Source organism: Leucopleurus acutus (genome assembly GCF_964270905.1).
Source record: "Leucopleurus acutus genome assembly, chromosome: 18".
NCBI classification, from domain to species: Eukaryota; Metazoa; Chordata; class Mammalia; order Artiodactyla; family Delphinidae; genus Leucopleurus; species Leucopleurus acutus.
The window spans coordinates 52,888,212-52,960,300 of NC_139160.1; positions in this window are offsets into that span (position 1 = coordinate 52,888,212).

The window sequence follows — 72,089 nt, forward strand, 5'->3', positions numbered from 1 at the left end:
AGCCGAAATGTTCTTAATTCTGGAACCAGGAAGAATTGCGTCCAGGGTTCTCAAGATGGGGATAATTTGATGGGGAAAAAATAATAACCTTGGTGGCGTCATTATAGCAAATGACGAGTGACTTTCACAGCCTGTTCTCCATATGCCTGTCCACACAAGCACAGGCACCACCCCGACATGACATCGGGTCACGGCGAGCCCCCAGTGGGCTAAATCTATGAGCTTCATTTTAAAATAACCTTCTTATAGCTCAGAAGAAGGGCAATATTTTCCATAACAGGAAAAACAAGTCGTGAAAAATCTGAAAAACAGTCTCGAAGAAAGAGTCACAGAGGAAAGAAACCTGTTCTTGTAGCTCAGCCCGATGAAGGTTGGCACACGTCTCATCCATCAGACACCCGACCTTGTAATTCCACACACATTTCTAGTACTTTCTCACGTGCCTCGGAGGTTTACCTCTACCTAGAATTTGCCTCTGTGGGGAAATCCTTCCAAACCTTCCAGGCTTAAAGTATTCGGGAAAAACAACAACAACAATAACAACAAATGACTGATATTTAAAACTGCGTGTTATTCAAACTACATGTTTATAAAAACTTCTTCAATTTTGTAGTGGAGGAATTTATTTCCCACATATAACACCGTGCTGTTGAAAGGAAACAGAGTGAATAAAGAATTTCTCGGCTCCCTTTGTGATTTGCTTCCTAGCTGTGAATAGTTATTCAGTCCCCTGGCTGTTGAGAAGCTTGATATCCTAGCTGCCTAAGATGCAAAGGACTAGTGCACAGTGGTCAGTAGGTAAGGCTTTAGACTCCAAATGCCTGAGTTCAAATCTCGGCTGTGTTGCCTTCAACGTGTTCCCAAATCTATCTGTGCCTCAGTTTTTTAATATATAAAATATGAATTATCATGCTAATATTTACCTTGGAGTGTTTTAGTAGAAATTAAATAAGTTAACATAGTTGAAAATACAAATAGGCTCTTTTTATTATTATCCCCCTCAACAAATATTAGTGAGTCTTCTTTTTGCTGGACACTGTGCTAAGTGCTAGTGATGTAAAGATCAAGTTACTGCCTTGGGAAAGGAGTGGTGAATAGTTTAGAGGGAGACAGGAACTTTTTTTTTGGAACTTTCTGAAGAGTAAAAAATACAATTCATATTTTAGTAGGGGCCATTCTTATGTTTAAATATACTTTCTTCATGTAATCTTCAATCTTCCACAAATAATTTTAATATATCAGTTGATACTTTCGTTTCTACAAATATCCCTTCTGCAAAAAGTAAAAAGAAAACATATCTTCATCGTAAAATTTTGTTACTTCAACACATGTTCCTGGGCTTAAATCAAGTTATGGGCAGGAATGTGTTTCTTGGGGACGCCCTCAGGGAGAATCTTTTCTAGCTTCTGGAGGTCGCCTGCATTCCTTGTCTCATGGCCCCTTTCCCCATCTTCCAAACCCAGCAGTTTTAATGGCATCTTCAAAATCTCTCTCCTACCCTGACACTCTTGCCTTCCTTTTATAAGGCTCCTGTGATTCCACTGGGCTCACCTGGATAATCTAGTGTACTCTTCCCATCTCAAGATTCTTAATCACATCTGCCGAGTCCCTTTTGCCATATAAAGTAACATGTTTACAAGTTCAAGGGATTAGGATGTAGACATTTTTGAGGGTGTACCGTTCTGCCTACCACAGACATTTTGATAATCCCTAAATTATTTTCTTACATGTTTCTATTACAAATTAGGTTTGGAGATCTTAGTACTTTTCACATTCTCACTTCCTTATAAAAATGCAGCCTACCTCATACCAAATGAAGCGCTTATACCCGCCTCTCACATCTTGGTTCTTATCCTCTTCATCCTTGCAAAAACCCATTACTAACTACCCTCGCTTATGTAGGTTCTTGATTCTCTATTTAATGTCATTATTAGACAAGCCCAGCTTCTAATTTCTTCAAGTCTCTTCTGTTGTTTAAATTATAAATACTTAGCCTGATACACTGTGTGCAGTATAATTCTTCCTGATGTTTTATCTTATCAACCCTACTTATTCACAAATGATGGGACAAATGACTTAGCCTCCCTTTCTCAATACTGTTCAAGGTAGTTGAATCTAGTGAAATCTCAAGGATTACAAAAATGTATACATTTTATTTGGAATAATCAACTGGGTTTTAGGATCAGAAATATGAGTTGATGTGCATCCTGCCATCAAACTAGATTCTTGTAAAACATTAGAGCAGACCTTCACTGTTGAAGACATTTGCAGAGTGCTTCTGGAATTTGCTAATTAACATGAGCCCAGCTTCCCCTTCCTATTTCTTATCGCCTTGTTTGTCTTACCATAAAATCATCAAATGTAATTTCATAAACACCAACATATGTTTCCTTTATTTGTTCTGACTCTTCTCATCAGGGCAGAACCTCATTTTTGAACAGCTGTATTCCTGAGTTTTGTCTTGGCTGACATAATGCTCTTTTCACTGTGAATGGAAAAAAAAAAAAAAAAAAGGAATGGGAAGTATCAGAAATGGTGGTATTTTATCAAGCTTTGTTCAGACACTTTTGAAGAAGACGGTGCTTGATTCTTCATCTGAAAATTCTCTCCCTCCCATTTAAGTGTCTTCTTGCTTCCGCTAATAGTAAGATAATGAAGAGACCCACCCCCGGTTCTCTGAAAATGGAGCAACTGTGGTGGTGACTAAATTTCTTCTCCTGACTCTTGGAAAAGAAAGTATTTTCTCATGACTGTGAGAGCACAATTTTCAGATCTTTTTCAATAGGGCTTGAGTTTCACTACAGTTCTTCAAAGAGCTGCTATTATTTGAGGGTGCTTCTGGCAGTTCCCATGAAAATGATAAACTGCTGAGGCCTGAAGGCTTGAAGCAGACTTATCACTAGAAGTGTGTGTGAGTGTGTGTGTGAGTGTGGGGACGATGGCAGGGGAGGGGGCAAACAGCTTTGATATGTTAATTACGTGATCCCTCCTGTTGCTTAGAATTTGTGAGAAATCAAGGTAGAAATCACGCGATCTGCATCCTTGCAGGAATACATTACATGGAAAGAAGGGGAGGCTCCTTCCAACTGTTTTTCCTCAATCAAAAAAAAAAAAAAAAAAAAAACCGGAAAAACACCCTAGGGTGTGTAGAGCCCCAAGCCTGCAAAGTTTTAGTTTTTGCAGGGCCTGGGTCTACAGAAGGACGATTTTTTTTTTTTTTGCGATACGTGGGCCTCTCACTGTTGTGACCTCTCCCGTTGCGGAGCACAGGCTCCGGACGCGCAGGCTCAGCGGCCATGGCTCACGGGCCCAGCCGCTCCGCGGCATGTGGGATCCTCCCGGACCGGGGCACAGACCCGTGTTCCCTGCATCGGCAGGCGGACTCTCAACCACCGCGCCACCAGGGAAGCCCAGAAGGACGATTTTTTAAAATTCTATTACACCATCCATGAACTTGTGCACAGTGCCTTATCAATGACGATTTAGACTAATAAGTGGAGAAGAGGTACTTATTTGTTTATTGCCAGTCGAAGAACAGGAAGGTTCTGTGTAGTGTTTAGTTATTACCTCTTTCTGTTCAGAGCCAGGCACCATCTCTTCATGTTCTTAATTGTTAAGTGTACTAATTCCCACCATGAGAATGATGTCTCAACAGAGTTGTCACTCACACTACTGTGGCTCTCCGGATCCAGTTCGTATTAAAACGATGTTGATCTTTTTGCCTCTGAAATTCCCATTTATCCCATTTAATTGAAGCTGGTCCCCACCGTTATTCACTATCTGCCTCAGGCTTCCCACTGCCCACAAATACTGCTTCCGAAGTTTCTCTCTAAGGTTGTTATTGGGCTTCAGTAGTGATGGCCACAAATGCGAGTCTTTTTCAAAGTACACAGAAAATGTGAACAGTAATTCATTTTCTGGTCCTATAGAATTTATTGTCTGGAAATTTGTGGTGTAAACATAAAACAAATACATCTCCCAACCACATTATCTCTTGAATTCTTAATCAAGAATTAAATCATAATCACTGCATTCCTAGATCTTTTAATCTTGACCATCGCCCTGCTTTCCACAGGAAGGATACATAGAGAGCCATGGTTACCAGCAGGAAGGGTACATAGAGAGCCATGGTCAGAGTGAGAAAAGTGATTCCAGCCAGGAAAATAGGTTCCTCATCGGGCTTAAGATCAGCCCAGAGAGCACGCTGTGACCACATCAGTGAGGAGGGCCTGTTGGTGTTGGAAACAATGAATGTCCCAGGAAGACAGGTGTGGCTGCCCTGGAGGACTGCCTGCCACATGGCGTAGGGCAGTGGAGGGGGTGGGGTGACCATCCTGGGTGCCAGCATGGGGCAGGGAGGGGCACACCTGTCAAAAGATGGCAGCACCACCAGGTCATCGTCGGTGCTGTAGACCTAAGACCTTACTGTAGCTGGCACATGCAAAGGGCTCACACAGATTCCTCAAGCCCAGGGGTGAGCCCAAAACCTGACATTGCCCTTTGCCTGAGGTGAATAAGAATCTATCCAAATCAGCACGTCAGCAGTGCCATTCTGGCCTCCCAGTTGCCGTACTGGGCAATGAGAATGATCTGCTTGCTTGCCAGGTCACCCTCCTGGAACCTCGTCCCAGCCACAGAACTCCCAGACTATCCCACCGGCACAAGTCCTGGAACGCCCGGGGCATTTGACTTGGAGGAGGTAGATTAAGGGGGTTAAAGGGCTAGAGAACATCTCAAAGAGGAGGAACAGAAATTGGGGTCCCTGTGGGTCCTGACCAAGGCTTGGGGCCCCTGGCCCAGATAGTATTGTGACCCCTGCTGGCCCCAGGCACAAGATGGGGACTTAGAAGAAAATATCAAAGATGACACTCCAAAGAGCGGGGCCCCCTGAAACGCAGCAGCGGTCCCACTTCTTTGGGTCTGATGACCTCAAAGGGTGTGTGGTGGAGAGGGGAGGGGAGGTTTAGACTGATGATGTGCATATGATCTCATGTATTTGACCGCTAGCTGCCTGGTTGCATTCTCTTTCCCTCTCCCATCCGTCATCCATCCATTCACAGTGACTGACTGCCTTTCGTATGACCAGCAGGGCCAACTTACCCAATAGGCACTAAAATCAACAATCCTTTGGGGAGCCCAGAGAAATGTTCTAATTGCTTTTATAATCACAAGAAAAAAATGAATTCTTAGGTCCAAGAAAACGTTTTAATATAGAATTCCTCTTTCTACCAACACGATCATAAAATATCACTTTAAAAATTATTTTGTTGAGGGAGGGACCCTAAAAGCCTATAGTGCCCAGAGCCTAAGGAAGTCATAATGCAGTCCTGGTGGCTAGCATCTCACTAGAAGCTGGGAATGCAGCAGGGAACCAGAGACAGTCTCCTCTTTCATGATACATGAGAGTGCAGGAAGATGGAAAAGAGCATAGAAAGTTACATCATAGTACAATATATTCTTCCCACAGAGATATGCCTGGGGAACTACGGAAGGCTTGGTAGCAGGGCTGGGGATATGTCTGTGCAAATCAGTGACCGCTGGGAGATGATTGCCTCATTTCACTATGCTATGTAGCCAGTTCACCAGAGTCTTTGCGTATTATCCTTGTAATTGATGCAGATGATGATCCGAGTGTATTATAGGCAGCTATTAAAGTCAGCTACTGGTAGAGATTTAACTTTGATACTGACGGCTTTGAAATATAAGCATCCCATCTGAAAGCATTTTCGAAATAATTGTGAAATGTGTAATAAATATATGTATAATTTGCTACCTGGCTCTGTGTCCATGATTACTTCCAGGTTCTTCAAACTATCCAAAGCAATGGTAATCCTAACAAACCACGTTGAAGCTGTGGAGACTGGAATAGACATCTCCAGGAGATGCCTGTTTAAATACCTCCTGGGGCCGTGATCGCATAACCTCTCAGCCCAGTCCACAAAGAATAGCTTTGTATCTTAGTAAGTTTCTCTTTGAAACATCTGACTATAAACAACAACAACAAAAATAACAAGAGCCCTTTGGTGTGTTTGTTTTGCCGTAACAGGCAGATATACATTTTGCAATATATATTAATATAATATATGTACTTACATATCATATCATATCTATTATATATGTATTTTGCCACATATATGCCTCATTAGTTTGGGTTGTATTTGATGATACCGGAGTTCCCTTTAAATCATAAAAATCTAACTTATTTATATTTTATTTAATGGAGACAAAGATTCGGCTAAAGACGTGCTTTATACAATAAGCAAATATTTTGTGAACATCCACTACTGTGCCAGACACTGTATGAGGCACAGCGGTGCCTCATAAATAAACAACATACAGTTCTCATCTTCAAATAACTTATACTTTAGAGGGAAAGATGGGCAAGAAAATCAGTGGTTACAATACTGTCACGGTCACTTTCAACGGCAGATGGACCTTCCACCCAAAGTTTAGTTCAGATGTTGAGACTTCTGACCCGACACACACCAAGAGGGTAGGAAAAGTTTTACTGCTCAAGTAATTGAGGTCTCTGAGGCGAGCAGAGCAGCCTGTCAGGCAGATCTGAAATGCTTGAAAGAACAAGGGAAGGAGACTGGCTCGGGTTTTGATTGTGGTCAGGGGGTGAGGCCAGAGTGGGAGGTCCCGCCTGAGGATGTGAGCTTGCATGGTTTGAATCTCCTGCCGGCGCCAAAGGAGAAACACCCTGGCTTTCTTATCAGCTTGTCCAAATGTGGGACACAAAGGAAAGAAAGAATGGGGCTTAAAAGCTATCTGCAGTCAAACACCCAAAAAATAGAGCCAGACTCTTTGCTCCAAATACAGTGTGATAAGAAGTGCTGTCCAGGAGGTTTGCGAGAGGTGCTGACCTAAGATGAGCACGTAACCCAGCTTTGGAGCTTTTAAAAGGGTTCCTGGAGAAAGGTGCTCTTGGGTGAATCGTGACGAGTGAGAGGAAGAGTGGGGATGTTAACCACGAAGATCAACTCAGGGCAAAAGGATACCATGTCCGAAGCACCAAGTGGGAACGGTGTGTCGTCCCTTAAATTAGAGTGAGATTGTATGATAGGGAACATGTAGAGACACCTCAGTAGATGAGCCTCCAGGCTGTGAAGTTAGAGCTTCATTCTGAGACTAAGGAGAGCCACATCTTACAAGGTGACTATTCTATTCCAAAAGCTGCCTGAGGTTGAATAAGAAGGAAAGAAGTAAAAACCATTATCAGCAAGAGGTTCGTGACTTGGTTAGTTGACCTTCTCTTGGTAATCGCAGGCTTAGCTTAAAGCCCTAATTCCCAACGTAATCTCAGGGTGTTTCTAGGAGGGGTGTGTAGTGAAGGAAGGGGAAGCAGAGGAGAATAAGCACCTCTTGGTCAGTCTTTTCAAATGATAGAAATCACTCTGCTCTTCCAAACCATTCTGATACATCTCCCATGGGAAGGAAGTCTCTGTGGTTTAAAAAAAAAAAAAAAGAACTTTCTTGATGATTTGGCTGTACGTCATCTTCTGCCTCTAGAGGATTACTGGACTGCCAGTGCTCTAAGAGTGAATTTCAGGCTCGGGTTTAGCGGGGAGAAGGTGTTGGGGTAGAAGATGGAAGCAGAGGGATGAATATGCAATGCTTTCCCGGAGCATTCGAATCACAGAAAAGTCCGCTCCACTGTGGTTGTAAGAGGAATAGGGGACCCAGTTGTAACTCTTTAGAACTGTTCAACTTAATAGAGGAGAAAGGGGAAGAGGATAAACATCATACACAGAAAAGAGCAGTAGAGAGAACTGGAAATTGCCAAGAGGAGCTAGACCCAGAGGGAAGCCAATTCCTGAGGTGTCCGTCACACTAGACTCCCTCCCTCCTACTATTGACCTGAGCACTAAGGACTCAACCTTTGGGACATTTGAGAATGGAAGACAAATACGAATCAGATATCTGTGATATGTAGTCACAGTTTCCTAAGCAGATCCCCTAGAAACTTCTCAGCCAGTGGCCTTTGAGTCCTTGTCCCCGTTTCAGGTAGCTCTCCTGGAAATCCTTGTGTGACCCTGGAATCAGCTGCCATCCAATCATGGGCTCTGTGCTGCTAGAGACCAGAGGAAAGAGCAATAAAAGTGGAGCTGGTCTGCTGAGCAAAGGCTTTTTTTTTTTTTTTTTTAAAGCAGGAGACTGAGGAGTAGGGGAGGGGGGATTTGATTAAAGGAAGAAAACCTTCTGTGACCAGGGCAACCAGAAGGCCCCCAAAAGCCTGTGGGAGCTTTGGGGGAAAGGGATGAAGAAGTCCTGTAGATTTGTTACATCAAGATGTTAATGTTTTTAATCAAAGTTCCTAGGTGACCCTTAGGCAATTAACGCATGGTCCAGTTCTCCCTTTATGTGTCTTCAGCTGATTCTTCTCTTTTGTATTCTCTTTTCCTGATGAACAGTACTAAATTTGAGAAGTGGTTATAAGCTGCTCCACTCAGCATTAATTTAATCCTAGTGCTTAATTCATTTATTTCCCTTTTATAGCTGATTGAAAAAAGGAGAAAGTTATTTCAATCAAGGATTTATCCTCTTGAGAGAAAAGGGAATAATTTAAATACATGGTGCATGGTATCTCTAAAACCAGGGCAAGTAGCCTAATAAAATAATGCTCACCATATATGAATGAATCCACATTTCATTTTCATTGCCAGCTATGCCTAACTGGAACTGATACAGCGTTATAGAAGAATATTCATTCAAGTGATTACAGAAAAATGGTTATAAAGGTGCCGTTTTAGCAAATTAAAATTCCAAGGGCATAATTACAAATGCCTTAATAATAGTAGGCATTTTTAGGATCACATGAATTTTAGAGCAAGGCAAATTGTCAGTTTGTAGCTAATCTTACAGGTTGATATCAAACCAACCTTGAACTGAAAATAAAAGTAGAGAGGAAAATAGGTAGGGAAGTATTTAATAACATGGCATTTAAACAGAGGAAGACATATTTTGTAGCTCAACTTGCTGTTTAACATTGTTCTTAAAATATTTCACAGTGTGCTCTCCCACTCCCGTCCAGTACTATTTAAATTCTTACTCGCCAATTAGTTTGTAGGAAATTAAGAGACATGGTTAATTGCGTATTATCAATGGTTCATCAGGGCATGCATGTTTCGTTAATGAAAAAGGGTCCTCTGGATATAGCCAGCACAGAGGTACTAAAAATTCACAGAAAATAGTACATTTTTATTGAATAAGGCTGTCAAAAGCAGAGACTTTGCCGGCTAGACTGGATTTACAATGTCAGGAACTTCAGCTGAATTTCTAAGAGTTAAGTTTTTCAGAGGAGATGATACTCAGGCAAAGTGGAAATGCTCAGAATTAGAAAGAAAAAAAACTCTGTGGCCATCTACTGTTCTCTCTTCAGCATTTCTAGGGCACATGATGGCTAATCTACTGGCTTCCAGGTGAATTCCTGTAGATGGTTCACTTTACAGCACTTTGGTCTTGTCAACTACAGAGCAAAACGGGCAGGAGGGATGAAGAATGAATCTTCTGGTGAGAAGTGTCCTGCTTTTCATGACATTGCTCAGTGTGTTGTGAATACTTTTTCTAGGAACAGTGATAGATTTGCACACATGTACCCACACTCCTTCAACTGTCTTCCCTTTTGCTAATAGAGATTTATGAGTTACCTTTTCTAAGCCTTGGGAAGGTATTGGGACTACATTTTAGAAAGAAGCCCAGGAGCAATCCAGACCTCAGAGGACCCTTGGACTCATTAGCACCTGACTATGTATAATCTATCCCTCCTGTATGCTCTCTTCCTTGGTGAAAAAATTAGTGATGTATTCACCATTTCTCACTGTTAAATGGATGCATCAGATTTAAAATTACTTTAACCAACCAAGAAATTGAGTTGGAATCTCAGAATCGGGTGTGAGGAGAAACGGGGTCCATGTAAGCAACCAGATTTGGGTAATAGTTGACTAAAGTTTAACAAGTCATGACCGTCCCCTCAATAATTCCATATATATTAATGCTAGGGTGTTCTTGAAATAACTGGACTAATTGGTTTGATCATGCCAAATCCGAAGACTAGGAATCCCAGGTGTCTGAAATATGGTCAATGAAATTATGACAATAATGAAGTTACTGCTATTTAGTGAAAATATTATTAAACCTCATAATAAAGATGTCCTTTAATCATATTGAAATATATTGCATTTTGGCCTGTAGCCTGTTTTGTTAAGTTTGACACATTTGTGTTACACAAATAGAAACTAAATAATTATTCAATGAAATAAATAGTGTACCCCTGGTAATAAATATAATTTATTCTTCAGAACATTTTCAGACTAGTTAACTCAGTACTCTTATTTAGTAGATTGTCTTTTATTAGCTTGCTATACCTTTTTCCTATTTTTGACCTTTCCTTTATTCTCACTCTAAATACTGTTTCTTCCAATATTTGAAAAGTATGAATATTCTGAGACTCTCTAGCCCAAGTATCTTCGGATAAAAAATATTGTTTTACCCAATTAGCATGCTAATATAGTAGCATTACTAAAATTTTTGTGATTTCAGTAATAAACATTTTGCTGTTTATTTCTATTAATTATCCGTTCAAGAGTAAGGACGGTGACGTCTGATCTCTTGAGTACGGTCCATGAGGCTGGGTGGGCCCTTCATTTCTGCTTCAGGCCACACCAGCTGCGAGTGAGGATACTGGTGTTTCCTAAGTTTCTCAAAGAAAGCACCTCTCTGTGTTCTGGTGTAATAAAGAAGAAGCAAGTAGTATGAACTTGCCCACTGGAGACAAACTTTTTTAGTGATTTAACAAGATATACAGACTGTGGTTTCTGGTATCAGAAACCATAAACTAGATGTACATTCTTCTGATGATGCATATAACTTAATATTTGCCACTGAATTATGAAAATGAGGGATTTGATAGTTAATGAAATGACATAGTCTTAATGGACCTGCCCTTTTAATCTTCCCTGAAAGCAGAAAAAAGGGAGGCATGAAACAATATTTTATTCTGCTCATGTATTTTGTGGGTCACGAATTCAGAAGGGACACAGCAGAGATAGCTTGTTTCTGCTTTACCATGTCTGAGGTCTCAGCCAGGGAAGGGTTGAATAACTGGGCATGAATCAAACCCCACTGGAGGCTACAACCATCTGGAGGCTTCTCCACTTACATGTCTGGCCCCTGGGCTGAGATGACTTGAAAGCTTGGCTCAGATTCTTCTACCAACCAGAGCCCAACACATGGGCTTTCCAAGTGACTTGAGCATGGTGGCCGCTGAGTAGTGAGACTTCTGAGGTGGTGGCTCTGGGCTTATGAATGTATGTTCCAGCAAAAAAGACGGAAGCCACATGGCCTTTTGCGACCTAGCCTTGGCAATCACAGAGTGTCACTTCTGCTTATTCTGTTGCTCAACCCTGTCAGAAAGCCACCCAGATTCAAGTGGAGAACCATCCCTTGGCCGGGGGGTGGTTCAAAGAATTCCAGCCATGCTTTAAAACAGCCAAAGGAGGAATGGTTTTCCTCACAAAGCCTTGTTACAAGTATTGTGGATAAGGCTGAGATTGGTTACTCCTTGCTTCCCTGGGGACTCTATCTCATGCACATTCAGTTCTTCTCACTCAACATGTGGTAAATCCTTCCCCTACATGAGAACAGAAGGTGAAGAACTAAATTTTGCAGAGTTCTGACTGATCACATGTGTCATATTGACTCCCACTAAATTCATGTTAGCATTAACTATGCCTAATCTATGCTGAGAGTAAAACTTCTTAGGGCCCTCAGGGGGGCTTCTTGCCAGAGTCAGATTTTGGAGAGGGTGTGACTCGACTGGCTCAGTTTTCTCTAAGACAGTGCATCTCCGACCGGTAAATGTGTCTGACCACCACTCCTAGAGAAAGTCTCTCAGAGATTCTCTCACAAGAGTTGATTTGAGTAAATTAGGATCTACATAAATCGCACCAGTGTTTTCTTAGGTCAGTCTCCCAAGGCAATAGAAATAAACAGTAAATTAGGATCTAGATGATAAAAAGGAACTCAGACTTCTTTTCTGTGATAAATATTGATCAACATTAGAAACAGAGATTTATGAAGAGCTAAATTGTCCAGTGCTTTATAAGAAGTTGTGGGACCGTCCAAGGAAAGGAATACAGTCTTCGTCCTTAAATAAATTTACAATCTTATGTGAAAGGTAGACAAGCAGATGCACCCTCTCAAAAATGTACGGCTGTTGCTACCGTATATTTGCAATATGTAAAGCTACCCATAGTATGTAAACATGGAACTAGGTACAGAATGCATGAAAGATTGGAGCCAGGTGATACTAAAAAGGAATGCTCAATGGTGAAGGTGAATCTGAAGGAGAGGAATCAGGTTCCATGGTGATGAGGTAGAGAAGTCACAGTAGGAGGAAGATCCAGTGGGCTCTCTAGGTTTTAGAAAGGGTGAGATATTTTGAAAGTCCAGTTTCAGAGATGTGTGCTTTTTGACCAGAATGAACCTTCGAGTCTAATTCTAACTGCTTGGAAATATTTCCTACATAATATATTTCCTTCCGCCAACCCACACCTTCTTCCAGCTACCAAGCCATAGATTTCATCAAAGCAAGGCTCACGTTCAGCTAGCCTCGGTGTATTCTGCAGAATCCAGGATGTGCCAGTTATATTTTAATGGAATCGGATTACCTTGAGCAGGCCTAGCCCTTGACATCTCATGACCAGCCCACACCTTCTTAGGCCTGTTTCCTGAGTTCCCCAGAAGCACCCTGGGGATATTCTTAGACCTGTTTTAAAATCTGAAGACTTTGCATAAAACAATACTGTTTCTTTGGAAGTCTACACAGCTGTTTTTATTGAGCAGTCGTATTATGCTGCTTATGCTTTATTATTTTGGAGGCATATCAATCTCTGTTGAACGAGCCCAGGGCCTAAGCCATACTTTTTGGAAAAAGTAGAAAAATAAAGTCCCAGTGGATGTTATTTTTTCCTCGTGGAAGGAAGAATCTGAAAGGCAGATGTATGTATCTGCTTTCAAAATATTCATAAGAATTTGTAAGAGAGGCCTCACCCAGGTTGTATAATTATTTCTCTCTCTCCCCACTTGATACATTTTTGTTTTTGGCATTTTCTTTTCTCATTTCCTGTGGAAACAGTTCTAGGTTTCAAGGCCTGCTGCTGCTTCTTGTGCAAGTGCATTTCATACATTTCAAATCCAAGGGCCTTAGTCATTGTCATGAAGCCAAAGGGAATGAAAATGCACCCATCACAGTGGTTCACAGGCAGGACTGGCCCACGGAAGCCCAGCTGGCTGCCAAGGCCGGTTCAAGACTCTTTTCGCCAAGATGTTGCTGCTGCTACCAATCCCCTGCTGGCTCCTTGGAATAAAGCCCAGAAAGGACAAGTTAGTTTGGGACCTGATGGTGTTATCAGAAAAGCCCTAACACCAAAGACTCTAACTCTGACACTTAGAATCCTTACAATAGAGTCAAAACAAAACAGAAAGTGATCCTGTTCTTGTAATCTTAGCTCTGCCCAGGTCACCATCTAGCCTGGCTGGTTTTGTTGATGGCAGCATAATGTGACACGGATTCCAAAGGTGGAACCGTCTCCAGGACCAGGGAGTGGTGGATTATATAACCAACCTGGGGTAGTGTCAGGTTTATCAGAGGCTGATAACTAACAGCTCACAGCTACTTGTTTTGCCAGAAACATTTGGAGAGATCTTGTTTTTCTCTGTAAGGCAGAGTAAAATGGTTTGAAATTCTACACAGTCAAATGAATACATAGTTTGTTAAGATTTATTTTCCATGTAAAATCTATGGTTCATTTAAAAGCACATTCCTTAATAATCTTTTTTCCAGCTGTGCATCTACTCTTTGTCAAGGCTGGTGGATGGTGCAGGAAACAATATGTGTAATAAGACCCCCAGAATGCTGGGAATCGTTAGGGAGACAAAGGATCTGTACATGGGTGAATTAGCAAGTAGAAAGTGATTCAAAGTAATGTAACCTCAACACATACAGGCAAAAGAAGACAAGGTGCTAAATATATAAGCAGCCAAAAAAAAATTATTTTTAATAAGTAATAAAATCATTTATTTGAGATACAGAGAAACATCAAACAATTTAGCAATCAACACCTAGGACTGAGAGTGTTTAGTTCTATGACTCCCTCTGGAAAGGATCTGGGGTTCAGGTGTGTCTAAAAGGGAGCAGTTATTAAAGATGACTTTCATTCTTTATCCCACCTCAACCCACTTATCTGTGTTATAGCTTAAGGATGTTATTGACAAGGTGAAGTAGGAGGGAGAGGAAAGAGTAGCTCATTAAGAGGAATTTGCCCAGATCTAGTCCCAAAGAGCCTGGAAGATCCTGCGTTTACCCAGGTTTTTCACTAATTCAAAGGACTCGGGGAGATCTAATCTAGATCCAGGCTTAAGTGAAAATCTAAAGTGACCTAGGTCCTTACTTCTCTACACCTTCCTCCTGGCAGGGGGCCAGAGCCAGCCCTATGGCTGCATGTTTTTCAGGATATATGCATGTAGGGGATGATTGAGTTAGAAATTATAAAATTATTTTGACCTTAAATAAAACTTTGTATTATATTATTATTAATAATAGTGATATATAGGTAGAGAGCTTCTTCATTTTTTAAGACATTATCACTTCTATGGCTAAACAATTTTTCAAAGTAGACAAAACATTATCCCCATTTCATGGAGCAATTCACTGAGGCTCTAAAAAGATAAATAATTTATGCAAGATAAATTAGAAAGTGAGTAGCCCAATGCACTTTCCATTTAAGGACGTTTGTGACTCCTTAAAATGTGTTCCTTGGAACACTAGCCATGTTAGGCAGCATAATGACCCTTCAAAGATATCCATATCCTAATCCTTGGATCCTGTGAATATGTTGATTTATATTGAAAGGGTAGTGATTATTGCAGATGGAATTAAGGTTGCTCATCAGCTGACCCGAAAATAGGGAGATTATCGTGGACTACCTGAGTGGGCCCAATATAATCACAAGGGTCCTTCGAAGTGGAAGAGGAAGGCAGAAGAGGTCAGAATGGTGCAAACATGAGAAGGACTTGACCTGCTGTTAATGGCTTTAACAGTGGAGAAATGGGGCCCTGAACTAAGGAATGCAGGTGGCTCTAGAAGTTGGAAACAAGGTGTGGAAATATACTCTCTCCTAGAACCTCCAGAAAGGAATGCTGACACCCTGATTTTAGCCCAGTGAGACTAAATACTCTCAATCCTAAGTTTTGATTACTAAATTGATTGATGTTTCCCTGTATCTCAAATAAATGATTTTATTACTTATTAAAATGTTGTTTTTTGTTTTTGTTTTGCTGTTTATATATTTGGCACCTTGTCTTCCTTTGCCTTTTAGCTGAGTGTCAGACTCCTAACCTACAGATCTGTAAGGTAATATATCTGTGTTGTTTTAAACCACTCACTTTGTGGTAATTTTTTATAGCAGCAATAGGATACTAATATACTAGTGCTATCACATGTTTTATTAAGAAACGGTTTCTAAGACGATGGTATGCTGGTTAATGTTTAAGAACCAGCTCTCTAGGAAGAACCAACAAACAAACACCCTATTAGTGTTGTCAGTTTCTATGTTGTAAATGCTCCCACCATGGCTAATTTCAAACTCCCAGTGATATCTCAGAGTTGGGAAGAAAGGCCCACATCTCTCATGAGCTGGTACCGGCGAGCTGCAGCAGGCTACTGGAATAAGCTTAAGAAACCGCGTATTTAGCCCTTTTGGAATTTCACTGTGCACATTAGATTTATTAGCGGTAGCTCTTCAGATAAGAAGGCTGCTTAATTCTACTTAACTCAGCATTCCAAACTCATTTGACAACATTCTTTCTCCACAGTGGTAGACCTTACGTGAAAACTTGGAAAGTTGGTGATGAAATAGCATCAACCACTCCATCTATCTCCCAACCCAGATTTTTTACACTCTACCAAAACATGTACCCAATCTGTGAATACATTTTACTTTTTTCTTATTATCCATCTCATAATAATTGCAAAATATGAGTCTACGGGCAATAACGTAGGAGAAACCAAGCCAGGGATAGGTATTTGTGGCTAACCCTCACCACTGACTACCCACTTTGCAGGGCGAAGCAAGTGGCAGCCAGCAGCTGATGAAAAAAATGATCTCTATTGACATCAAAGATTTACTGACAGAGCATCTCTTCTCTTCTACCGTGATCAATTCAAGTTGTCAACTGAGTGAGGGTCACAGTGCTTCAAAGAGACCAGCTTTTGAGTGCTGGGTGTTAGTGTAATAGGATAAAAGACATTTGCCCTGTGACTACTACTTGGTATAATTCCCTCTCATAGGCTTTTCAGAAGCTTGGGGGAATCTTTTGATAATGATTTAATTTTTCTCTTGAGCTTGTTAACTCTGCTTATTAGTGGCATAAGGGTAGGGGGTGGGGTGCTTTAATCTTGCTAATTAACTGCATTTCTGTCTCTTCCTGTTTAGATAATTTCTTTTGGATGACTCAGTCTCTTTAGGGTAAATGTTCAGTCTTTCAGATTTCTCAACCATTTCCCTTCTCTTCCCCAAGATGGTGTCATATGTCTCAATGTTGGGGGTCGGGGGAGATTGTGTAATCCCATGGCAGCGGCAAGTGGAGCATCTATGAATGCAGGTCCTTGTTCTGGGCGCTGTTCTCAGGCTCTGTGGTGAGGGAGTTAGTCTGTGCTGGCCCCCTGGGGTCTGCTGACATGTCCCTGATCCATGTGGTTTCTGGAAAAATCATGTTGATATCCATACCTGATGTTTGTGGGCCCAGTCATCTGCTTGCAGTCTCTAGTCTCTATGCTCTGCTGCCCTTGCTTCCAACCCAGACTTCCGCCAGACTTCTGGACTTCCGTGTGCTCTCTTTGCAGCTTATAGGATCCAGGCACATCCCATGCTGAGAAGTGCTCCTTCAGGCTCTCAAGGGACACCTCTCCTCTTGCTGCATTGTCATACTGGTGGCATATTGGATGAGACACAGAGACAAATCCATCAAATTAAATCAAATTTTCCATCCTTCAAATTATACCAGAGAAAGTGGGTCATTAACTCATGTTCTTGGATCTCCCAAGATGTTAGGGGGTGGTAGGGACTAGACACTGAGGAATCTGGTTCTGCCATTATTGCCTAACTCTTCTCCACTTTTTATTTTTATTTATTTATTTATTTATTTTAGCGGTACGCGGGCCTCTCACTGCTGTGGCCTCTCCCGTTGCCAAGCACAGGCTCCGGACGCGCAGGCTCAGCAGCCATGGCTCACGGGCCCAGCCGCTCCGTGGCATGTGGGATCCTCCCGGACCCAGGCACGAACCTGCGTCCCGTGTATCGGCAGGCAGACTCTCAACCACTGCGCCACCAGGGAAGCCCCTTCTCCATTTTTTAGACTCTATCGAGTGGCTTTGCATTGCACTTTCTTTCTGACTGAAACACTTCTTAGGCCTCATCTGTTTCACTAAGCCTCATGTCTTAGCCTTCATGGGTGCCAGAGATATCCTCTCTGTACAAGGGAAAAAACTCTAAAATATGCATTAGCCAGGTGTGGTTTTTCATATAAGGAATCATGGAAAAACTAGGAAGTAAGGATTACCTAGGAGGATAATACAGTGACTTAATATCCTGGCTATTCCCATTATACCTGCCAATAGAACTGTGCTAATGAAGAGGTAGAGGCCTCCCTGACCCCCATTATGATATCACTTAAGAATTTCAGTAAATCCCAGTTGAATTTGATACCTGATTGTGTATATTAATTTGATGCATCATGGGAGCTGAAGTGGTATGATCCTCGCGGGCACCAGTATTCACAATGAGCTTTTAATAGACTCAGAAGAAAGAATGTCTCTATTTTCCAGATGAAAGTCTTCCCCCACCATTCCACTAGTCATTTGTATTTTGTTCTATTCGCACGTATTACACCATATTGTAATTAGTTGTTTCCATATCTTCTTTCCCCTCCCCCCACATCTCTCCACAGGAGGCAGAATCTTGTGATATTTATGTGTCTGTATCTTTCACATATGTATCTCAAGTACTGTGCCTGGGACACGTAACTGCTCAATCTATGAATGGATGGAGTGATTTGCTAAGTAACCTTTCAGCAAATAGGCAGCAGAGAAAAAAATCTTGTTTCATCATCAGTGTCAGGTCTCTGGTGGAGGCATGTTACCCAGCACAGATACTATCTCATGAGAAGTAAATCATAGCAGATCGAAAACTTCACTTTAAAAAATGGACCATATTCATCAAGTTTGACAAGGTACATTGACTGTGTGAATATAAAATATCCAACCAATTGTGAATATTGAATTGGGCCCTAGAGCAATATTTTCATGACAAAACAAGCAGAATTGGAATAAGCACAGCATATCTAGGTATGTCCTGTCACCATCATTGTTATTGCTGTTGTTATTACTACAGGATATACTGCCATTAGCTCCAATCAATATTTCTTTTTAAAATTTAAACTATTTTAAATTAAAAATGAATACCTATTTATTATACAAAAACTTAGAAAGCACAGGTAGGTTACAAAAAATAATCAATACACTATCTGAAGACAATCACCATTAATAGTTTGGTCTATACATTTGTTTCTTTAAAAAAATGACATCATGCTGTATTTACTATTTTACAGAGTGCCTTTGGTGTGGCTTAATAATAATAATATCTTGACATCTTTTAAATATTTTTCTTTTTCTGTTCTAAATGCTAAATTCTACTGACTTTAATATATCTTTCCTTCAATTTTATGAGGTGTTAGAATTTTTTTTTTCTCCTGGTAAAGAAAGCATTTGGCTTTATTTAGCAGGATTTTCTTTCCATTATGTCCAAACAATCTTTTGTGCTTTTAGGGATTCCTTCTTTTTTAAACATGAGAAATGATTTTTACTGGGCTATGTAATTGATTAATCAATTATGCCCTGGGCCTGGCTTTGAGTCATAGGCACAAGCATAACTGTTAGACCCACATTCTGCCATCGGATTGTCTTAATGCTGTTGGAACACATTAGCCAATTCTAGTGTCTGTTGTCCTGACTATAACTGTAAGCTAATTTGTTTAAAATATGAACAGCTCATGCTGGGGCTTCAAGTAAAGAAAGTTTTTAGGCTGTAAACATGCTCTTCAGAAGTGTGAGTGTCCAGGAGTGTAGAACTGGTTCTGCTCAATACATGAACCCTAAATGGCTTCAGCCCATCCATCCAACAGGTTGCATAGATGTAGGCATTTCTCAAATAGGAAATATCTGTGTCTCAGACCACATTGATTTTTCTGGAGGCTAGACTGAGAATTTAAACCAAAATAGAACAACAAAAAGTATTCCTAGTACACTGTAATATTGTAAGGAAACAGTTGCCATTTATTTGTAATCTGAGATAAATATCACAAACTGAACCAAAGAGGACCATTGTATTTTGTGTAGAAAGGGGCTATATGCGCATTAGTGAGAAAAACCAAGGTAAGTGGATGAGCGCGGGGAAATTTTGGCGGGGGTGGATAACAATAAGCTCTTCATCAGGGCACTCTATATAAACTATATTAATTCTATACACGTTCTTTTGTACATCATAAAGTGCTACATAACCTCTATCTGAGAAAATATTCTGGTAACATCTTTTGGCTTGGTTTGGTTACTATGTGAGTTCAAAGATAGTTGCATTTATTTAAGCATCCTGTATAATTAATCTGGCTATCAGAAATATCTCTTTTTATAGTCTAATACATTTAGAGCTAGGGAAATCATCAGTTGACAGTGAGTACATTTTACTATCACTATCTTGGAAGGGAATTTGTATTCCTTTTAATATTGAAATTGGGAACTTGCAGTAGAACAATATAATCTTTGAGTAGCATAACAGGTCGCACAATTCAGTATAATTGGAGGTCAAAGATTGTTTGGGAATGGAAAGCAAAATACAAAATGACTAGTTGCTTAGGATTGTTTTCTAATTTTTCTACAAAGAGTATTGATAGGTTAATACAAGCTTTGTAAAAAATATCTTCTGTGAATTAGGTTTTCCTATAAAACAGTTAAGTACACTTGACACTACATTTTTGCGTGTGTGCGTGTGTGAATGTGCTAGGTCATCACGCAATGCAGTTTTCAATGTCTTCTGAGAAACAAAAGCTCATAAGGAGTTGGGCCAAATTCTGGGGTGAATTATTCATGGAAAGTGACATCTGCAAAGTTCAGTATCTAATAAAAACACAAGGCAAATAAGTAAATGTTTCCTTTCCTTACGGACATTGTTTTCTTTTTTTTGGTATGAGACAGATGTTATTACATTACCTTATTCTAAATGACTACTACAGCGTGAAGGACGAAAACAGCGTTTTACTTTTTATGTTTATAAAGTGAAGTGATCTAATTTAATTTGCTCATTTTAAATAAAAGACATTTTAATAGTCCCATAAACTAGGATTCTGTTAATTAGTGGAGAGTGTTGCAGAAATAGAATATATTTCTGGTTATCGCTGCTGTAGGCAAAGATTTACTAATAGCTTTATGAAAACAGTTCTAAATGACCATGATTATATTTGTTGAGTGCAGAGTGGGTGCATTGGGCTCATTGAGGTCTAAGTTCCATTGTGCTTTAAAATTCTTTTTGACGTTGTTACTCAATGAAGTTTAGCATTTCCCAAATTGTTTGAGAGGAGCAATTTTCTAGTTTTTCTTCAACATTGCTGAAACAGAGTGTTTATATTATTTTAAAGTCCTTAAATTACAAATGAACTGTTGTCCCGTCTGTGCAAGTGAATGCACAAAAATACATGAGAATATTTGCTGCAAATTAAACTATTACGTACATATATATTTTTTTAATTTTTTTTTTACCCAGAGTTAACCATGTTTCAGCTATGAGAAATTGAAATGTAGACTTTTGCTGAGTTTAAGTAGCGTGGCAGAAATGACCCAAAGTGGTAGGACAACTTCTAGAAAGTCTCAGTGTAGACTTTAAGACACGCAGGCTTTGGCACACTGGCCCTTAAGAACGAAGGTGAACCTGGGGAAAAAAATAGTTTTGCTTTCAAATGCTCCATTCCGGCAAGCTCAGCACTCACCTCTGATTAGAGGGCTGGAAACAGACTGTGTTCTAGCGAACATTTAAATTCCATCCAGCGACTATTGTCAACAAGGTCACCAGAAGGGTTTTGGGAGATTGGGATGTGGCCACAGGCTGTAGAAAGAATGAGTTAGAAACTAGGGATGAGCTAGAAGCCAGTTTCGGGGTTATGTTATAAGGAAACTTCACTGATTCTGTCAACAAATAGTTGTTGAATAGCTGCACAGTAGAAGACAGTTGTGCTATGTCCTGTGGAGGGTTTAACCATGCTGTCCGATATGCAGCTACTAGTCAAATGTGACTATTTAAATCTTAATTTTAATAAATTGAAATAAATAAAATTAAAGTTCAGTTCCTCAGTCATGAAAGATCATTTCATGTGCTTGATAGCCACATGTGGCTAGTAGCTACCATACTGAACAGTGTGGATAAAAACATCTACATCATCACAGAGAATTCTACAGGGGAGTGCTGGGGAACAGTCAGACATGGTCCTGGTGCTGTCCATGTTGGTAATCCATTTGCAGAGATTATGTAAACAAATAGCTTCGACATCAAGCAGTGTTAATTATGAGCAATTTGGGAAGTAAAGACAAGACACCTGAATAAGGTTAGAGGAGGAAAGATCAAATCACAAAGAGTACTCAGAAGAGAGTTTCAGAAAAAGGAGAATTTGAAGTCAGATCTGAAGAAAGAGTGTGAGTTTAGCAGCCAAAGATAAATCAAAACATTCTCTACACAAAGGAAGACAGGAGTCCAAGTGCGGAAAAGATGGCAAGTAGGCTGTGGAAAGAGACCATGAGAGATGTGGGCACTCGAAGCCATTGGAGTTCCGGCTCTGAAAGGCCTTGAGGGCTAAGAGTTTGGACTTTTTCCTGAAGGGATGGAGAAACCACTAGAACTTTTGAATGGGAAATGTGATCCAAGTATTATTTCAGGAAGCTATTTCTGGCAGCAATGTGTAGACTGGATCGGGTGGAGAGAGAAGGTGATAAACCACATTAATGCATATTGAAAATAGGCCACATGTGCAACTGTAAGGACCTGAACTTGAGTATCGGCAGTTTACTCTGGACGCATATTACAGTGAATCTTGATGAAAATAAGCTTATTTTGTAACAGCATTATTAGAAATCCAGGTCTCTATATTTCCCTAAATGACTAACTTCTGTATACCTCTCTTTCATTATCTTCATGGTCATAAGGATGCAGGTTCCTCAAGATTGATAGCAGCACAATAGGAGGGACCAAGGACAAGTAGGTAAGATCAGCGGGACAAATGAAGGGAATGGAAGTAAGACAGCCTGAAGAAAAAAATAGAATCCAACAATTTTAGAGTGAGATTGACTAGAGAAATCCAGAGAGCCCAAATCTTCCTCTTAATCACATCTGCCCCCAGGGCTAGTTTCGCTTACACAGTGGCACAGAGGAGCCGCTTGTACTGGTATGGCTTCTCAATTTTGCTCTCAATGAAGTCTCATGGTGGGAGTATTTACACCATGGAAATTGACAAATGCTACAAAACAGGGCTGCTCCCACCCCAAGCTGTGCCCACAGAGCTGTGTTACCTCTGTGTCCTCAGGATCCACTCAGATAAGCGTGATCTGTTCTTTAAAAGACAAGACGGAAACCAAAGACGCTGTTTCATACGAAGCTGTCATACGAAGGGCAGGGAGACTGGTTACCACCTAGAGGTGGTAATTCTCAGCACACATATGATCTATAGTGTTTTGTAATGTCGTGTACATCTTAAGCTACATATGAAAATACCTCAAGTGTACTAAGTGTTTAAGGTTTATTTTTCCTTTCTTGCTGTGTCATGGCGCTGTTCAGGAGTCACCCAAGAGAGTGCAGGTTCCCTCTTCCCGGTTTCCTTGAACATATTTTATGTAGCTTGACTGGTGATTTATGGACAGGAAAGCCGTCTGCATAGTTACACTCTTCCTAATTGATGTGTATAGCTCGTCTCCCTTTAAGTTTAGAGAACATACTCCTGTTTTTTTTCTTTTCTCTCTTTTAAAGGGCTTAGGCCCTCGGTAACTGTGTACTTTTCTTCCTGCAGCAGTAGTGAGAATGCCTGTGATTGCTACTATTTTGCTGTAACTACTGGCTGCCATTGGTTGAGTACTTATCATGTTCCCAGTATTATCCGAAGCCCTTTGCAGCCACCATCTCATTTAATCCTCACCACCATCCTTTTAGTTAGAACCTATTATGTTCATTTGCCAGATGAAGAAATAGGATCAGAGAGGCTAAGAAACTTGCCCAACGTCACATAAGTGTTTGATGTGGGATGTCAGTTCGAATCTCTCAGACCCTTCACCACTAAGCTGTTGCGTGGAGAAAAACTCTTTCTTGGCAGTGATAAGGGCGATCAGGAGCCCTGTGGAGTAAAGAATGACAGCCTCAAGGGCTCTGGCAACCAGGAAGGAGGCACGCAGAAGTGAAACCTTGTTTTAGAGATCTCGCATCCTCTGAAACCTCACAGGTAATGAGTGGATTTGGTGCTTTTAATAAAATGGCACTGAGAATTCCCTGACTGAGTCAGGGTCCCCAGATTGAGAAAATCTATGACCAGATTTTTCCAAGTCTTGCCTTATTCCAAAGCTCTCATATTGAAAACAACAACAACAATAACAAACCGTTCAGGCATTTCTGAGGTTTGTAAGTAGGAAAATAATTACTTTTGAGATGTCTTCTACACCTAGAGCTGTGGGGAGAAAAAGCACTTTGTGAATACCTAGAATGCTGCAGAATGGGGAAATGACTCGGGTCAAAACCACACAAAACAAGCTTGCAAAAGGACCCAATTACAATAGCAAATAAGGTTTGTGGAACTGATGCCTTTTCATGAATTGGGTGTGTAACGTGGCAAAGCCATCTGCTTTTATAATGTCATGTTTGTGTATATTCACACTTACGCACGGACATGCATCTATTATAGTAACTCCGTAAAATACCCAGAGGGTAGGGAAATTCCTGCCTAGACTTGGGTTTTTAGACATGCCTCCTTTATTCTCAACACCCGTGCACATGAGAAACTGCAGCTCCAGCAAAGACTTGGCAGGCAGAGCCCGTTCACTGTTTTCTTAAACGCTCTTCCTTTCTCTTCAGTGGTACCTATTTTGGGGGCACTAAGCAGCCTCACACTCGCCTCTCAGGCTTCCGAGGGGTATTGAAGACTTGTTTGGGGCACATAATTTATGCTGAGCTGAAAAAGAGCCGAGACTGTAATGGTGCCCAGAGAAGCCAAGTTTTCTGAAGCCCAGGATCACATTAATATGCAGTATTTCATTTACAACCCCCTCTAAGTAGGTTCGAGAGGATAATGCCTTGTTTGAATAATAATATGCCACATTTTACCATTCAAAGTGCTTTCACATAATTCCTCCATCTCATTTTATTTTTGAAACAATGAGGGAGATAAGACCAGGATGATTACCTACAGGGAATCAGAAGCTCAGAAAGGTCAAGTGATTTACTCAAAGTCACATTGCAAGTTCTCAGCAAAACCGAGATTAGAAGCTGTGAGTCTTCATTCCCAGTTTAGCTGGGGCTTTTTACAAGAATGTTAGCGCTTGTAGCTTCATTCGTAGAATACTGAAATTCTCAGGCACAGCCTTTTGCCTCTAAGCGTTCTTCTCTACAGTTTGCTTTTAGTATCGTTTCGATTTTGTGGCCTTATAAGATGGCAGGGAATTTTGAATAAAAGTTTATAATTTAAACTTTGGACTTTAAAATCTGACCTGAAAGCATATCGATTTCTTAATCTAAATTTGCAGAATTGGATACAAGTTGCATATAATGACAGTGATTTTTGCTGTTTTTTATCCTTATATTGAATCATAGGCAGGGTTGTGAGTTTTATGTGAGACAGCTCATGGGAAAGCATTTGGTAGTCTCTAAAGCAGTGAATAAGGAGAGCTGACATAGGTGCTCTTAGTGTCAGAAATTGATTCATTTAGTTTGTAATTTTAGTAGTTTGAACTAGTTAGAAGGAGAATTTTGACTTGTTCATATACCCCTTTTCATTCAAACATACCTTTAAGTACCTGTGTATTATATTGCATAATGTATAAACATGTTATATATGTGTATAGCTGTATATAAGCTAGAGGTTTTTAGTGTAGAATTTTTTCTTATACATTTTTACTTGTGATCCCTTTTCTCTCTTCTCACATTCTTCTTCTCTCCCATCCAGTGACCCATAAAAACATTATATTCATTCATCTTTTATATATCTTACCATGTCTAGGTAACTGCAAAAAAAAATACAGATATACCTACATGCACACATAAATATATATGTAATATATACATACATATATATACACACACAGCTATGCATATGCATAATGGGGATATTTTTTATCAAAAGATTGTATCATAGAACTTTTCTGCAGTTTACTTGCTTACTTACCAATACCACCTGAAAATACTTGTACCCTATCAAATGGTTACTTCTGTTTTCTTATCTCTAGCGGCTGCATAATATTCCACGGTAGGGGTATACCACATGGATTCAACCATTCACTTATAAGCAGACTTTCATTTGTTTCCACTTAGTTTTCTTTCTTTCACTTGAAACAATCCTAAGTGAAATATATTCAAACAATGTTGCATGAAATCCTTATGTAGTATATATATATATATATATATTTTTTTTTTTTTTTCTATAGGATGACCAGAGAAGGAATTTTGGATTGAAGAGTATTTTTAACTTAATAGATTTTGCACATTGCTTTCTAAAAGAGATTGTGACACTTCATGTTTCCAACACTGTGGGAGGGGTTCCCTTTTTTTTATTCAAATCGTATTATTTCCTTTTATCCAAATCTATAAAAAGTGTTCTTATTTCTAACTTCTGCTAGTTTGAGGGCAAATTGATAAAGTGATACATTTTTGTCCCATCCCTGACTGTTAGTGAAATTGAGCATCTTTTCATACGATTGTTAGCCATCTGGATTTGCTCTTCCATGAGCTGTCTACAATTATCTCATTTGTATAACTCAGTAGTTCTTTTTTCTTGTATTGGTAATATCTACCTACTTGTCATCTGCCTATCTATCTATCACAGTGAACATTATGTATTTGCCCTTTATTATTTGATTGAAAACTATTTTTTTCTATTCTAGGTTGGTCCTTTAACTCTGATACCCTCTGCCAATTTAGTTTTTCTAAAATACAGCATGTCCGTCTTTTCTCTTAACTTTTGTTTCCTGTGTTGCTTAAAATTGCACATGAGGTCTTCTAGATCTTCTTCAAGTACTTTCTTTAATCAATGTATTATTTACTATTGTCTTTAGTCCATCTGAATTAAATGCTGCTAGATTGATTTTCTTTCTCTGTGTCATTGCTAGTGATTAAATAATCCATTCTTTTCCCAATAAATTAAACTACTACTTTGTCTTTATCAAATTCCCATATGTACTGGAATTCTCTCATTTAATTCTCTGATATGCTGTTCTTGCTGTTGTTGTTTTTAGCTTCTTAAAACTGATAGAAAATGTATCCCTTAATTCGTAGTCTGGCACCATAATCTGCCTGATGGTAACTCCTGGAATTTCTAGTATAGATTGTAATAAATAGTAAAATATCTCAAGGGGCTGCTCTCAAAATGCAAAAGCCATCAATTAAAGGCATTCTGTGACAATTACCTGACATTCAGAGGAAAAGGAAGGCATTACAACACACAAATGTAAAGTAGAGGATTAACATCACAAACAGCCCAAGGGCAAGGAAGTATGAGGGAGCCCTGTCATTGGCCATATGTTTCATGACTATGAGCACGATGGCAGTGACCATGTTATTGTCAGTGAAGACAGGGGTGTGAAGGTATGTGTTGTGCTCAACACGAGTTGGATGGCATCGTTCTTTCTGTTCATGAGTTTTGACCATGTCAATCTTCATGATTGTTTAAGCTCAGTTGTGCAGTTGGTGTCAGCTCTGAGACTGGTGTCATAGTAACAGATTTACATTGACAGTATACTCAAACTGTATCTTTGTCAGCAACGATTTGACAGTGTTGGAATATCCTTGCATATATCAAAGGAAGGCAGGCTAGATGAGAACATAACTGCAAATGGAAAGCCCACATTCCAATGCTGTTGATTACTTAAATGAAATTATTTTCTTACTACTGAATTCTTCCCTTGGCCATGGATTTAAAATTTTCATCAAAGTCTTGGGTGATAACATTGAGAACAGGGTTATCACATACTCAGGTAACACAGAGTGCTGAGGAATAATTCCATGACAGGTAGAAAAGTCATGATTCAAAATCACCTCATTAGGTTATAATCAAATAGTGAAATTTACCTGGGGTATCAGTAATATTCCTCATATCATCAAAAAAAAAAAATCATGTAGGTAAACATTGCATTTGAGCACGGTCGCTATGACCCACAATAGATATTATAAGGTCTTTATGTTTTTATGTCATCTTTTTTAGCCACAAATGAGCTGTATATTCTGGCTAGAAATACCTAGGTAAATATAAAATTTCTCTACTTCATTTTGAAAATAAGATTCAACCTCGGTACTCTAAGTATTGTATTGAAAGATATTTTTGTAAATATTCTTGTTCCAAATCACTTGATGTCAGTTCAGTTCAGTAAATGTGTGACAGGTGCCTACTATGACTCAAACACTACGGAATATTCCAGGAAACAGGACGTGAATAAGATGTTGTCTCTGACCTCAAGGAACTCAGAGTTTAATGGGGAAGGCTGACCCGAAAAACACATGACGTAAAGGTACTCACAGGAAGGGCACTGTGGTGACTTAGCTATCGGCTGTAAAAGTTGTTAATGGATTTTCATTTTCATTCATACTACTTTTACCTGAAAATGTCCCTGGCTCCCTTTTAACTTTACCATTTAGGAGTGAGGCAATGAGTTACTCTCACATGCCTGTGAAGTCTCACAGGCCTGTGGAGTCGTAAGTTCCACTTTCCTTGACTAATGGCTATAAAGCAGCAAGAGTTTCCTGACTAATTGGCATTTCAAAGAACAATAAGGATCATTTAGACATGACATAGTTATTTATAAAACTATCAACAAGTACAGGTTTGGTTTGTTTGACCCCCTAGTAATTGGCACTGATTTATAATAGAGTTTGGTTGCTCCAAATACTTTTATTATTATTATTCCTATGGCAAAGAACCAAAGCAAACAAAGCACAAGGGTACAGTTGACCCTTGAACAATGGGGGTTAAGCCCTGCAGTCAAAAATTCGAGTATGCATAAAACTAAAAATAGAATTGCCATATGACCCAGCAGTCCCACTCCTGGGCATATATCCAGACGAAACTCTAATTCAAAAAGATATATGCACCTGTATGTTCATAGCAGGACTATTCACAATAGCCAAGACGTGGAAACAATCTAAATGCCCATCAACAGATGAATGGATAAAGAAGATGTGGTACATATATACAATGGAATATTACTCAGCCATGAAAAAGAATGAAATAATGCCATTTGCAGCAACATGGATGCAACTAGAAATTATCATACTAAGTGAAGTAAGTCAGAAAGAGAAAGACAAATACTATATGATATCACTTATATGTGGAATCTAAAATATGACACAAATGAACCTATGAAACAGAAACAGAATCAGGGACACACAGAATAGACTGGTGGTTGCCAAGGTAGAGGGGGTGGGAGAGGGTTGGATTGGGAATTTGGGATTAACAGATGCAAACTGGTATATATAGAATGGATAAACAACAGGGTCCTACTGTATAGCACAGGGAACTATATTCAATATCCTGGGATAAACCATAATTGAAAAGAATATGAAAAATAATGTATATATATGTATAACTGAATCACTTTGCTGTCCAGCAGTAATTAACACAACATTGTAATTCAATTATACTTCAATAAAAAATAAATTAAAAAAAGAAAAAGACACCGTTTAATAATAAAGGGATCATAAGAGAAAAAAAAATTTGAGTATAACTTTACAGTCCTCCCTCCACATTGGAGGGTCTGCATTTGTGAATTCAACCAACTGTGGATTGTACTATAGTATGTATTTATTGGAAAAAATCTGCATATAAGTGGACCCATGCAGTTCAAACTCGAGTTGTTCAAAGGTCCACTGTAATAGCAACATTATCTTCCTGGTGGAAGCAAGAGTATAAAAGAATACCTGTCCATTTGCCTTAATCTCCTTTCTAAAGGTAAATCCTCACTCAATCAATCTCGTCTGGATTGGGAAATAACTTCCCTGTTGTTTAAAAAGCCCCACTTTCATTCACCTTTCTCAAACAGCGAAAGCCTAACAAAACCCTTTAGATTAGTATTTCCCCAATTGTTTTTGTCAGAACAGTAAGTCTGAGAGAATTCAATGGTAAAGGGATCCAAAAAAGTTAGGAAAGCATTTCGTACTTTTTCCTCTCTTAGAATTTCACAATGCATATTATCATATTCAAGAAAGTCATATTACTGGATTTAACCAAATATGTTCCAAAATGATATGATCGAACAGCTTTGTACAAAAAACACCTATGAACATCCCTGGGAACTTGGAGAAGACTACTTTAGACAATAGAATATGGACATCTTGATAGAGTTTGATAACTAAAGTGCTAAAAAGTTTGCTTGTGGTATTACCTATTGATTTGTACAGCTTTCAGAAGTTCAGCATTACTGCTATTGACGACATCCACCTAACCAGGGAGGAAATTATATAGGGAAAAGTCCTCAGAATTTGCAATGGGAAGAGAAAATGTGTGTGTGTTGGGTGGCGTGGAAATTGGGTGAGAGAATGTGAGAAAATATTGTAATTGCGTTTTCCTTCACCTCTGGGGACTTCACTGTTTATAGAAATTAAAATAACACATGATATAATTAAAACCAACTTAAAGTATTCCTTTGGCAGATAATGTCATGCGGTTACAAACTTTTCAGACTCGTGAAAAATATATACTGTCATTTTCAATAGGTCAGCAATCGCTTCAGAAGGACGTTCAGGACCCTTAGATTCCTGGCAGTGGGTAAAAACCAGTGTCCCAGTTTTACAGATTAACAGGCACAGAGAGGTTAAGAGACTTGCCCAAGGCCACAGAAGAAGTAAGAGGCTGAATCTGGAATAAAGTTTCTATTCTCCACTCCCAGAGGACATCACTAAACCATGCTTCTCTCGACATGGAAGCTTAGAATATTTGACATGGTCATCTGGTCTTTTTTTTCTTCCCAGTGACCATGGAAAGCCTTTCTTGCTGATGTGGTCAACCCAGACCTTTTCTTTTTCAGCCTTCCCCAGGCTTGGCTCTCTGGACCTGCCACAGCCGCCTGTATTTTCTCTGCTTGGTTTAGGAAGCCCCTTCTTCAGAGTTTCTGAATTGCTGGCCTTTTGGTGACATTTGAAGCAACCATGCTCTCTACCTGTAACCCACATCCCTGACCTCGGTGCTCAATGAACTTTTTATTTACATGCACAGTCAAATTAAATTTGCCTGGCCTTCGAAAACTTGCATCTGTTGAGTGTCTAATTTGTATTGCCATTTGTTCCACAGATGTGTAACAAGACAAATACCTGTCCAGGCTTACATGGGATTCAGAAATGCTTACGTTAATCATGCTGGTGGAAAGGGGTTAAGGGCTATACAATAAATCAGCCTCCAAATGGTTTCACTTGGAAAGGCCTGGGAGAACAGGGTTATTTTTATCCTAGGATGCTTTTAATTTGAATCAAAAATGCTTTACCACATGTTCTGCCACAAGTTCAAAAGGATTGGTAACAAACATTTAATCTTTTTCTTCTCGGATTGGCGCTAAGCCCTCATCAAAAAGCGTATGCAGTCAAGCAGCTTATCTCCACTGAGCTGCTTCCCTTAATGTGTTCCTAATTATAATCGTATATATTGCTCACTGTGGCCGATTGAACAATATGGCAGTAATTTCTTTACAGGCCTCCCTGCTCTTTGAACTGTGAGTACAGAGGGCTAGAACAGAACCAGATCAATGGGATTTGAGTGCTGGCAAATCAAGCCAGATGCAATCTTTAGAGAATGAATCTCCAGCTGTTTCCCAGAAAGGAATTTCAACCGACAGCTGGGAACCTTATCATTATCATCATGATCGTGATCATCACCATTCCCACAAAATAGACCCACGACTCTAGGAAATGTGCAACTATTCTCATCTCTTCTTAAATCACTACCCACCGTAGAGTCTCCTAAAGGCTTTGAAATGGAGGCTGCGTAACACAGATAAGGCTGTGACTGATGACGTGGAATGGAAACATAATAATATTATATTGACACAATATATTTGTCAGTGCCGTGTGATATGTGGCTGCAAGCAATATCTAGAAGTCATTTTTCAAGTATCAAATGCTCACAACACTTCCGAGTGTTTGTAAGAGGGAGATAACCTAATCCTTGTTCCCTTGGTCAAAATGACATGTTATGGCTTTGTGCACACATCTTTGTGTCCTCCACATTACCGTCACCAGGGCTTGTTTGAGGTAGCGTCCAGTAACTGTTCCTGGGAGGAATAAGTCTTTGCTTAGTATTGAGTCTTGCGCGGCATGGGAAGAAGGCAAGCTTAAAAAATCCAAAGGAAGTCGCTGTGACTGTGAAATGAGGCTCCCAATCTAAGAGAACTAATACATGAGTTTAAAATGATTATTATTTAGAATAATTTAAGAATCATTCAAGACAAAGGAAATATCCAATGGGAGTGGGACCCACAGGGTTTCCTACATGCAACTTTTACAGTTGGCTGCCCTCTATGAAATGATTTATGCCTCCCTCAAAAGCCTACCTCATAAAAACCCTTCACCTCTCACCTGCTCCTGGCCTCCCTCTCTCAGGACTTTCTGTGGATATCTCATTTCTGTTGGGTTACACCATTATATTTCCAGGGAAGAACTTCAGAAGAGCCAGGATCAGTCAAATTAAACTCATTATAACCTGTTGTCACCTAAATGAGGTTGGTCAGGTAAAATACATAGAGGAGTATGAGGTGGGAAGTCAAGGTCAGGAATACTTAGGGACTCCCAAGATATGAGCAAATGAGAACAAGACGAGCGAGCTGTTTTTTTGGAACAGTGGCCAAAGAAGAGGAAATCTGAAAGAAGTAGAGAGGGGTAGTCATGGAGAAACCATCTACAAGGCTTTGTTCATATCTTGCTTAAAACTTTCTCCATTTTATTTCAGTTTGTATCTTTTTTCCAATAGCTTGTAAACTCCATGAAGACAGGAATCATCAATTCTACTTTGTTCATCACTTAATCCTCATTACTTAACGCTTGAAACAAGCAAACACTAAATAAATATTTATTAACCTTTGTATCTTCATTGTATCATAGTAGGTGCTCCAAAAATATTTGAAGACTGTATAACTCTTAATTTTAGTTTGACTATCCTTAATTGAAAAATTCTTCTAGATTCTGATTCTCAAAAACAGACAAACAAACAAACAGCCTTTAGGACTAAAAGTGTATTGTACAATTAGTCCTTCCATGTGAATTTTGGCACTGACGGTAAAACAGTGTTTTAAATCTATTGCAAGACCTAGAGTGTACAGCGGATGAATCAGGAAAGTTTAATACTATTTGCTTAGCTGAACTGAAAATTCAAGGAAGTATATCACTTTACATAGGTGTAGAGGAACATAATTTATTTTAACCAGCCAAATATATTGGTACATAAATAGTACCTGAATGTGATTTAAATCACATAATATGTCTTGAAGCTGTTTATTTCTTAGGTCACACAGATAGTAAACGTGAGTTGTTTGGAGCAGTGGTCTCCAACATTTTTTGATTAAAAACTGTTATGAGTTTTAAAAAATTGTGAGCATGCATCCCCTATATTCATAAGTTATACATGTACTTCTATTGATAGTTAATCTATTTCTTCTTAGCGTTAGATAAAAATAAATTTAAATAGCAATTCAAATGGAATTTGTCCACAAACTAATGGCTCCTCTTGCCCTGTCCTGGGTGTGAACGCCCCACTTGGGAACAGGCCACAGCTCTAGAGAAGTGGCTGGACAGTTGTGGATCTCATCATTCTCGATGTGTTCTCCTCTTTAGGACAACGTAGAGAGTTAGAAAAGGGCAGAAACGTACCTTTGGCCATGCGGAGAGAATGCCAATGACCTGCCTGTGCAAGGGAGGGGACTAAATTGCTTACACAATCAAAAAAGCATGGGGTTTTTTTGTTTTGTTTTGTTTGCGGTACAAGGGCCTCTCACTGTTGTGGCCTCTCCCGTTGCGGAGCACAGGCTCCGGACGCGCAGGCTCAGCGGCCATGGCTCACAGGCCCAGCCGCTCCGTGGCATGTGGGATCTTCCGGGACCGGGGCACAAACCCATATCCCATGCATCGTCAGGCGGACTCTCAACCACTGCGCCACCAGGGAAGCCCAAAGCATGGGTTTTTGAAGCCTCTACAATGGCCATCTCTTCTTGGCCAACACTTTAGTAAGTTTAGTAAGTATATCTCTGCAATAGGGTGGAGAGGACCAGTGCCTTCTGAAGAATATGTGAAATCATCACAACCTTACTTAAGTTTGTGCTTTGCAGAAAATTAAAAGTGAAACTAATTTCCACTATGAACCTATTACAGTGTTTTCCTGCTCCCAGGCCACAGGTCTGTGAGCAAATTTGAATTAAGACTTGGATAAATTGTTCTTTCTGAGCGGGAAGGGCAGGTAATGTGATCAGGGATGGGTAAACAGAGGGCTTCAACTCTCTTTGTATATTTTATTTCTGTGGATGGGTACAGAGATGATTGCTGTATATTCTTGCTTTATTATTGAATATCTTTTTTTTTCAATGGATAAAGAGAAATAGTAGATATTATCCTGGAAATATTTTAAGAAATTTAGAAAGTCCTCGAAGTGGGTTTACTAGAATGATTTAAATAATCAGGTATATAGGGATTGGAGACACTTAAATTACTCTGAAGTGACTTGTTGTAATGAGGCCCAACTTGATGGAGCATGTTGTTAGAGAATTTGGTCTTCTTCCTTTTAAGTCCAACTTTGGAAGGATGAACACTGTGGTATTAAAAAAAGAAGTTTAACTTCCTTTTAGGAGTGCATACCAGTACTTACAGCTTGTATAAATACTCTCTTTTATGCCAGTTGGATAGTCACCGGTTCTATAAAATCCTCCATTATAATTTTCGTGGAAAACAAATCAATTCTAATTCAATTCAGCAATTACACATTGATCGCCTAAAATGTGCCAAACATAATACAGAACATGCATTTTACAGGAAAATTGGACTGCGCTAAGATATGCAGTAAATCATCTGCAATTTTATGAAAGGGGAAGCCAAGCACGTTAATGGAGTTTGTTTTTATAAACATGAAGTGTTTGGGCATGTTTGATTTTTCAGTTGGGCTGCTCAGCCGAGCTTAGTTAACACCTTGTAAAAAGTGAGTCGCTTCTCATTTCCTTAATGGAAAGCGGTGAGAGTCATAGTCAAGATCCCTCCTATCAGCTGGAGGCCTTCTGCAGCATTCCTTAAGCCTCTGAGGTTGGATCTAGGATGCAAATCCATCTGGATACTTGAGACCAGAATGGGTGTTTCTCCAGAGACTTAAAACTCTCTCCCCATCCATCTTAGACAAGTAAACTATATAAAAGCAGATCTTTGTTTCAAATTGCTAAGTTGGAATAAAGGTGCTATTGATAAGCTTTTACATCTTAATAATTTCTTGAAATATGTAGCTGGATCCTCATTTTTACAATCCATTTGGCCTTCAGTACATACCATATTTCTGCATCTGTGTGGATATCACTTTTCTCAGTAATATAATGTTAACTTAAGAATGTGATAAAACAGGAAACATGCTGGAACTTTTTCTTGTCCCGTGGCCTTAACAAGCCACAGCTGTATCAGCAGCTGGTCACTGAAGGAGCCTGGTCCGAGCCTCTCCCAGCATCCTTTTTCAACTAGATCAAAAGGCAATAGATGAGGCAAAAGGTTTTATCATCAAAGCCAATAGAAATCTGTGGGAACCAATATTTCCATTTAGATTGCTTTAGCCTCATCAGACTGAAAAGATTTTTCTCTAGTGAGAAGCCGTTGTTAAATCAGCCAATTTGAAAAGCTTTTTTATCCTCACAAATTTATCCTCACTGAGTTTGTCAAAGAAAAGGAGTAGTGTGTCAAAAAGTTTGTTCACCTCCCAGCATTCTTTGCTAAGTTGTCAGCTTATTCTCTTACCAGTTATTTTAAAAGTTGTATTAAATATCTCTAGTGATTGCTTAGATAGCATTTTCATGGCAAATAGCTTGCCATAGAGTTAATAAATGAACCTCAAACTTCTATTTCATTTGTAGGTAGAGCTAAGAAATAAGTACCATGAGGGAATAAATATTAATGGTTTCTAGAGATAAGTCAAATAAACTTTGTTTCATTTGAAGCTGTTAAAAATAAATATCTTAATTCTTTCAGCTGATGCTGTTTCAATGCAATTGCTTGCCCATCCCTACAGGCTAAGTTCAATTTATCATTCAGTGGACTCACTAAGGCCATAGAGAAACGTTGAGAAATATTCTGTTTACTTTTCAAAATCTTTTTTAAAGACTTCATTTTCTTTAGAGAAGTTTTAGGTCCACATTAAAATCGAGAGAAAAGTACAGAGATATCTCACATACCCTCGGGTGCCACACACGCATAGCTTCCTGCGTTATCAACAAACCCCATATGGTACATTTGTTACAACTGATGAACCTACATTGACACATCATCAACACCTATAGTACAGACATTAGGGTTCCCTCTTGGTGTTGTCCATTCTATGATTTTGGAGTTGATGGTTAGGATGTGGGGAAATTGGATCCCTTGGGCCCCATTGATGGGAATGTAAAATGGTGCACCTGCTGTGAAACATAGTGTAGAAGTTCCTCAAAAAAAAACGCCAAAAACCATAGGATCACCATATGATCTAGCAATTCCACTTCTAGGTATATAACCCAAAGAACTGAAAGCAGAGACTCAGACATTTGTCCACCCACGTTTATAGCAGCATTATTCACAATAGCCAAGGACTGCAAACGACCCAACTGTCTTATTAACAGATGAATGGGTACACAAAATGTGGTATATAATATAATGGAATGTTATTCAGCCTTGAAAAGGAAGGAAATTATGACACATGCTACAACATGGATAAACCTTGAGGATATTAATTGAAATAAGTCAGTCATAAAAAGACAAATAGGGTATGATTTCACTTATATGAGGGACCTACAGTAGTTTCACAGAGACAGAAATTAAAAGGCTTGTCAGAGGTTGGGAGGGAGGGGATAATAAGGAATTATTGTTTAATGGGCACAGAGTCTCATTTTTGTGAGATGAAAAGAGTTCTGTGGATGGATGGTGGTTATCGTTGCCCAAAAATGTAGATGTACTTAATGACACTGACCTGTACACATAACAATGGTTACAATGGTAAACCACAATTTTTTAAAGGGTAAAACAAAAACTTTTATTTTTTTTCTATTGTAGTATACTTGACTTAAAGTATTGTTAGTTTCAGGTGTACAACATAGTGATTCAATATTTTTATAGATTATACTCCATATAAAATTATTATAAAATATTGGCTATATTCCCTATGCTGTACATCACATCCTTGCAACTTTTTATTTTATACCTGGTCATTTGTACCTCTTAATCTCTTTCACCTATCTTGTCCCTCCCCCACTCCTCTCCTCTCTGGTAACTGCTAGTTTGTTCCCTGTGTCTATGAGTCTGTTTCTGTTTTGCCATATACATTCCTTTGTTTTATTTTTTATGTTTTAGCTGCTGTAGCTGCCTTTATTAATTTATAATTAATTTTTATTGAAGTTTTACAATGTTGTGTTAGTTTCTGCTGTACAACAAAGTGAATCAGCCATACATACATCCCCTTTTTTGGATTTCCTTGCCATCCAGGTCACCACAGAGCACTGAGTAGAGTTCCCTGTGCTATACAGTAGGTTCTCATTAACTATCTATTTTATACACACTAGTGTATATATTTCAATCCCAATCTCCCAATTCATCTCACTCTCCCTTCCCCCTCCATATCCACATGTCCATTCTCTACGTCTGTGTTTCTATTTCTGCTTTGCAGATAAGTTCATCTGTATCGTTTTTCTAGATTCCACATATAAGCGATATCATACAATATTTGTTTTTCTCTTTCTGACTTACTTCACTCTGTATGACAGTCTCTAGGTCTATCCACGTGTCTGCAAATTGCACAATTTTGTTCCTTTTTATGGCTGAGTAATATTCCATTGTATATATGTACCACATTTTCTTTATCCACTCTTCTGTTGATGGATATTTAGGTTGTTTCCATATATTTTCTATTGTAAATAATGCTGCCATGAACATTGGGATGCACAAAACACTTTAAAAGTAAAAAGAACACAACATATAGTGTTCAGATCTTGGTTTCTAAATACCATTCTCCAATAAAAGGAACCAAGACTCTTTTGAGAAATGGCTGTTTCTAGATTTGGGGCGCTGAAAGTACAAGATAAGCCTGGAGAATCTTGCCAAAAAGTAATGAAGTGCTCAAAGAAACAAAGGGAGCAGAATGAAACAGAACAACAACAAATGATGGGGCATGTTAAAGGGACACTGGAGTCGACTGAAAAAGCCAGCTGGCCAAAGCTTGAACAATTTGAGCAATAAAATAAATAATGTAGTAGTATTGGATTCTAACCCAAAGTATGAAATAAACATCTGTGAGTGCACACTAATGTAAATCAATGTTTTATAAATCAATAAATGCAAGAGATGGGGGCCAAGCTTTCTTATAGAATAAATTTAAATAATATATGTAGGTGCTCTCTCCCCTAGGAGGTGAAGGTAGGCTAGATTTCATGACTAGCTTGGTGAATAGAGTATGGAAGAGGGAAAAAATAGTAATTTTGCAATGGGGAAACCTAGCAAACATTACCTTAATCAAGACTAACACCAGAGACAAGTAAGGCTGATATCACGTACTCACGCATGCGATGTGATAAGAAGGGCATTTGTCTGTTGCATTCTTCCCCCAAGCCCGTAACTCTAACCATGAGAAAAACATCAGAGAACCTCAAACTGAGGAGCATTGAACAAAATCCCTGACCAGAACTCTTCAGACTTACTAGGGTTATCAAAAACAAGACTGAGAAACTGTCACAGACTGCAAGAAACTAAGGAGACCTGAGGACCAGGTGCACTAGGGTACCCTGGATGTGATCCTGGGGCAGAAAAAGCAAATTAGTGAGAAAACTGGAGAGATCTGGATTAAATCTGGAGTTTATTTAATAGCATATACCAATGTGAATATCTTAGTTTTGACAAATGCACTGTGACTATGTACCAATCAAATTAGGGGAAAGTGGGTGAGGGTATATAGGAATTCTCCGTACTATCCTTAGAACTTTTCTATAAAACTTATTTTTAAAAAGAAATTTAAGTTACTTGCCTTAGCATGATAAACTGTATCTATTTCAAACCAGTAGCTAATCAGATATAAAAGGATATTGGGGATTTTTTTTTAATTAGGAAAAAAATCTAGGAAATAATGAACTAATAAATAATATATAATATTTATGAAGAAATTATGAGAGGACCTAGCACTCTTTCATACTCAGGAAGTGATAACTGTTATCACTTAACATTATTTTGGAAGTACTTGAGTGTGAAAACAATAAAAATTATATTTTGGGGAAGAGAAAATATTTCTATTTACATTATTTTTATTATATATTATTTGTACTACATCCTTGTAAACAGTAAAGAATCAACTGCATGACTATTATTAGTAGAAACTATAAGTATTTAAAAAATTTAGTGAACTGACTTGGCACAAGATAAATACATCTAATAACTTTTCTATGTATCAGCAAAAATAATCTGCATAAACAGAGTGGAAAAAGAAATCATTAAGAGAATCAAGCAGCATAATCTATCTAGAAATAATATAAGTACCTAACAGTAGAGAAATCAAAGAAGTAGTTTATGGTTTATCTATATACATGGTGGAATATTATGCAGACATTTATACTTGTGTTTTCAGGAGAATTTGTGATAGTAAGTCAGGTGTCTACTATAAAGTTAAGTAAAAATTCAAGATGCCGGGCTTCCCTAGTGACACAGTGGTTGAGAATGTGCCTGCTAATGTAGGGGACATGGGTTCGAGCCCTGGTCTGGGAGGATCCCACATGCCGTGGAGCAACTGGGCCCGTGAGCCACAACTACTGAGCCTGTGCGTCCGGAGCCTGTGATCCGCAACAAGAGAGGCCGCACTAGTGAGAGGCCCAAGCACTGCGATGAAGAGTGGCGCCCGCTTGCTGCAACTAGAGAAAGCCCTTGCACAGAAACGAAGACCCAATACAGCAAAAATTAATTAATTAATTAATAAACTCCTATCCCCAACATCTTCTTTAAAAAAAAAAAAATTCAAGATGCCAAATCACATACTAAGTAGATTCACAACTGGCAGGAAATTATGCAAATATAAAAGCTCTAAAATCGATTCATTTGTTACTTAGATCAAAATGGTTAAAGAGTAAAACCTCTATGTAGCGGTGGGACAAGTACAAATCCTTTTCAGAAACGATAAAAAATTTGGTTCTTCACATGTACCATGAGGGGTTTTGATGTGAGCTGACGTGAGTCAACCTAGCCATTTATCGTTGTCAGCTTCTTTTCTGTGAAATTCAGGTGGCCAGTATAGAAATGGGAAGGTGAATGAGCAGCACACTAAACATACAAAAGGAGAACCTGAGTAGACAGTTGAGTGAAAAGCAGGAGAGAGGTCAGGACTGGTGAAAGAAATTTGGAGGTCACCCAATGGTGGTTAAAGCCACAGACCTAAGTGAGATCAACTCTGAATGTGAGTTCAGAGAAGAAAAGTGAGCTGACGACTGAGCCCAGATACTTCACCAATTTTCCCTTTGACTTCATCTCAATAACTTCACATAGACGTCAAAACACTCACTGCTTTTGCATATTTCAAGTGATTTTGCATGTTTAAAATTATGAATGATTTCAGATCTAAATTGGCAAGAGTGTAAAACAACGGTAACATGTACACAATGCTGATAGAAGCATAAGTTGATACAACCACTCTGGAAAATAATTTGGCATTATCTAATTTTGTGCAGGCTTTTCTTTTCACTTTTTTATTTGTTTTTGTGGTGGGTGGTTCTTTCCTGTTTTTTCTTCTTTTGAAATATAGTTGAGTTACAATATTGTGTTAGTTTCAGGTGTACGGCAAAGGATTCAGTTATACATATGTATGTATATATCTTTATTCATTTTTTTCTATTCTTTTCCATTATAGCTTATTACAAGATATTGAGTATAGTTCCCTGTGCTATGTGGTAGGTTCTTGCTGTTTATTTTACATATAGTAGTGTGCATCTGTTAATTCCATACTCCCAATTCATCCCTCCCCCCTTCCCCTTTAGTAACCATAAGTTTGTTTTCTATGTCTGTGAGTCTGATTCTGTTTTGTAAATACGTTTTTTATACTCCACGTATAAGTGATATCATATAATATTTGTCTTTCTCTGTCTGACTTGCTTCACTTAGTATGATAATCTCTAGGTCCATCCATGTTGGTGCAAATGGCATTATCTCATTCTTTTTTATGGCTGAGTAATAATCCACTATATATATACACCACATCTTCTTTATCCATTCATCTGTTGGTGGACATTTAGGCTGCTTCCATGTCTTGGCTGTTGTAAATAGTGCTGCATTCGGGGCGTCTTTCACTTTTTTTTTATTAAGTAGTAGTAATTAATTTGCATCCAGAGACAAAACAATTATTTACTTTTTTCTGTATGACTGAACTAGTTTGAATGTTCCTGCCCGCCTAAAAAATCCTTTTTCCCTAATTCAATATAGCTTAAGGGGGAAAAAAGGATCATGGAGAGATATAAAATTAAACCATATGATATATTTCAAAGACTCTACAACTCCAGCTGACTTACTACAACTACTAACTTTTAAGGTTTACACAGTAAGAGTTGACGAGTGGTCACTGTTTAGTGGGTAGTGGTTGGTCCAGAGCATCTAGGTTGGTTGGGGTCTGACTCACATGGCTAGAACAGATGAGGTTGGGGCATCTATCCAGATGTTGAAGGGAAAATGGAAGAGGGGCAAAAGTATTTTGACAAACTCTGATATTGCCCCTCAAGCTTTGCATTTTATCCCAAAGATCATAACATATCCCTATTCCCGTCAAAGCTACTTTTAACAAATTCCTGGTTTGAAAACAGCAGGCATAATGTTTTGTACTGGAATAAACAAACAAACATTTGTACAGTAGTAGCCTCCGAAAGGAAAACTCTGTGCCAGAGGGTAAAAGAGATTGAAAGTTTTTGTCCAGTGCATGCACAATTTTGGCTTTTTGCAATTTCTTATAGAGGATGTTGAACAGAAGTGGAAATTTGCTGTGACAAGTATTCGATAATAACAGTGTCCCTCACATGGATGTTGCACTTGAAACTATGCTGTAGAATCTTAACAGTGCGGTGTAACTTGACACGATACCTCAAGGCTGGTCTGAGCCTTAAGTCATTACACTGGTCCACGTAAAAGTATTCCTTTCTTCCCCCTTCCTCCATGCTCTTCACCTATGTGAAACTTCTTTGTCACTGTATGCTCTGTAAAGTTAATAGCAAGAGAATGCCAGTTGTGCCGGAAAGAATGAAGAGTTCACAAGCTTAGAACAGAAAGCGAATTACTAAACTATTAAGCTCAATTAACAAGTGAAAAATGAACTAAGTTGTTCCAGAGTGATTTTCAATTCTGTCAAATAAAGAGGAACCAGACTGCCGGGTAAACTCTTATTTATTAGTTTTGGTTAATGAGTTTTTCCATAAGCAGAATTTCTTAAATGTTATTGAATCAGTAAACTTACCATTTGGAAATCTGGTTTTTCCCACCAGAGTAGGATTTTAATTGAGCGCACAGCAAACACCCAAGTGTTGTAAAGTGACTGGATACAGGTGATATTGGCCTGGCAGACGGGGTTACAGAAGTCCCTGATTTGAGTGCAGTCTCTACTGTGTACCTCTTGTGCATTAATTTTTATCTTCAGGGTGATGGTATTTTCCTTGTTTTATTACCAAAGAATCATTGTAAGAATAGTAATGTCAGGGCCTCCCCTTGAAGGAAGAACACTATATCTTCCCTTCTAGCCTCTGAGAGGACAGAGCATTCTTCATCACAATGTAGAGCACCTTGAACCTCTCCTAAGAAGGACAGAGTCTGGGGTGTGGTTGCCTCTGTATCATACAGATAGCTTTGTAGGACACATCCCGCCCCAGTCGGTTGCTTTGTGAACACTTGCTTTTGTTTATAAGAGTCGAGGGAGAAAAGTATGAATCTGTCCCCACAATTTGAAAACAGTATGAAGCCTGTGCTTTGCAGATAGTTGGTCAATACAGCAGACCCCTACTTATCCAAGGGGGATACATTCCAAGACCCACAGAGGAGGCCTTAAACTGCAGATAGTACCAAACTCTATACGTACTATGTTTTTTCCTATACATACATACCTACAATAAAGTTTAATTTATAAATTAGGCACAGTAAGAGATTAACAGCAAAAACTAATAACAAAATAGAATAATTATAACAATATACTGTCATAAAATGTATGCAGGTGTGGTCTCTCTCTCCTTCCCTCTCTCTCTCAAAATATCTTATTGTACAAATGTAATGCCTTTTCCACCTTAACTAAGCACTTATGCACTGTGGCTGTAACTTTTGCAGTTTGAGGTGGGACAGCAAAACTAGCACAGATTTCTTTTTCTCTCTTCACAATTTCATGGATAGAAGATCCGTTCTTACCATAGAGCTTAGCAGCCTCAGCATATGATTTTTTTCTTAAGTCGGGAACTTTCACCTTTCTCTTAAGGAAAACACGTTATGGCTTCTCTTTGGCACATCTGAGTTGCCAGCATCACTACTCTTGAGCTTTGGGGCCATTATTAAGTAAAGTAAGGGTGACCTGAACCCAGCTGCTACTAAGTGACTAACAGGCTGGATACTCTGGAAAAAGAGACGGTTCACATCCCTGGCTGAACGAGGCAGGATGAAGCAGGACAGCACGATGTTTTGTCACGCTACTCAGAACGGCATGTGATTTTAAACTTATGAATAGTTTATTTCTGGAATTTTCAGTGTAATAGTTTCAGACGATGATTGACTGCAGGTAGCTGAAACCACGGAAAGTGAAACTGTGGATAAGAAGCGACGATTGTATTTCCTTCCTTATTTCGGAAGCTGGTTGGTGGAAAATAAAATTCCTACAGTGTGGCCCCAAGTCCTCACGTTTCTGTTCGCATTATATGTTTTTAAAGACAAAAAGAAAAATAGAAGTAGTAAGTGCTTAGGGATTGTTAACTTACTCCTAGGAGAATGCCTAGATTAGGCGAAAGGCTTCTGCATAGATCCTTTGTTAAATGAAAGTTGTAGGATGTACCATGACAGTCATGTACTGGGGATTAGAAGAATTGGATTTCAGCCCTATTCTCCAGATCATGTATTTACCAACCAAGTGGCTTTGTGTGAATTCTACAGGGCCTCAAGCCAGACATAGCAAGAAAGCAAGTATACTTCCCTTCCCTCTCTGAAAACTTTCTTTATAGTTCCACCTCATAAATGGTAATCCCAGGTGTGGATTCAGGTTTTGTGGGATCTGGAGCTTATAAAATTTGGAGATGCTTTTAAGAGATTCACTTGACATTGCTGTCTCCTGTACATGCTAACCACGGGGATGACACAGATGTTACATTTATCCCGCTGCTCTAGAGAGCTGTGCTTCTGTAGTGTTTTCTCCAGTCCGGTTAAGCCAGAGGACTACGTCCCTCAGAAGGTGTCCCCAGGTGTGAGAGGTTACTCAGGCATGGCTGCAGCTAGGTAGCCGTGGCTGGAGGTGACGACAGCCTCATCATTACTCCCCTGATTAAGGGTGTTTGTCATGGAAGCTTCTGCGTCCTGTATTAGGCTTATGCCCTAGTCACAGAGATTTGGCCGGCTCTGTTGCTAGCTTGCAAGTACGTTTTCCATCCTCTGGTAATCCCTGGCATGAAGCCAGCTTCCCTAAGTATCCTCTTAGGTGCGTGAGAAACCTCTCTGCTACTCAACCCCCTTGCTTAATACTTCAGGGTCTAACCCAGAAAGTCGAGTTGAGAGCTCTGTGGTGGCCTCCACCTGACACCCCGCTGGACGTGTGTTCCAGATGAACCAGCAGTCTCCTGGGAACCTTGTCCTGTTACATGTACTTTTTTCCTGAAAAGAGTTAACTCTGATTTTATAACATGTAGCCATTTCAGCATTATCAAAATATCTTCTGCCTTCAGATTCTTCCACAAACATTTCCCACTGTCATTTTTTTTTTATTCAAGAGAGAAAAGGATACAAAAAAAAAAAAATTCATCCATTTTATTGGAAAGGAAAAAGCAAACAACCAAAACCAGACATTAGTTTCTTATGGGTCTGTCCTTCTTTCCATGAATAATAGTTTTATGATTTTGCTCAGCATAAGCTAGAAATTTCTCCGCAGTCATTTTTTTGTCTCTCCAACTCTTAATACTGATGCCGGTGTCACAATCGCTTTTCAAATTTGCTTTAGGAACTGGTTATTTATTCTCGGGGTTCCTTTCCAAGATTCAGAGCACAGGACTAATAAAAGCTTTGGAGGGGAGAAGATTGGGGGGAAAAGGTAAAATATTTACATTCTAACTAGTACAGTTATACAGTAGAAAAGATGACATGTCCATATCATTGGTATCACTCACTGAACCAACTTACTAAAATAATAACAATGCAAATCACCGGCCTTTTAAAGATGGGCTGCACCCAGACTTTCCACACTGGTTGTCTGGAATCATCTCCCTGAGTCTCTGGAATTGCAGTGCCCCAATCGATAAACTGAGAAGCTTTTCATACTCACAGCGTGAGCGCCCTGATGACTGCCGACAACCACTGTCTCCAGCTTTGCCTGTGGGATATTCTGTTAAAGGTCAAGCCCATAAAATGGAAACATGGCTGGTATGAAAATAAACTTCTGAAAATAATTTCTGCCACTCTAAAAAAGAAGCCATTAATTCCAAGCTTTAGAACTTTTCTAATTCTGTTGGCAGCTGCAACTTTAGCTCTCTCCTTTGAGGTGACACTTTCTGCCCTCACATTCTATTGGTTTGGTTCCTTCAGGAAAACACACTTTCTCCAGCCTGTCTTATGATGACCTGCTATCAAATAATCAGGCTTGTGTACCTTCTGGGATTTCATGATTTCTCTAACACACCTAGAACACACAATGGACAGATCTATTATGGTTACTGGTGCTTCCTTTTTTTTTTTTTTTTTTTAGTTACCTAGTTGTTTGGATTATTTTCTAACACTCTGAAAAAGTCCTTTTTGCTGTTTTTCCCTGCTTTATGAAGGCACTTAAAAGTAAGGAAGAATATTGGACTCCCCCCACCCCTTTTTTTGTTATCGGGAATTACAGGCTTCTGCTAAGTTTTCTCCGTTGAACTACTCTTTGATTTGTGAGCAAAGGTTTAAAAGGCTAAAAAGGGGGAAGTTGGTTCAATATTTCAGGCACAATGAAACATTTCTTTTGTCACTTTATTTCCCTGCTGTATTAATTTGTGGTTACTCACCTTCTCCTCAGAGATCCCTGGGGAACTCCGAATCTGACTCCCCGTGATCTGACACACGAACCCAAACATGTCTCCCAATAAATTACATCTCATGTGTAATAGAGCAGAATTGGCTTCTCTGGAGCCTAGAAGAATGGCTCAGGCACCACTTGGCCACGTTTTCGTTTGTGGGTCACATACATCCTGACGATGAGGCTCTCTGTGGCCTGCGCCCGCCTGGGAAGAGGAGATTTGGGTTCGCTCGGTGGACTGAACAATGCTGGAATGTTTTTTCCCTGTCCATTCACTTAAACAATGTGCCATTCTGTACCTCATAAGCACTTAATTTATTCCAACTCTTTGGCCTGACCTGTAATCCCCCTCTCCTTACCCATCTGACCCATCTGTGTTTCATTTCCCACTCGTCAGCATCCAGAGAGCTAGGCCCGGGCCCTGTTTGGAACCATTAGACAGAGATTGGCCCTCTTCCCTCTGCCTGCACCACATCCTCCGTTGGAAAAAAAAAAAAATGACCATCAGATCAGAGAACAGAGCCTGCTTTGTCCCTTGCAACGGGGATCTGGAAGCATTTTCAATCATTTGCACTCCATACTCACTCAAACGCATTAATGTGATCAACATTGGGCCTGTTGTGGGCATTTTTTCCAGCAAATAGCTTGCTAACATTCCAGGCATGTACTCCCCTGAAAACAAGACTGAAACAGGGCCCTGAATATTCAATTGGAAAATCACCAAGAGCAAAAGCTTAGCTTGGCACGGCCGGTGTTGATTCTTAATAAGTGACTTCCTAAAGCTGAGGCATGGGGCTTACAGCGTCAATGACTTGTTTGAAAAATATTTTGTAGGTGCCTCATACCACTCTATTTCCTGTGGTATGCGTCATATTGTGAGCTATTCCAAGCCAGCCCGGTTAAGCATGCTAACTTTCTTCTCCCCCCAAGATTGTGGTGTTTAACTAAAAATGTCTTTATACAAGATGAGCTCATAGCTATTAGTGCTGATGTAGTTTTAACTGCTTGGATACCAACTGCCGTTGGTTGGAAATGTGCTGAAAAAGGGTAAGCCTGAGCAAAAACATATCTCATGCTGTCTAAAATGGCGGGATGGCAGTCCCAGTGGCAGAGTTGCTTCAGGAGGAAAAAGTTCCAGATTTAAGTACAATGCATACCTTTCACTTTCATTAAAAAGACTTACTGTTCTTAGTGTATTACTGAAGTCAAGGTGCTGAAGACATCTGCAACACTGGAATAAAATGAACCCTTTTTATTCCTTCGGGTACTTTGTAAAATCTGCCCAAGAATAGAGCTAAGGTAATAGAAGAAAACAAGTGTATCTTTTTGATGGTGTTTCCTAAAAGGAAACAGAAGAAATGCAAAGACCTAAAATTCTGTCTCTAAGGTTAAAATATTTGTGAGTAGGATTTGTGTAAGGATCAAATCAGATAATGCATGTAAGACGTCTCGACAAGCCTTGAGAGCTCTAGCGTTGGGGAAGGGAACTCAGATTATTCACTGCCTATTATATGCCGCCTAGAGCTTTTGGCACTTCTACATACTGGAGAAAGTATTCTTCACAGCACTTACGATGTAGATGTTATTTTTTTCATTTTGCAAATAAGGAGAGAAAATCCCAGAGAGATTCAGCAAACTCCCCAAATTTACACAGTTGATTAACTATAGAAGCAGGATTCAAAACTAGGTCAGGATGAATATCAAGCTTGTGTTCTGTCCTTTACCTTGCTACTCACAGGTCGAAACGGTCTTCATGTCTATTACGGTTGTAATTGTCTACTGGTTTGAAAGGATGTGTGTTTGCCATGGTGTGAAGGGCTAGAACAGGAGATGAATGCAAATCTGTGTCATGTTCTCCCCTGCCTCCCTCCGGTGAGTAGGTTACAGACACTGTCTAGTTTGGGCCCCGTACCCAGTGGGTGCCCAGTAGCTTTCAAGTGATTAGACATCGTACATGCCATCTCCGAGTGATTTGTATTTCTACAATAGGGCCTTTTATAACACAGAAGAGAGGAATTGATACTGTGGACACTGTTCAAGCTGTGTTTGCCTCTCGGGGCAAATAATTTTCCTTGGTGCCAGGAGCAGCTCTGACGTGGCTGTTCTACCCTTGTGTGGCCTGGGGCTTTGAGCTCCTGAGCAAGGGCTTGGCTGGATCTGGGGTGAGGCAGGCAGGCAGCAAGGTGGAGCCAGGGAAGCCGAATTGTTTGTCTGAAGAGACAAGCATGGACGTTTCTATCTCCAGGTCTTTGAGGGCACTGGAGAATGTCTCATAGGAAATGACCAATACCTTTTCTGGGGCAAGAGCTGTTGGAAAAATGCACTGTATACAGCATTGTAAAGAGAAGGAAGAGCCTGTATTCTCCTCCACATTTAAGAAGGCACATAACGAGGCTTTACCCATGAAGTGGAAAAGGGGGCTTTGTGTTGTGTATTATCTGTAAGTGGTTTGGCTTTGTCAAGCTTACAGGCAATGGAATTATGCACTGGGACGGCGAATCGTTAGTTTATCCATTATCTGATATTTAGTGAATTATCTAAAGGAAATAACTTGTTTCTTGGTTGAGATTTGCAAGCTGGACAATTTTCTTTTCACAATATGGCTTTTTAGAAATATTTTTTAAAAACTGAAAATTCTGTGACTCTTTTCCCCCCACTGCTTACAGTTCTTAATAAATTTGCAAAGCCACCTGTTCCAAGTGTATAACTGAATGACAACTATGAGATTGGTTTCTGCTCTCAAGTTCTAAGTAGTTCATATTTTCTACCTGAGGCATTAGAGGAAAGCTTCCTTTAAGTGAGTAAAAAAATATTCGCTTATTATTTTGAGGCAATTCTGATTTCAAAAGTTTATCACCTCCGGATAGTGACATCTGGGGATAAGTCATATAAATACGTTGCTGAGCTAAGAAAACTTTGACGGTTTTTAGAATTATGTATTAGAGATTTCTTTTATTCTTGCAGCTTTAAGTCTACATCAGAACTATTTAATAAAAACGCAACCTTAGGAAAGGAAAAGAGATTTTTCTAATGAAAGCAGGTAAAGTGGGTGGCAGTCAGAAGTCAGTCAATTAAGGCCTTTTGCAACCTCAATCAAAAGTGAAAATTTTTTGTTACACTGAATACTCTTGTATAATTATTATGTTCCTTGCAGGCTGATTCACTCTCTCTTGTTAGAGAGACTTTCATCCTCAGCAAAGTAATGGGAAGGAAACATGTAAGAAAATGTCAAAAGACTAAAACTGTGTGATCCATCATGGTGTTTAAGCATAAATTTGGAAATATTGGCTAGGAACAGCCAAAGTCCTCAACTCATGACGTTTGAGCTGATTTGAGTTTTCCCTAAGCTGACTCCATAGCAGGCTTTCATGTTCACCATGGACATAAATTCACTGGGGCTCTTAAGTAAGGACTACGTCTGAAAGAAGTGAATAGAATGCTGGGATTTTTTCCTAAGATTACACATACCCCTTCAAGTAAAGTTCCATGCAACTTTCCTTCCCAGAGCTGTGCACACGAAATTTCAGGAAACAGCAGGTCTTAATTAGGCCTCCAGTTTATAGTTTCACCTGAAAAAATACATTAAAAAAAAATCATATACGTTTGGCTGTCGAGATTTTTCAAGTCAATAAAGTCTTGCTAATTAATCACATTAACGGTGCTCCTTAAAAGTTGAAACAGAATCAGAAAACAAACCAAATTCCCCATAAATATCTAACATAAAGCCCTATTCACTGATGCATTTTCAGTTTCTAAGAATTTTACAAGGGTTTTTTTCTCCCTAACGGGACACACACACACATACACACTATGTCACTATCTGTAGTCGTGTTACATTATCCGCATAGGAAAACAATTCTGGTGACAAAGTTTAATACTTCAGACTGATGTCATTGTATACACATACTCTGGCTTAGGGCCCTTGTGTGTGACTGTCTTAAGAGATTAGAGCCCCCAAACCCTCAGCGACACACGTCACCCCATCTTGGAGCCCCCCCAAAAGGAGAAATGAACAATGTAGGGGCAAAGAGAAGATGATGAACTAAGGAAGCAGAAGCTAAGCGAGGCAAATGGATTTCCTCCTGCTTGTTCACCATTGCATTCTTCAAAAGGATCATAACCTTTGGTATAAACATGCCCCACTAATATCCTAGTTGCCGCCTTGGTCTGCTAGGGCACATACTGTACGAAAGCGGATTGCTTAAATCCCCTTTGGAAACATCAACAAATAGATCTAAAATCCCACCTCCCCCTGTGGTATGCTTCCTGAGAATAGTGCTACTGTTGTTCGTTAAGAAAATAACCTTTCAAACTCATAAACCTTAAGCTGCCCGCATTTCTTAGGTGTGTGTTTATCAAGATGCTGTATTTGAGCATATGTTGCAATTTCAAAACTTGTTGCTACTCTGTGTGTAGTAGTTAGCCATTTCTCCAAAAGGATTTCTGAACGTGGTCAATCTGTTAGAGGGAGAAACGGCCAGTTCCTATTTTCAGCAAGTAATGAATTTTAAATCAGCAAAATGGGAGAATTCCAGTTTCAAGGGAGTTTAATTTCTTTTAAACCTTTCATATAGTATTATTAGGAGGAGATGCTCCTAATTTTATATATATCTGAAGGGGAAAATGGCTGGAAGAATTTCTGCTGTAACCCATCCCCCAAGAACAAATAGTTGATCACAGCAGAAACACAGCATTCTGTAAGATCCCTATTCAGAGATTTTAGTAGTACAGATTTGAGCTGATTTGATGTTGCATAGACAAAGAGAAAAATCGCAATATTTTACCTTCAGATACTTGCCTTTGGATTTTTCTTTCTTTCTTTCTTTCTTTTTAGTGTGTTAAGCTTTTAATTTTATTTTTTTAATTTTTATTTTATATTGGAGTATAGCTGATTAACAGTGCTATGTTAGTTTCAAGTGTACGGCAAAGTGATTCAGTTATACAGATACATGTATCTATTCATTTTCAAATTCTTTTCCCGTTTAGGTTATTACAGAATACTGAGCAGGGTTCCCTGCCGCTATACGGTAGATCCTTGTTGGTTATCTATTTTAAATATAGCAGTGTGTACATGTCAATCCCAAAGCTTGGTTCTTCTTTGCGGGGAGAACTTTTGATTTATTTCTCCTTCCTGACTCCTTTCCTCACATTTAGGTCTTATATTCTAAGCTCTGTATTGCCAGCCATTGAGGAAGACTAAATAAAAAGCAGCCGGTCATGTTGAAAAGAGTACTTGACCTAGTCCCAGTTAAGCCTCTAACTCAATGTTTAACTTGGGCAAAATATTTCACCTCAGTTTCTTTACCAATAAATTAAGGGGATTCAATCACTGATTCGCTCAACACACTCTCAGTGAGCGTCAATCCTAGGCAAAGCCCTGGGTTATATGCAGCTGATGCAAAAATGCATAACAGAGTCTCTGGCTTTTGAGGGTCTGTTACACGGGCAGATGTGTCAAAGATTGGAATGGGCATAATACCTGCAGATATAGTCCCTTTTTGATCAGCAGGTCTGCTACCCTTTTATTCACCACGTGGAAAGAAGGAAAATACGTCGTAAAGTAGCTCATGACAATTCCTGGAAGGGGGAGATAGTTGAGGGGGAGAGAGAGAGAGAAAGAGAGAGAGAAGCAGCAAGGGTCCTATGTTCTTCTCCAATTTTTTCATTGAAACTCAAGTTGAGGAATGGAGGTAGGATAAAATGAATAGGTTAGTTGAAAAACCCAAACCAGAGTGGGCTTGTGTCCCATTTCTGATTTGGGACTCTGAATGGAGGGAAATTGTTCTCTGCCAACGAGGAACAGCCACAACGAGTGTAGAAATGGTGGCATAGCATGAGGGAGAGAGAGAGAGACAGAGAGAGAACCTTTTGTTCCCTAGCACCTGTTGGTCGCGCTGGGGCAATCCAGAATTTCCCACATGTCGCCAGTGATGAGTAAGGCTGAGAGGCAGCAGGCCTGCCAGGGGGCTGCAGCAGTGGGGATGAGGGGAGCACCTAGCAGAGGCTGAAGACAGGACAGCCTCACCAGGGGTCAGATGGAGTCCAAGGCCAAGATTCAGAAGATCCGAAGGGCAGAGAAAAATGAGGTCAGGCTGAGGTGCAGAGTGTGATCTGCTGGACCGTGGCTGCACTGAGAGGAGAAACTAGCATTACATCAGCTAGAACTTCATGAGCAGATGCAGAGAGGATAGAGACCAAAATGGAGACGGGTAAGATGAGTTTACCTCAGCCTAAGGCCCACGGGGGCCAGAAGAGAAGCACAGGGCCAGGTTAACACCAGGGTCCCTGCGGTATATGGCCGTAAGGATCTGTAAGCTTCCCCTTGTGCTCATGTGTTATCTGGGAACAGAGCGGGGGAATCTGTGAATCGGGGAGACAGTCATGATGGGAAGTTTCAGCTTTACTTTGACTCTTTGCTAAGAATGGATCAAATTAACCTAAAAAGGGATTGTTTTAAGCTGGAAGATATTGAATCACTCTGAATTGGCAGGCTTAGGTCTTCTCCCGCCCCCAAGTGCATTACCGTGGGACCTCAGAACAAGATGCCGATCTGATATGGATGCTACGTACATTTTTTTTGCACGTCTGTATTGCAATGTATATGGTACAGATGTGTCCTCTTTTATGATAATATAATAACAGCTTACCTTTTATTTCTAGTTTTTCAGGCACTCTCCCATCCATTATTTTATCTGCTCCTCTTGGTATGAGAGGGTGGCAGGTGAGCATTATTGCCTCTATTTAATAGGTGAGAAATCTGAAGCTCAGTGAGGTTGCCTTGCACCTCATCTATAACATGGAGACAAAATACTTACTTGGCCAAAGTTTCATGCTTATTGTGAGGATCAAATAGGAGTGGAGAACTCAGAGGGAGACATGGTTTCCTGTAACCGTAAGAACATCTAAAAGCAGATGAAGCAGGATGATATTGTAATCAAAGTGACTGAAGTGCAAATAATGCTGTCAGACTGTAGGGACGTTTTACCTAGTGAGAGGATTCCTATAAAGGTCTCAGTATGTCCATTTAAGCGTGCGATGCTCTGATGAACCTCATGTTAAATGAAATGCTGGAGTATCGTGATTGGGTCCAAGGAATAGATGTCTTTTGTGATATCATGCAAAGAGCATGATTTAGAACAGCTGATTCGAGTTCTGGCTTCAGCACTTAAAGGATAAGTTTGATAGGGGTATTAAGTACAAGTTTGATAGAGGTATTAAGTACATTTTTCCTGGAAGTTTAAATGTATCGTATTTTTCAGCTATCATAAATCTATGAAAGCTATGATAATTGCATGCTTTTTAAAGAATGTCATTTAGTTTACCCTCACAATTTCTGTAGGATAATAGAAGTGTGGTGCTCAATTAACCCAAGTTTTGGATCAATGGCAGGTCAAGGCTGCCTCCAGGCACTTCTGCTTTCTTAGGCTAAGCTTCTCAAGGCACAAGGAATGAAGTAGCCTCTGACCTTGGCTATCATGGCCCTATGTGGTCTGGTCCCTGGTGATGTCTCCCACTTGATTTCACATCCCTTCTGGTTCACTTACTACGTGCTAGTCACAGACCCTTCATTCCACTCCTCCCTTTCCTGAATGAGGTTTGAGCATACAGTCTTCCTTCTGCAAAGATGGTCTTCCCCTCCCTGGATTTTCAGCTCCTTCTCATACATTCCTGTCCTCCATCACTGCCCCCTCCTCAGTGAAGCCTTCGTTAATCATTCCATCTAAATACAGTCCCATGATCTTCTCCATTGTAGCACACTTTTCTTCTATTATTGCACTTTCATATTTTGTAAACATCTGTTCGAGTGGCTGTTTATTGTCCATCACCTCATCAAGCTATAGGACGGCACTTTGTTTCACTCACCACTGCACAACTAGTCACTGAGACATAGTATAGAACTGTTGAATGAACAGGTAAATAATGAATGAACCACGCATATAAGCTCCTTCCTAGCCTTGAGTCTATGGGAATTTTGTACACTATTTTAGCATCTTTGTCCTGCATTTTAAGGATCTGTACTAACTCACTTGCTTCATAGTATTAGTGTGAAATTAAATGAGAATTTATATACAGCACTAAGCTTCCTGCCTGAAGTATATGCAGATCTGGGGGCTTGAAAAAATACCGTGCTGAAAGAAGAAACAGCTTTGGACATATCATTTTAGTGACAAGAAATTGTCTAAGGTATTTCTTCTATTTCCTAAAAATACCCATCTTACATTGTACTGCAGACTGAGTGCACAATAAACATTCAATTTTGCTAATGATTTCGCTGAGAGGAATAACTCACTGGTTTTTCTGTATGTGCAGGGCAGAAGTAGCTATAAATTGGTATATATAGAAATATCAGGTTAAGGGCTTCATTTCCTGAGAGCCCGCGGAATGAGTGAATCTAGAGAGGAAGAGAATTTCAAAAACAATAGGAATATTTCTTTGCCACTTTTCAATCTAATTTTCTTTCCATTGAAAGCAGCTGTGCCTTTTCTCATTCTGACAATTCAGAAATCAGAGTAATTTGTTCTTCATAAATGCTTTGGAATATGCTGGCAGAAGCTGCTTCTGACAGTAGGCTGCTGGGTGTTCAATGGTGCTTGATTATACGGAAGGTTAAAAGACCACTGTGATTATTTCCTGCTTTGTAAAACTGTCCTTGTCTTATTACAAAACTGCTAATTCTTCCAGAAGCCAGAGATTATCTAAATAACCTAGAGCAGAATAAGTATTATGTAACAACAGCAGGTTCTGCTCTTTTCTTTTTCTTTTTTTCCCCCGGGGGGTGGGTGACTTTTTAAAAACAGCCTTATTGAGATGTAATTTCCATACCATGCAAGGCATACATGTAAACCATACAACACAGTGGGTTTTAGGATATTCAAGTCAGTATATTTTCAGTTTTAGATGCCATCACGTCACCACAGTCAATTTTTAAAACATTTTTAGCACCTCAAAAAGAAGCCCTGTACCCTTAGCAATCCTCTTCTACCTCCAATCCCCTCCTCCCATCCCTTAAACAACCACTAATCTATTTCTATCTCTTTAGCTTTTTTTGGATTTTCGTATGAGTAGAATCATACAGTACGTGGCCTTTTGTGACTGGCATCTTTTACTTAGCAAGGTGTTATCAAGGTTCATCCATGTTGCAGCATGTATTAGTAGTTCATTTCTGTTTATGGCCAATAATACTCCATTATATGGATATACCACATTTTTTTAATCTATTCATCAGCTTGTGGACATTTGGGCTGCTTCCACATTTTGGCTATTATGGATGGTGCTACTATAAGCATTCATGCATGGGCTTTTGTGTGGAACATGTTTTTATTTTTCTTGGGTATATACCTAGGAGTGGAATTGCTGGGTCTTATTGTAACTCTATGTTTAGTCATTTGAAAAACTGCCAGACTATTTTCCAGAGCGACTGTACCATTTTCATTCTCATCAGCAGTGTGTGTGTGGGGAGGCTGTCCCTATTTCTCTACATCCTTGCCAGCCCTTGTTATCATCAGACTATTTGATTCCAGCCATCCTACTGGTTGTGAAGTGGTATCTCGTAGTTTTGATTTACATTTCCCTGATGATGAATGTCGAGTATCTTTTCTTGTGCTTATTGACCATTTGTATATATTACTTGAAGAAATGTTTGTTCAGATTGCTTGCCCATTTTTCACTTGGGGTAAAGGCAGGTTTTTAAAAATGATTTCTAATTCATAAATTTTTTATAAAACCTAACAACTTTATGTGTATATCATATTTAACAATATCCTTAGGAAACTCACTGGATTAAAAAGAATAATAATACCTGACATTAGAACTCCTTAAAAAAAAACCAGGTTATTGTATAGATCATTCAACAGCAACAAAAAAACTTTAAATAATAATGATTAAACTTTGCTGGTCATCTATGTCCTCCTGTTTGGTGTTCTCCAAGGTCTCCTACATTACAACTTGGATCCATATGTCAAGATGAATATCATTTCCAAAAATATTCTATTTAATTGCCACATTTTTCCCTTGTAAATTATTGCTCTAGTTATGAGACATTTTCTCAGATTTTCATTTGTCTATTCCCCTGTTAGCACTTTAAGAACTCAGAGTTAATGAGAAAGATGTTTTGATTTTTTTTTTTTTCTCAAACAGCATCTCATCTTCTCTGGCAGGAAATTTTCTTACCTTACTATTGACAGAAGCCTATTGACCTATAGTAACTAGAGGTCATTGATGTCCGACACCTGGTCTCTGTCAGTCTAAGCCTGCCTGGATGGAGTGGGGCACGCTTTCTCATACCTCAGCACACCAAATGCTGCCATCGACCTTCCCCATTTCATATTTATGTGGAGGGTATAACCATAAGCCATGGAATTTCCAATTTCAAGAAACTGATCATTTTTCAAATGTATAAGTAAATAGGACTTAATTTCCCTAATGTTTAAAAATCTTCATATAAATACATTTATAAATATTTTTTAAAATCCCTTTTTTTCTAACCCAGTATCTTGATTTGTGTTTCAGGTACACAAACCTTCAGTGGGTTAACTGCTCACATCTCCCTTCAAACTGATATTCCATAAATATTAGTTTAATATTTATTTGGAGTCTAAAGAGAAACTGGTTTCCAATTAACAAAAATTACATACAATAGGGAATTTTCCACAGGTAAGATGGAATATATAAGAAATAATACATAATAAAGATTAATTGGAGCATCAGTTATAATAGCCAAAGTGTATAAACAACTAAATGTCCATCAGTAGGGGTTTATAAAATAATTATGGATCAACCACACAATAGAGTACCATGTGAGCCATTTTAAAAATATAAAGCTCTGGGCTTCCCTGGTGGCACAGTGGTTGAGAGCCCGCCTGCCGATGCAGGGGACGCGGGTTCGTGCCCCGGTCCGGGAAGATCCCACATGCCGCGGAGCAGCTAGGCCCGTGAGCCATGGCCGCTGAGCCTGCGCGTCTGGAGCCTGTGCTCCGCGACCGGAGAGGCCACAGCAGTGGGAGGCCTGCGTACTGCAAAAAAATAAATAAATAAATAAAGTTCTATATTTATGATATAAAACATTCTCCAGGATGTTTTAATTGAAAAAATACAAAGTATTGAACAACATATATATCACCTATTACCATATCGAAATATTTCTGTAGATAAATTTATAAATGCATGAGGTTTATCCAAGGAACTGAAAATGGCTGTCACTGAGGAATGAGGTGGTAGCTGAGGGGCAGGGGAAAAATGGGGACTTCTCACTGTACACCATGGAGTGTCTTTCCACCTCATGTGTATTAATTCTCTTTAATAATTCACAAAGCTTATAAATAAAGCAAAATCAGGAATTTATTACATATTTTTATTACATGCTATTTCTCATATCATACATCTTCTTGGGAGGCATTGTAACTCCTAAAATTTAGGTAATCAAGTAACTTTTTAGCAAAATGGACTAGGTTTACATTATTAGCTTTCAGAAATTCTGCTGAGATGGCTAACTTTGTAGAACTACGTGCAAGCTGACTTCAGAGATTATGGTGCTCTTTATAGAGAGGGTGTATCAGTGAGGACCTAAAAAAAAAAATCTGTTTCCATTCAATGTCTTTTTATTTCTCTGGTTATTTAAGAAGTTGAATGAGGAAACCTGAATTAACTGGCACCATATTTCTGATTTACTCCAGTATGTTTTATTGACCTTCCAGTCTGGAGCTCTGGGACCCTGCCCGTCTAAGTTGCTTCTTAATCCTTCTGTGGTTTCACATCAATGTGAGAGTTTTGCTAATGGTGTATTACTTAAAACTTAGTAGAAAATAAAATAACAGAGAATCTAAAACCTCATTTCAATTTTAACGCAAACAGATGTTTCAACTTTGGGGATCTCTTTACTGAAGACACCAACTCTTTTTAAATCCATTGTAAGATGCGACCATTTAAAACGTCTTCTGGGTTTCCCTGGTGGCGCAGTGGTTAAGAATCCGCCTGCCAATGCAGGGGACATGAGTTCGAGCCCTGGTCCGGGAAGATCCCACATGCCGTGGCGCAACTGAGCCCACGCGGAGCAACTGAGCCCACGCGCCACAACTACTGAGCCTGCGCTCTAGAGCCTGCGAGCCACAACTACTGAGCCCCGCGTGCCACAACTACCGAAGCCCACATGCCTAGAGCCCGTGCTGTGCAACAAGAGAAGCCACCGCAATGAGAAGCCTACACACTGCAACGAAGAGTAGCCGCGGCTCGCCCCAACTAGAGAAAAGCCCGCGGGCAGCAGCAAAGACCCAATGCAACCAAAAATAAATAAATAAATTTATATTAAAAAAAATGTCTTCTTAAACATGACATATTGAAAAGCAAGCAAGAAAAGAGCATAAAAAATGTTAAGAGAAATTGTGAGAGGAAGAATACAGAGTTGTTTCTTCATATCTTCATAGTTTTGGTTTAATTTCATTTTATTTATTTATTGTTGTTTTTGGCTGCATTGGGTCTTCATTGCTGCATGCAGGCTTTCTCTAGTTGTGGCGAGCGGGGGCTACTCTTCATTGCAGTGCGCGGGCTTCTTATTGTGATGCCTTCTCTTGTTGTGGAGCACGGGCTCTAGGGTGCACGGGCTTCAGTAGTTGTGGTGCATGGGCTTCGTTGCTCCGCGGCATGTAGGATCTTCCCGGACGAGGGATCGAACCCATGTCCCCTGCATTGGCAGGCGGATTCTTAACCACTGTGTCACCAGGGAAGTCCCGGTTTAATTTTGTTTTAGTTTAATGGTTCTTGTTATAAGTACCATTTATGGTAATAATAATAATAATGAAAAATCATCTTATCATAGGGGAAAAAAAAACCTTTATCCAGCTGTTATGACCAGAGGTTTTCCCTTAAGTTTTAGATAGATTCTTTCTCCTTTTACTTATGTGTACTTCACGTGTGTATGTGTGTATATGTTAAATATAGTCCCTTTGCTTTGTTACAAATGAAATCTGATTTTTTCCTGTTACCAAATAGTCTATATATGATCTAATAAACTTTCACTAAAGTGACTTGACCTTACTCGAGAATGACTCTGTATACTATTTTCTCCAGAAAATGGAGTTAAATACATATTTATCCCTAAAATTGTGGCAAACAAACTAAAGTGTAATTGGAAAAAATTGTGTCAATTCCCTGTTGTTTAACATTTTAGCTAAGGATTTTTTTTTCAGTAGTAGCAACTAATCTTATACTCTGAAGCCTGCAATATAATGCATGTTTGCACTGAAGAAAATCTAATCCAAAAAGTTCACCTGTGGAAAGTGGGGGAGGGAAGAGTAACGTCACAGTGGAGAAACCTGACAAGCAATACCTCAGACAGATGATCAAATCAGCATCAACAGTGACAAGGAATGTTGATAGTACGTGCCCTTGATATGATGGGACGAATATGACACTTTACCTCTGCGTTCTTTCTCCCCAAACACACAGTCCCAGTTTAACCATGAAAAAAATTAGACAAATCTCAGTTGAAGGAAGTTCTTTGAAATACTTGCCTGATACTTTTTTAAAGTGTCGGTATAATCAGATGCTAAGTCAGAGAAACTCTTACAGCGAAGAGAAGACTTAGGACACATAACAACAAAATATAATAATGTATCCTGGATGAGATCCTGGAACAGAAAACGGACATTATGTTTTCTTTTCTAAGGACGTTGAAAGAAAATGTGGATTTTAGTTAATAATAATGTATCAATTTTGGGTCATTAATTGTAACAAAGGTGTCATTCTAGTGTGAGATGCTTATAATAAGGGAAACTGAGTGCAGGGTATATGGGAACTCTCTGTACTATCTTCTCAGTATTTCTGTAAACCTAGAACTGCTCTAAAACATTAACAACATAGTTTACCAAGACTTAAAAATATAATATATCCCTTACATTCAGCAGGGAAAATTGGTACTACTGACAGACCCTACTGGCATTAGTTTAACACAAGGCATTATAAAGGTCATTTATTATTATTCTTTTTTAGTTTGGATAAATATAGCAGGAAAAATATTAATAATGCATGTATACGTAGACTTTTCCATTTTTCTCCCTCGCCACACCCAACACTCCATGGAGGAGAAAGGGAAAGGATAAAAGTTATGCAGGCAGATTCTCACTACAGAGGAATTCAGAGCTGAGAACAGTGCTCTCTGGGACCTGTTCATGGTGGGGATGGCGTGCATGCGTGCGTGTGTGCGTGCGTACGTGCGTACTGTATATGTCTGTATCTCTGTGTTGGGGTATTAGAAGAGACCAACTAAGATGTTCTGTTGCAAAAGGCAGCACAGAGGAGATGTGAGAGATCAGAATAGTAAGGAGAAGATATGAAGCTCTTTAGGTGAAGGAGCGTGTTTCCCAGGAATTTCAGAGACCTGAAGAAATGAAGATTTTTAAAAATTAACTTCCTAAAGGATTGAAAGAGATGTAGGAGTAGAGACTGCAATGTCCTCTGGGATGGGATGATGTGTGTTATGTACGTATAAGCATTGCAGTTATATTATATGTATATATTTCTGTTTTTAAATGCAGTTTTAAAAAGGAAACACTTCATTACAATATGGATTACAACAATAATATCTTGTCAAAAAGTAAAATGCTACATATAGTTCAAAAGTATTCTCAGATATAAATATATTATAAGTATAGTTCTATTGCAAAATAGAATAATGTAATAATGGGAACTTATTTTGAAAAATACATTTAGGTATCATAGTCATTACTATTTTCTTTCAGAGTTTCTTTGAATAATCAGGATAGACTGTTTCTTTTCTGATTTCCTTACATGTGATATATATATGTCCCAGGAACTAAAATCAGAAAATTCAAATGTCTACAGGCAACACTGACTGAGTCTTCTCTCTGATAAAAGAATCACAGTAAATATGATTTTAAATTTTGCATTTAATGCATACTTTTTATTTAAAAATAAATCTTGTACTAAACGTAAATTTTAATATACACTTACAAATGTATTTTTCTCACTAATAACCCCAAATTTTCTAGGATAATAAAACAAAATGGATCTCATTTCTAATAAATTTTAAAGAGATTTCATCACTGAAGCAATTAATTCACAAGAGGCACATACAATTATGAACACAGCACAAAACAATTTGAAATACTCCTGTCAAGAGTTAACTAATACTCTGTTGATAAAAGATGAATTATAAATCAAAAGTTGATAAGGAATATAACGTATAGAATATAGGGTTTACTCATAAATGCTAACAACTCAAACCCAGTACTGTCTTCTTTGGATGCCACTTATACCACAAAAAAACACTAAGAGGGACAGAGAAAATAAAGCAGTAATGACATCTCTTGTCAAACAACTTACTGTGGGGAGATAAGGCATATTCAGATCTGAATGCGGTATAGAGTAATGATAATGTAGGGTATCAGAGGTGGGATGAATTACTTTTCTCTAATAGAGATAAGCTGTGTTTGAATTGGATCTTAACCATAAGTTGGATTTGAACGTTCAGCTTTGGCAAAGTAGGGCATTCTGGGTACAGTTAAGACCCTGAGCGATGACAGCATGACACAAAGGAAGAAGGCTTTGGCGAATGCAGCAAAGCGTTAAACTTGATTGAAGTGTTTGAACACAAGTAGTTTGAGATAATATCTGTTAAAGGTAATATGGTGATGATGCAGGGGAGAATGGTTGTAAAATGAGATAAGGAGGTCATTAAATCCATAGTTATCTAGATACTTAATTGAATCGACTGGTTCATTGATACAGTCACTTATTCAAGCATTTCTTGACTGCCTACTATGTGTTGAATCATGGTGTATCCCTTGGACCCTCAGGAGCGTATGCAGAAATCAGTTCCCAAACTTAACTTTATTTCTTCCCAAAGGGATTTAGGATTTAGGAAGTGTTAAGTAAGTCGAAGTGAGCAAAGATAAGAATTCAAGGCTTCTTGCTGCCTGTCATCTTCCCTGATAGAACAACCAGAGGCTGCTTGATGTATCTGTGAGTGGTCTCACTCTCAGAAAAGCAACACAATGTAACCAAGGCCACACGGATCATGAGCCCAACTGGCTGACTCTGGACTCTTTCTGTATAGTGAGAGGCGGTCTGAGCATGAGGCTTCAGGGCATGGGCTCTGGATACAAGTCTGGCTTAGAATCCTCACTGTCACCTGCTAGCTCTGTGGCCTAGGGCATATCACTCCATCTGTGATGAAGTTTCCTCTGTGTCACAGTTTCCTCATCTGTAATATAGTAAAGTGTTTATTTAGACCAGTGCCTGGTATATGGCAAGTACTTAAATATCAGTTAGTATTCTAATAACAATTTAGCATGATTATAATTATCTAAATAATGAGGGATGACTCTCAAAAGAGTCTTGGGCATTTAATTTTTAAGACTGTGGTATCTCTCAGAGCCCAGAGAATGGTGCTCTCTAGCTCACTTCTTTCTGTTCAAGATTAGTGTCATAGAGTAGAGAGCTGTCCTATCTCTGCCTTTTCTATCCATTTGGTTTATGCCACACCTGTTTCCATCTAGTCCTGACATCCAGGTTGGATAAATGGATATTTATACATTTGAAAATGCATGTCTAATCCAAGGCTGGTTTATTTATTGTACTTCATGATAAATATACTAATGATGAGAATTGTAAGGCAACATCAGTATTTCCAAGAAGAAGATCAATAGATTAGTTCCCAATATTCCAGTTTCAAACCATCTTCAGGTAATTTAACATTTTAGATCCAGTGCCCATCTTTTTTTGACCCAAATTCCTGGTCAAATTATTAGATATCATTCTCTAAGAACCCAAGTATTAAACATTCTGTCACCCACCCCTTCTTTTTTTTTAATAAAATATTTTTTAGAGCAGTTTAAAATTAACAGCAAGATTGACTGGAAAATGTATAGAGTTCCCATTTACCCACTCACCCCCGCACTCCAATCTCTGTTTTCTCTGCTTTCTTTGCATATCAATTATACCTCTTTTTTAAACAAATTTTGATGATTGCTCTAAAGTTTGCAATACACATTTAAAACTCATCCAAGTCCACTTTAAAATAACTCTAAACCACCTCACAAGCAGTATAAATATCTTATAATAACAATATTCCCAATTCCTACACCTCCCATCCCTTTTACCATTGCAGTCATTCATTACACTTACACATAAGTGTATACATATGCATAAGCATACTTAATCAAATACATTTTTGCTATTATTTCATGTAAACTATTTTCTGTTAGATCAATTAAGAATAAGAAAATAAGATTTTATTTTACCTTCGCTTATTTATTCCCTGATGTTCTTTCTTTCTTTATGTAGATCCAAGTTTCTTACTTATATCATTTTCCTTCTCTCTGAAGAACTTCTTTTAACATTATTTTTGCAAGGCAGGTTTACTGGCAACAAATTCCCTCAATTTTTGTTTTCCCGAGAAAGTCTTTATTTCTTCTTCACTTTTTAAGTATAATTTTGCAGGGTACAGAATTCTAGCTTGTTGTATTTTTTGGTTTTTGGGGTTTTTTTTTTTTTTTTTTAATGAACCAAATATTTCACTTCACTCTCTTCTTGACTGCATGGTTTCTGAGGAGATATCAAGTGCAATTCTTACCTTTGCTTTTCTAAAGGTAAGATTTTTTTCCTCTTGTTTTCTTTCAATTTTTTTTGTCTTTATCTTTGATTTTCTAAAGCTTGAATATTACATGCTTAGGGTAGATTTATTTGTTTTCATTTATCCTGCTTGGTGTTCTCTGAGCTTCCTGGATCTATAGTTTTGTGTTTGACATTAATTTGGAAAAATTCTCAATCATTATTACTTCCAATATTGCTTTTGTTCCTTTATCTGTTTCTTCTTCTTCTAGAATTCCCATTACATGTATGTTATACCTTTTGTAGTTGTCCCACAGTTCTTGGATGCTCTGTTCTTTTTTTTTTTTTCAGTATTTTCCTTGTTCAGTTTTGGGGAAGTTTCTATTGTCATATTATCAAGCTCAGAGATCCTTTCCTCAGCCATGTTGTGCCCTAATGAGCTCATCAAAGGCATTCTTCATTTCTGTTATAATATTTTTGATCTCTAGTATTACTTTTTTAAAATTATTTTTTTAAGTAAATTTATTTATTTTATTTATTTATTTATCTTGGCTGCGTTGGGTCTTCATAGCTGCGTGTGGGCTTTTCTCTGGTTGCGGCAAGCGGGGGCTACTCTTCATTGTGGTATGCAGGCTTCTCACCGCGGTGGCTTCTCTTGTTGCGGAGCATGGGCTCTAGGCGTGCGGGCTTCAGTGGTTGTGGTTTATGGGCTCTAGAGCGCAGACTCAGTAGTTGTGGCGCACGGGCTTAGTTGCTCTGCGGCATGTGGAATCTTCCCGGACCAGGGCTTGAAACTGTGTCCCCTGCATTGGCAGGCAGATTCTTAACCACTGCACCACCAGGGAAGCCCTCTAGCATTACTTTTTTTTTTTTTTTAATTTTATTTATTTATTTATTTATGGCTGTGTTGGGTCTTCGTTTCTGTGCGAGGGCTTTCTTTAGTTGTGGCAAGTGGGGGCCACTCTTCATCGTGGCACGTGGGCCTCTCACTATTGCGGCCTCTCTTATTGTGGAGCACAGGCTCCAGACGCGCAAGCTCAGTAATTGTGGCTCATGGGCCTAGTTGCTCCGTGGCACGTGGGATCTTTCCAGGCCAGGGCTCAAACCCGTGTCCCCTGCATTGGCAGGCAGAGTCTCAACCACTGCACCACCAGGGAAGCCCTCTAGCATTACTTTTAAATTCTTTCTTAGAATTTCCATCTCTCTGCTTACGTTATGCATCTGTTGCATGTTGTCTACTTTTTCCATTAAAGCCCCTTAGCATATTAATCATAGTTTGTTTTTTAAAATTCTGGTCTGATAATTCCGACATTTCTGCCATATCTGACTCTGGTTCTGATGCTCGTTCAGTCTCTTTCAACTGTGTTCTTTGCCTTTTAAAATACCTCGTACTTTTTTTTTGTTGATAGGTGGGCAAGATATAGTGGGTAAAAGGAACTGCAATAAACAGGGCTTTATAATGTAGTGTTAGTGTGTGAGGGAGAGAAAATGTTCTGTGGTCCTACGATCAAGGCTCAGTCTTTTGCTGAGCCTGTATCCCTGGACCGTGGATTTTTGCCAGTGCTTCTCAGTCCCATCACCCTCCCTTAGGTGGGGCAGGATGGATAGAGGAGCTGGACTCAGATATTTCCCTTCCCCCTTGTAGGTTAGGCTCTGATAAAACCCCATCAGATTTAGGCTCTGGTAAAAATAGCTTCTCCTGAGGGCAGGTCTTATTAAGAAGAACAGAATGCTCTGACATATTTCAAAACAGTTCCTTTTTTCCTTCCTCTTCAGAAGCATGAGGGGATTTTCCTCCAGTATTCACTGTGGGGACCTGGTAGAGCTTCTGGAGGTAAAATTATCTTTGATTTTCTGTAGTTGGAAAATGATATATGTCTAGGTGTAGAGTTTTGTTTTGTTTTGTTTTGTTTAACACTTACCCTGCTTGGTGTCTGTACAAAAGTGCAGGGGATCCCCTGTGACTTGGCTCCCTGAGAATTTTTGACTCTCAGACTGGTCCACTCTGAGCCTCCAGCAATTTGTCAATTACAGTTCAGGTTTTCCTACCCAGGCACTGGTACCGTGGAAGTTTCTGCTTGTGGATTTATGTTCCAGTAAGTTGTGATTCTCTGTATCCCTCTGTCTGTCTCTCCAATGTTGGGGGCAGTGGTTTTCCCTTTGACCTGACTTGTCTGACATGTCTAAGAAGAGTTGTTGGTTTTTCAGTTCATAGAGCTTTTTACTGGTTAGGATGGAAGAGTGACTTCTAAGCTCTTGATATGTCGGATCGGAAACCGAAAGTCACTCTGACCTCTTCTAAATACCCACATTTATGCACAACATCTGTGGAGCCCCATCAATTTTGATTATTGTTGGCTTACAGTAGGCTAGGCTTGGATCTTCCCATTCTGCAATATTTGGGTCATCAGGAACATTACTGTGAAGTTCCGGTACATCTGGTTCTCACTTTGTCCAATAAGCTGAAAAAGTAAAACCTTCATTGTCAGCCTCTGAGGCAGTGGAAGTTTCACTGTGGAGCATGAGTCTGCCTTGCCTGTCCCTCCCAATAAACAATTGCTCACTGTGGGCCTGGGGTCCCCACCCAAGTTAAAAGACTCAGTCGCAATTTCAAAAATATCCTAAGCAAGCACAGAATATTTATGCAAGGAAACAGGACAATAGACTCTCCTTTAACCAAGTTATGTCTAGTTTAATTACTATGGCATTGAATGGCATTGAGCAGAATCCTAAGAGCAACAAAAATAAGCGTTGTCGTAACCTTTAGAAATACTGTTCAATGTTGAACTTTTGCCTTTATTGCCGCTTTTATTCTCTTCTTCTACAGATTTTGTACCAGCACTGGTTAGCCTGTGTGGGCATTTATTCCGCAGACATTTATTGATTTGTCTAGTCCCAGTTTGTGCCCTGATGAGCTGTATGAGCTCTGATAAGGACTTATAAAATTCTGGATTTCAGTGTTCACAACTGAATTTCTGAATCATGGAATCCCTAACATTTCTTCTTTCTAGTTCCAAAAGTAGTTAATAAACTATGGATTAGTGAGCGAGGGACCCATTAGAGTGATGTTACTCAGAGAAAGCTACTGAGAAGGCTCAAACCTGGAGGGCTGGTCTCTCACCTTGCCTTCGCCACCCCCCTCTCCAGCAAATTTCTGCGGTGCCTTCCAGACCTGGTTCCAATTTCATCTCGCCTGAGAGAATGTTCCTAAGTTTTCCTGTAGCGACTCCTCTTTTCTGCCTCCCAAGTCTCTCATACGGCTTCTAGAAACGTTCTGTGGTTCTGTGGTTTCCCTGTGTACATGCTGCTTTCCCTCATCCCAACACATCCCATACCCTGTGAGCTACACAAGAACAGGAACCATACTTCACTCATCTTCAAGTGAACGGAGCTCATCCATCCTATAATAAATGCCATTTATTTATTTCAGATGATTTGGGTAGTTGATTAAAGTCTTATGTTTTATGAATGTTATGTATGTTCCAAACAAGCCTATAAGAGCGCTCAGCAAGCATGTGTGTGTACCTTCTTTTTGTGTTTGCTTCAGTTCTGGGTACATGGCAAGCGGTCAGTAAGTGTATGCTATAGTTTCCTGAATTGGAAGAAGACAGATGGTGATATTCTTGATGGGCCTTTTCTTAAGAATCCCTGTTTATCATCACTGAAAGGCACTAATTTGCTTGCACATCACTCATATCAAGTAGAAGTGTAAATGGTTTAATCTATGATTTTAGGCAACTAAAAATAGGCACACAATTGTTCACTCCTGGAGGGTAAGGAAGGTGACAGTTGGTCCTGCATTACAGAGTACATTAAACAGTGCAAGGTCTTATAGCTCTTTTTAAAAATACTCTTTTACGACAAGGCTGAATCATGGGCCTGGGGAACCGGTGTGAGCAAGCAATTCCTTTGCAGCTCAGAGGGAAAAACACAGATTAGGGCAGGGATACTCTCAGTGTCGTTGCACCTTCTGCAATCCAAACTGTCCACCACACCCTCTCTTTGTGACTTGACTAATCTAACAGGAGAGAGTTGCCAGCATGCTGTTGTGTGCTTTCATTGGCAGTAGGTCCAGTGTTAATCCATTCTCAGGCCTGAGGGCCAGATGGGACCAGAGTGAGTTCCTGACTATTCAGACAGGAAAAATGATGGGGGGGGGGGGTGGGGAGATATTGTAAATTGTCAGGTGAATTCATTTAGGCTAATAAGGCAAAGTCTCCTCTTCCTAAAAAGCCATAAGAAGGATTTTTAATTGACTCATTCAGATAATTGCTTAAATGTGTTTTGCCTCTGTGGGCAACTTCGGAGTTTTTTCTCCTTGCCTGTTTGCTGATGATATGGTCAGTAAATCCTTGGAAGACCTCGACACCTCGCCAACAGTCATCTTCTCCACCCTCAGCCTGACGTCATTCTAGGTGACTCAGTATAACAACCTCGCCTGGTGCTCCCTTGCCTGCCTCACCTTCAAGGACATCATTCCCCCTCTCAGGCCCCACTCCATGGCCACACCCTAGACCTCGTCACAGCCAGATCGCACTGCCACTCAAATAAAGCATCACATTCATTCTTAACCATGTGTTCCAGACACCGCCCCCTCACTCTCTCTCTCTCTTTCACATTATTGATCCCAACACACCAGTTCTTTGACTTTTCTGTATCTTTATTTGGAGTCCCTTGTCCCTTTTCCCATTAGGTCCCTCTTCTCTTCACTTAGCTCCTTACCCATGCCATCTCTTCATCCCTTGGTTTACCATTATTCTGAAACCTCTTGTTCTGTTGTTTCCCCATCACACCAGATGGAAGAAAACTCCTTAAACCTTACTAAAGGTAATTGCTACCCTCTCTACTTTGCATTCAACTCATTGACATTTCAAGGGAAAAGTCACACAATAGTCAGGAGTGGTCCACCACAGCTTTGTGTCTCTAATCTTGACGGGACACCTATAGCTCCCTGATAAAAAAATATGTATTATATTTTTATATATTATATTATATTATTATATTATATTATTATTATTATATTATATTATATTATATTTTTCCTGGTCAACATGCTCCTATTCCATGCATTTCAGACAATACCTACATCTCTCAAAGGTATGACCCCTCCCTCCCCAGCTCCCCTCTTCCCCATCAACCTCTAATCTTCTGTTTCACAGAGAAAACAAGTACGTAATTAAACAGTAATTCCTTCAATTTACTTATATATAACCCTTTCTTTTTCTTCTTTCCCCTGTTAAAATGAAAGAGATTCTCTTCCTTTTTCTTAGGGGCTTAACTCTGATTATTCCATCTCACTCTGTATATTTAATAATTCCTTCTTCACAGGCAATTTAAATGTACATATATATTCCCAGTGGTGGGGGGAACACTCCCTTGTTTCTAATTTCTGCTCACTGCTCTCTCCTTAGTTGTTGTTTTTTTTTTCTCCTACTTAGAGTCCGTCTTTTTGAAAGAACTGTCTACTGATACATCCACAGCACCCCTTCCCAACGATGACTCAACTTGGTGCTCCATTCTTACTGCTCTACTCAGAGCATTTTTTAAAATTAATTAATTAATTAATTATTATTATTTATTTTGGCTGTGTTGGGTGTTTGTTGCTGTGCACGGGCTTTCTCTAGTTGCGGCGAGCGGGGGCTACCCTTCGTTGCAGTGCGCGGGCTTCTCATTGCTGTGGCTTCTATTGCAGAGCACAAGCTCTAGGTGCGTGGGCGTCAGTAGCTGTGGCACACGGGCTCTAGAGCACAGGCTCAGTAGTTGTGGCTCACGGGTTTAGTTGCTCCGCGGCATGTGGGATCTTCCTGGACCAGGGCTCGAACCTGTGTCCCCTGCATTGGCAGGTGGATTCTTAACCACTATGCCACGAGGGAAGCCCCACAGAGCAGATTTTTAAAAGGCCACTAACGATTTCCTTGTAGCTAACTTCAAAGAACTTTTGTAAGTCTTTATCTTCCTGGATCTCTCACTGATCAAAACACAACTGATTGCTCCCTCCTTCTTTTTTTTTTTATTAATTTTTATTGGAGTATAGTTGCTTTACAATGTTGTGTTAGTTTCTGCTGTGCAGCAAAGTGAATTAGTTATAAGAATACATATATCCCCTCTTTTTTAGATTTCCTTCCCATTTAGGTCACCACAGAGCATTGAGTAGAGTTCCCTGAGCTATACAGCAGGTTCTCATTAGTTATCTATTTCATACATAGTAGTGTATATATGTCAATCCCAACCTCCCTCCTTCTTAAAGTACTTCCTTTCATATTTTCCATGTCACAGCACTGCCTATTTCCCCCCCGTGTCTGTATATGTTCATTCATGGTTACCTTGCTGTCTCCTCTTCCTCAGCCCATACCTTTTAACTTGATGCTACTCAAAGTGTAGTCTTGATGCTTTTCCTCTGCCATTCCATACCTTGCAGTAGGCAGAATAATAGCCCTCTCCCCAGAGATGTCCACATCCTAACTGCCAGAACCTGTGACTATGTTACCTTACATGGCAAAAGGGACTGTGCAGATATGTTTAACATAAGGACTTTGAGATGGAAAGTGAGCCATTGTAATCACAAGAGTCCTTATGAGGAAAACAGGAAGGCTGGAGAGTCAGTGAAGGAGATGTGGTGATGGACGCACAGGTTGTACCTCTAGAAGCTGGAAAAGGTAAGGACATATATTCTCTTCCAGAGCCTCCAGAAGGGATGCAGCTTTGCAGACACCTTGACACTCTAAGACCTACTACAAACTTCTGACTTCCAGAACTAGAATACATTTGTGTTGTTTCAAGCTGCTGAGTTTGTGATAATTTGTTACAGAAGCAATCAGAAACTAAGACAACCCTCTCCCTGTACAATCTCATCTGAGACTTCAGGTCATTTTTTCTTTACGCATCAGAAGGTTCCTGAATTAGTTATGGCAACTTTGTTGCTATAACAAACTCACCCCCTAAATATATGATTCCTCAGTCATAATACAGGTTAGATGTTTCTCCTGTAGCAGGAATGGGTCAGTGAAAAGGTTAGCAGAAGGACCCCTCCTCAGTTGTTTAGTAACGCAGGCTGACAGAGGTCCTGCCATCTCCAGCATCTGCTAAAAAGAAAACGAGCATGGGAAAAAGACCATGGACCAGAGCATGTGAGAAGTTTTTATAGGTCTAGTTCATAGGTGAAGTATTTTTCTTCTCATATTCCACTGGCCAGATTTAGTCACACAGCAGCATCCAACTGCAAAGGATACAAGGAAATATAGTCCACTTATGTCCCCATGATGAAAGAGGAAATGTGGATTTTGTTCAGCAGCTTTGTGAAATGTCTCCCAAATCTTATTTCTAAGTCAGACCTATTTGCAGACAACTGGAGCCACATAGCCAACTTCGGACTGGATAGCCCTGGTTAGAGGCATCTAAGAACCTTGAACTCAACATTTCAGAAATTAAATCCATCATCTTCTCAATGCTGTATCTCCAGCGTTTTTATGTCGCTGAATGGTAGCACTATTACCCAAGTCAGAAACATGGGGGCCATCTGTGACTTCTCTCTCACTCCTTAATCAAGCACAAGGTCAATAGTGAATAGAAGAATTATGTTTCCATTTTGTTCAACTCTCCAGCATGACTGCCACCATCCTTAATCCATGCCATCACCATCATTCACCTAGAGCACTGAAAACGCCTCAATTTGGATCCATTCTTAATCCCCACAGTCTTCTGTAAATGCCAGTTCCCCAATTTGTGCCATTCTCCAGTTCAACCAGTTGTAAGTTTTCCCAGTATTCTTAAGACAAAGTTAAAACTTACCACGGCTTCCACGACTCTTCACCTCCAACCCCTCCCCACACAACTCTGTCCTACTGTCACACCAAACTCTTTCCAGGGTCTTTAAGTCTCCGTGGTGTCTCTTGCTTTTGGATCTTGATAAATCCTATTCCTCTGCCCTGGTTCCTTCTCCCTCTCCCCTCAAACTTTACCAGTCAAGTCTTAATTTATCTTTCAGACATCAGCTCAAAGGCGTTTTCTCTGAGAAACATTCCCTGGTAGCCCATAAAAACTTAAAGCCCAGAGTATATGCCCAGTAGTGGGATTGCTGGGTCGTATGGTAGTTCTATTTTTAGGTTTTTAAGGAACCTCCATACTGTTCTCCATAGTGGCTGTATCAATTTACATTCCCACCAACAGTTTAAGAGGGTTCCCTTTTCTCCACACCCTCTCCAGCATTTATTGTTTGTAGATTGTTTGATGATGGCCATTCTGACAGGTGTGAGGTGATACCTCATTGTAGTTTTGATTTGCGTTTCTCTAATGATTAGTGATATCGAGCATCCTTTCATGTTTGTGATAGCAATCTGTATATCTTCTTTGGAGAAATGTCTATTTAGATCTTCTGTCCATTTTTGGACTGAGTTGTTTGTTTTTTTGGTATTGAGCTGCATGAGCTGCTTGTATATTTTGGAGATTAATCCTTTGTTAGTAGCTTCGTTTGCAAATATCTTCTCCCATTCTGAGGGTTATCTTTTCATCTTGTTTATGATTACCTTTGTTGTGCAAAAGCTTTTAAGTTTCATTAGGTCTCATTTGTTTATTTTTGTTTTTATTTCCATTTCTCTAGGAGGTGGGTCAAAAAGGATCTTGCTGTGATTTATGTCATAGAGTGTTCTGCCTATGTTTTCCTCTAAGAGTTTGATAGTGTCTGACTTTACATTTGGGTCTTTAATCCATTTTGAGTTTATTTTGTGTATGGTGTTAGGGAGTGTTCTAATTTCATTCTTTTACAT